Below are 72089 nucleotides of genomic sequence, written 5' to 3'. Positions count from 1 at the left end.
TTATTATCATTGGGATTGAAAAATTCCATTGACAGTACTGTATTATTCTATAGTAAACTGTAGTGTTTTTCCATGTGGGTATTATGGGCACCGAGGGCATTATTGTTGAGATGGTCCATGAGGACTTTCTGATTCTTCAGTGTGTTAGGTTGAGACTAGAGATGCAGAAAGGGATGCATAGCATTGATTTTATGCTTAAATAGCAGACAAAAGGGTGTCCTCTATGATACCGGTGGAAAAAGCAGAAATATGCATGACTTATGCTCTCATGGTGCCCAGATTCCAATGGGGTAGTCATGGATGGAAATTGTTTGTATAAGTGTATAGGTACAGTATGTATCTGTGTACATGAGAGGTGTTTTCAGTGTTTTGTAGGCTACAAATGTAATGTGATGCCAATATGTCTGGGAACCTCAGGTTTGTTTATTGTGTGCCTAAATACAATCCCTCACCCTCCTGTGTGACCTTTCTCTGAGCCATGAGCATCTTCTCACAAGATCCCACACATTTCAACCTTTTTACAGGAGGTTTTCTGGAACTGATCCGTGTAACATCATATGCTGCTCTATGGAGCTAAAGACACATACACTTTGCATAGCTGCACACAGTATTTTTTCTCCACATTCTACATAGTGACAATGGCTTTATGGAATTTAAACTGGGTTTACATTAAATGGGTTAGGATATTATAAATTATTGTTAGATCAAGATGAGGTTATGTTTTCCTTCCTGTGCTTTTCAGAAGGATGAGATCCATAAAGAAGAGGTATAGCCTGAATATTTTGGATACGCACAGGATGGGGGAAGAACATTTTCTTGTTTCTCTTGACCTAGCATTGATTCTGGTTTGGAGTTGTTGCTTGATCCTGTGCCAAAAGCTAATGTACTATCATCTTGCAGCTCACAATTATTACAATCTAATTCAGATGCATTTGTGAGGCTTGATCTAATTGAACACATATTGAATGTATGTATGTGAAAAAAGCACATTACTGTGCATCACAATCAGGATATTGGATAATGTCCCCCAGAGGCTTCATACCCCATACCCATAGAGGGCACAGGGGCACGTGCCCCCTCAGATTTTTTTGTCTTTGTAATAGTGCTTGCCACTTGGTTATTTTATGAAGTTGGCTTTAGCTAGCCCAGATAGGTTCCCAACTCCCAACCACACAAATAGCTACCAAGAAGCCATTTCCGGCTATCAATCAAGTTAGAGTAGCTAGCTACACTACGTGTAGCTACACTACGCTACACTACGCTACACTACACTACACTACATGTAGCTACACTACATGACCAAAAGTATGTGGACACCTGCTCGTCGAACATCATTCCAAAATCACGGGCATTAATATGGAGTTGGCAATGGCAATATGGCAATGTCATGCTGAAATAGGAAACTGTTGCCACGAAGTTGGAAGCACAGAATCACCTAGAACAGTGGTTCTCAACTGGTTTTGCCCGGGGACCCAAATTTGACAATGACAATTCGAGTCGCGACCCAATATTATGGACTGTTGATGATTACATTTTGTGTTCCCTTGCTAAGTATACTCTGTCTCAATTATGGTATTAAAGAAAGTCATTACACAGCCATATTAACTGAAAACATTTATTATCAATTCAAGAAAATAAAACATTTAATTAGGCGACCAGTTCAGGAGTGGGATGTAATAAATTATCAGACTCAGAACATGACATCAAAACCAGTCCAATAATGTAAATGAACAGTAACACATACCAGTTTTTAAAATTGAAAAAAACAACAAATCATTAGGAATTCTTAATCATCAATTATCATGTCAATAGTTTCACAACCTTGAAAAGTGTTTTTAAAGGTGTACGTTTTTAACCCGTTCAATAAAATGTAATATGAATGTCCTCCCGTTAGGTACATGATTTGTCCAAACGGTAAGCTTCATCTTGAAGGCATCCACTTTGTCCCTCTGTTCAAATCGATTGTGCCACCTCCCTTGCATTGACACTTTGAGAGAATTCAGATGATCAAAATATCCGCCAGGTAGGCAATTTGCGTGAACCATTCCTCACAATCAACATTTTCAGGCAGTGGACCTCTGCATGATAAACCACATGCTGGTGCACACTCCCCATATCCCTACATAAGGCCTGGAAACAACTGCTTTTCGTGGAACTCTTTTTGATATAGTTGACACACTTGATCACATCCTGGAGCGTGGCGTGGAGCTCAGGCACCATGTCCTTCGCTGCCAATGCCTCCCTGTGTAGGAAGCAGGGGTTCCACGTCGCACTCGGTGCTCTGTCCAGGATCCGCTTTAATACCCCGGAGTGCTTTCCCGTCATGGCAGCTGCCCCGTCAGTGGTCACACCGACGCTCCTATCCTAGGCCAGTCCCACGGAGCCCAAGTACATATTCATTGTGTTAAAGACAGGCTCTGCAGAGTTGGTGTCACAGAAATAGCCGTGTCGAAGTGACCAAATCGCAGGCGGGATGTGAATACTCATCTTTTAAATGGTAAAGAATCACGCAAACACGGAAAAACAATAAACAAGAACGACTCAAGACAGGCTAACAGGCTATACTTACAAAAATAGCAGTGCTAACGAAACAACCCACAAACCCAGATGACAAACACACTCCTAATATATGACTCCCAATCAGGAACAACGATAACTAGCTGTCCCTGATCGGGAGCCACACAGACCAACATAGAAACAGACATCCCAGAACACACATACACAGACTTCTTCTGCCACGTCCTGACCAAAATACTACACAACTACTCCCTCTGCTGGTCAGGACGTGACAGTACCCACCCCCCTAAAGGTGCATACCCCGAATGCACCTAAAAAGAAACCACAGAAATCCCCAATACCACAACAAAAAAACAAAAAATAATACCCCCTAAACAAAAAGGGAGGGAAGGGAGGGTGGCTGCCGTCAACGACGGCACTTGTGCTACACCCCCCCTCCCCAACCCACCTATCCTGGAGGTGGCTCTGGTTCCGGCCTACTGCCCTCTAGACTGTAGGCAGACTCATTGGGTTCTGGGTCGTAGACAGACTCACTCTGTTGCGGATCGTAGGCAGACTCCTTCGGTTCCGGGTCGCAGGCAGACTCCCTCGGTTCCGGATTAGACACTGTTGCCGGATACTCTGGACTGCACACTGTTGCCGGATACTCTGGACTGCACACTGTTGCCGGATCTCTGGACTGCACACTGTTGCCGGATACTCTGGACTGCACACTGTTGCCGAGCTCTCGAGGCTGGGCTGATGCACTGGACGCCTGATGCGTGTGGCTGGTAGAGGAGCTACCAGGCTGGATACACGCACCCCAGGACTAGTGCGAGGAGCGGGAACAGGCTGAATAGGACTAGGCTGACTCATGGGAAGCTTGATCCGTGGTGCTGGTACTGGTCGTGCCAGACTGGAGGTACTCACTTCCGGGTCAGCACGAGAGGCGGGAACCAGAAAGACTGGGCCCTGGAGGCGCACAGGTGGCCTTGACCGCACCTCCTGCACAACCCATCCTGGCTGGGTGGAACTACCAGCCCTGTACGAGCGGGGTGCTAGTACAGGGCGAACTGGGCTGTGCAGGGGCTTGCTGGTTACCGTGCGTAGAGCGGGCGTAGGGTAGCCTGGTCCTAGGAGGCGTACCGGCGACCAGACGCGCTGTGCAGGCATCCTCCTCCCAGGCTGGATGCCCACTCTAGCACGGCATCTGCGAGGTGCTAGAATAGCGCGCACCAGACTGTGCGTGCGTATGGGCGAGATAGTGCGCACCTCAGCGAAACACGGCGCCCTCCACTCCATACGCTCCTCCATATACTCACGGGTAGCTGGCTTATGGCTCTTCCTTGGCCTAGCCAAACTACCCGTGTGCCCCCCCCAAAAAAATTCTTGGGGGTGCCTCTCCGGCTTCCTCGCCAGTCGTGTACCCCGGTAGTGTTCCCGGTCCTCACCAGCCTTCCTCCACGGGCCCCCTCCGGCCAGAATCTGTTCCCAAGTCCATTTTTCACGAGTGTCCAACTCAAAGTCCCTTTTCTCAACCTGCCGCTCCTTTCTCCGCTGCTTGGTCTTGGTTTGGTGGGTTGTTCTGTCACAGAAATAGCCGTGTTGAAGTGACTAAATCGCAAGCGGGATGTGAATACTCATCTTTTAATGGTAAAGAATCACGCAAACATGGAAAAACAATAAACAAGAACGACTCAAGACAGGCTAACCGGCTATACTTACAAAAATAGCAGTGCTAACGAAACAACCCACAAACCCAGATGACAAACACACTCCTAATATATGACTCCCAATTAGGAACAACGATAACCAGCTGTCCCTGATCGGGAGCCACACAGACCAACATAGAAACAGACATCCCAGAACACACATACACAGACTTCTTCTGCCACGTCCTGACCAAAATACTACACAACTACTCCCTCTGCTGGTCAGGACGTAACAGTTGGTGTCTGACATAGACCATTAGAATGGCATGGTTAGCCACATCTGTGGATTCATCAGGCTGCAGTGGGTAATGGCCATTTGCACTAATGCTCTCTGAGGTCTGGCGCGTTATGTCCTCAGACATGTCCTGGATTCTCCTCCTCCTGGTGTCATTGGATAGGGGGATGGTTTTAAGTTTGTTGGCGGCTGACTCCAAAGATTTCAATGCACATATCAATCGCAGCAGGGAGTATGAGATTCTCTGCGCTAATGTGGGCTTTTTTGCACTCAGCAATGCGCTGGGCCACAAGGTATGATGCGCGAAATGCCTTTTCATGTACCATGCATACCTTGTTCAATGAATCTTGTGAGGCCTCCAGATATTGACATTTCCTTTTTAAAAAGTCTGTTGTTTTATCTTTGTGGCTTGGATGCTTGGTGCCCAGATGCGGTTTCATTTTGGAGGGTTTCATGCTCCCATTAGCTAACAGCTCGTTGCATTGAACGCACTAGGGTCTACTCACCCTGTCTGTCTTCTATATATGGGTGTGTTCGTAAATTCATCAGTTATTCTGCGCTCTGGCACACTCAGACGAGCGTGCTCTGAAATCTGAGTAGTAAGCCAGAGCGAATTTACGAATGCACCCTATGTTAAACCACATTTGATGAAGTCGGGGTCGTATTTTCTCTTCTTGACAGGGACCGGGTTGTCTGCCTTGTTGTTGATATTGGAAGCAGCAGTAGATGACGTAGCTGCACGTTTTAAAAACTTGTCCATGATTTTACTCTGACAGCTAGCCTACATGAGTTAAATGACAGCTAACTATCCACATGTGCAATAACTGCAGAACAAATCTGCATAGTTAGCTATCAATCAAGCTAGCTGTCAGAAGAAGATCTGTATTATCTGATTGGACGTGTCACATTTAAAACTAAACAATGTGGCATAATGAAATGTTTATTGGATATGCGTGTGTGTGTGTGTGTGTGTGTGTGTGTGTGTGTGTGTGTGTGTGTGTGTGTGTGTGTGTGTGTGTGTGTGTGTGTGTGTGTGTGTGTGTGTGTGTGTGTGTGTGTGTGGAGAAATCTGACATTTCATTGGATCAGTGTATGTGTGGGTGGCTAGAACGTTATTGTATTTGTCAATTAGCTAGACATTTAAAGTAATGTAAAGTCAACAAACATTTCACAACTGCAGACTCACTGCACGTGTAAAGTCAACAACAATAATCGGTGTGGCGGTTACCTTTCAAAATAATGTTTATTTTATTAACATTTTCTTGCACAAGTCCCACGACCCCTTAAAATCCTGTCCTGTCCAAAATTGAAATCAGTAACGTAACTGTTGGATTACACAAACTCAGTAACGTCATCTGATTACATTCCGTTACTTTCCCTTTAAGAGACATTAGAAAAAGACAAAAATGTATGTTACCAATTGAACGACATCTATTGCAGGATAAATCCATTTTAAAGTTTACATAGCTGGCCATATATGGATGTTAAATTTTACTTTATGGGTTGGTTATGTAGGCTTCTTTTAACCCATTGCTTTCTACTACATATAATAATAGGATTCTATTATATCTTTACATTAAAAACCAAAGTCTAATAGAATTCCAGTCATTCCAATAAATGTTATTCCCCTTGGTCTTCAAGAATAGGACTTGGAAATATGGAAGAATAGATTAGCCAAATTGTTTTACCTGAGCATGACTCCTAAACTAAGGACTTATTAGCCAGCCCTCTGTTGTTTATGATTTTGTTGTCATGGAGGACTGATTGGGCTCATTGATTTGAGTTGAAAAATAAATGCTGCGCTCATGGAATGGCATGCTTTGAGCACTCCTGAAAAGTGCTATTTACATGTGAAAAATGAATGCCATATGCTGCATTTGCTATAGGCCTATTGTTTACCTTTTTGTTGGTGACACTTTGATATCTTGATAATATGCAGCTGTTTAAAGGGAAAATCCACAGACGAAGCAATAACAAAACGGTCGCCCAGCCTCTGTTTTGGTAAAAAGCTGAGGAATGGCCTGGAGAAATGTAACCACTTTCAGATTAATAGCTATAGATGCAAGGACTGACCATCCATGATATCAAAATGATTGTTTTAACCATGTTATGAGGCTATACAGTGTTTAATTACATTTACAATGTTTACAAACATTGGGGAAAAAATAGCTTATAATTTGGGTTATCATGGTGTGACAGTTGAATTAAGCTCATGAGGTGAACTAAGCTCATGAGGCATTAATAAATTAATTTTCAAAATCAATGGATATATATATATATATATATATATATATATATATGTATGTATATATATATATAATATTGTATATATATATATATATATATATATATATATATATATATATATATATATATATATATATATATATATATATATATATATATATATATATATACAGTTGAAGTCGGAAATTTACAGACACTTAGGTTAGAGTCATTAAAACTAATTTTTCAACCACTCCACAAATTTCTTGTTAGCAAATTATAGTTTTGGCTAGTCGGTCAGGACATCTACTTTGTGCATGACACAATAACTTCTTCCGACAATTGTTTACAGACAGATTATTTCACTTTTAATTCACTTTATCACAATTCCAGTGGGTCAGAAGTTTACATACACTAAGTTGACTGTGCCTTTAAACAGCTTGGAAAATTCCAGAAAATGATGTCATGGCTTTAGGAGCTTCTCATAAGCTAATTGACATAATTTGAGTCAATTGGAGGTGTACCTGTGGATGTATTTCAAGGCCTACCTTCAAACTCAGTGCCTCTTTGCTTGACATCATGGGAAAACCAAAAGAAATAAGCCAAGACATAAAAGAAAATTGTAGACCTCCACAAGTCTGGTTCATCTTTGGGAGCAATTTCCAATTGCCTGAAGGTACCACGTTCATCTGTACAAACAATAGTACGCAAGTATAAACACCATGGGACCATGCAGCCATCATACCGCTCAGGAAGGAGACGCGTTCTGTCTCCTAGAGATGAACATACTTTGGTGTGAAAAGTGTAAATCAATCCCAGAACAACAGCAAAGGACCCTGTGAAGATGCTGGAGGAAACAGGTACAAAAGTATCTATATCCACAGTAAAACGAGTCCTATATCAACATAACCTGAAAAGCCGCTCAGCAAGGAAGAAGCCACTGCTCCAAAACCGCCATAAAAATGCCAGACTACGGTTTGCCACTGCACATGGGGACAAAGATTGTACTTTTTGGAGAAATGTCCTCTGGTCTGATTAAACAAAAATAGAACTGTTGGCCATAATGACCATTGTTATGTTTGTAGGAAAAAAGGGGAGGCTTGCAAGCCGAAGAACACCATCCCAACCATGAAGCCCGGGGGTGGCAGCATCATGTTATGGGGGTGCTTTTTTGCAGGAGGGACTGGTGCACTTCACAAAATAGATGACATCATGAGGGAGGACAATTATGTGGCTATATTGAAGCAACATCTGAAGACATCAGTCAGGAAGTTAAAGCTTGGTCGCAAATGGGTCTTCCAAATGGAGAATGACCCCAAGCATACTTCCAAAGTTGTGGCAAAATGGCTTAAGGACATAAAAGTCAAGGTATTGGAGTGGCCATCACAAAGCCCTGACCTCAATTCTATAGAAAATTTGTGGGCAGAACTGAAAAAGCATGTGCGAGCAAGGAGGCCTACAAACCTGACTCAGTTACACAAGCTCTGTCAGGAGAAATGGGACAAAATTCACCCAACTTATTGTGGGAAGCTTGTGGAAGGCTACCCAAAACATTTGACCCAAGTTAAACAATTTAAAGGCAATACTACCAAATACTAATTGAGTGTATGTAAACTTCTGACCCACTGGGAATGTGATGAAAGAAATAAAAGCTGAAATAAATCATTCTCTACTATTATTCTGACATTTCACATTCTTAAAATAAAGTGGTGATCCTAACTGACCTAAAACAGGGAATGTTTACTAGGATTAAATGTCAGGAATTGTGAAAAACTGAGTTTAAATGTAGTTGGCTAAGGTGTATGTAAACGTTGGACTTCAACTCTATTTATGTATACAGCAGAGGTGTGGACTCGAGTCACATGACTTGGACTCGAGTCAGACTCGAGTCACAAATATGATGACTTGCAACTCGACTTTGATTTTAACACCAATGACTCCTGACTTGACTTGGACTTGAGCCTTATGACTCGACCTGACTTGATACCCTCCCCAAGCCCAAATATAAAAAGTTATGCTATTAAAAAAAGTGTGCAGTGCTTCAACTCTTCATTTATCGGATTACATTTTGATTCGGGCAGCAGCCAATCATATTGTGCCAACTGAGAAAAAGTTGTGCGTGGCAGTGCAGAGGAACATCGGCAGGTGAATTCAGATGGAGCCCTTGGAAAGATGATACCCAAAATTATTATTTTCAGATATAAAGACGACCCTGTATCAACAAAAAATGGATTGCAACTTGCAAAACATGCTGGAAGAAAACTACAGACGGAGGTGCAACAATTTCCAACTTTGTTCGACATTTGAATCTGCACAAAGAACGGTAAGTCGTGGCTAATATAGCCGACAGCTATATATTTAATTTCTTTACTAGTGTATCATGTAGGCTAACGTAACGTTAAATCAATGATCCTCCACACAGTCAGTCAGAACGTGATCATTGCACCCAAGATTGAGCTACAACTGGCTAGGCAGTTGGTAGCCTAAATCCTGCCTGATGTTACTGCTGTTCCTAAAACCATTGACATATGTTAGCCTACTGTAACCACACAGAGAGTGTGTGTGTGTGTGTTAAGGTTGGGCGATTGTGTACAAGACTACATCGCCCGATTGCGCCCCATAGCCATCCACCCACACATATACTAACTATTACTCTTGTTAAAAATATGAAATACATTTGGTGAAGAGTACATTATGACTTGTTTAGGACTCGAAGCTTGACTCGGACTTGCCTGTCTTAACTGGGACTTGAGTGCAAAGACTTGAGACTTACTTGTGACTTGTAAAACAATGACTTGGTCCCACCTCTGGTATACAGAATATAATTTATAAGCCCAAAAAAGGATGTAGCAACTACAGATTGTCCCTTTAAGTCTATCAAAAGTGTGCAAGTTTGAGCATCTGTCCATTAGGCCTATGGATTTTGTTTTTTATCAGCATGAACTAGATTGAGCTAAACTCATGAGTTTGGGTAATCCTTCAATTACTTTACTGATTACAATTTTGGACAGGTAATTAGTAACTGTAACATATTATATTTAGAAAGTAACCTATCCAACCCTGACTATATATACAAAAATATGTGGACACCCCTTCACATTAGTGGATTCGGCTATTTTAGCCACAACCGTTGCTGACTGGTGTATAAAATCGGCACAGCAGTCGCACCATTTGAAGATATAACTTGGACTGTAGGCTACAAAAGCCTATTCCTGCTCTGTTCTCGTGATCCATCAAACACATTTGGTGTGTCATCATAGTGGTATCTGACTTGTGTTCAGACTCGCTCACGTGGAACAAACTTAAACTTGTGCCTTTTTCAATGCTGATTTGAATGTCAGTGAGAAAACAGAGAAGTGTCCAATATTTTTTTCCGCAAACATTCTGAATTTAAAAGTAAACCTTGAAGTAATCATCTACTTTTTCAAAGGTGTCTGTAATCTGATTACAATATTTTTGCTGTTACTGTAACAGATTACAGTTACCATTTTTTGTAACCCGTTACTCCCTGTCACGTCCTGACCAGCAGAGGGCGTATTGCTTAGTCTAGGTCAGGATGTGGCAGGGGGTTTGTGTTTGTTAAATGTTGGGTTGATTATTGGGACTTCCAATTGAAGGCAGCTGTGTATAGTTGCCTTTGATTGGAAGTCCTATATAGGTGTGTGTGTTTGTCTTTGGGGTTGTGGGGAATTGTTCTGTGTTGAGCCTATGCTTTGCCAGACTGTTGGTTGTTCGTTCATTCTCGTGAGTTCGTTTTGTTGTTTTGATGTTCATTTAGTCTGTAATAAATACACACGATGAGCATACACACACCTGCTGCGTTTTGGTCCTCTTCTCTCCAGTACGACATTTTCAAGGATGAGTACGACTTATTTTATGACAGAATTCCCCACCAACAAAGGACCAAGCAGCGGAAGAAGGCTGGCGAGGACTGGGAGACACAACGGGTAAGGGAGACCGAGAGGCACCCCCAATAATTTTTTAGGGGGGGGGCACAAGGGCTGTTTGACGGGGCAAGAGCTGCCCGCCAGTCAACAGTCGTCATCAGAGCTGCCCGCCAGTCAACAGTCGTCATCAGAGCTGCCCGCCAGTCAACAGTCGTCATCAGAGCTGCCCGCCAGTCAACAGTCGTCATCAGAGCTGCCCGCCAGTCAACAGTCGTCATCAGAGCTGCCCGCCAGTCAACAGTCGTCATCAGAGCTGCCCGCCAGTCAACAGTCGTCATCAGAGCTGCCCGCCAGTCAACAGTCGTCGTCAGAGCTGCCCGCCAGTCAACAGTCGTCAGAGCTGCCCGCCAGTCAACAGTCGTCAGAGCTGCCCGCCAGTCAACAGTCGTCAGAGAGGTCAGACTGCGCTGAACTGCCGGAGTGGCCAGACTGCGCTGAACTGCCGGAGTGGCCAGACTGCGCTGAACTGCCGGAGTGGCCAGACTGCGCTGAACTGCCGGAGTGGCCAGACTGCGCTGAACTGCCGGAGTGGCCAGACTGCGCTGAACTGCCGGAGTGGCCAGACTGCCCTGAACTGCCGGAGTGGCCAGACTGCCCTGACCTGCCGGAGTGGCCAGACTGCCCTGACCTGCCGGAGTGGCCAGACTGCCCTGACCTGCCGGAGTGGCCAGACTGCCCTGACCTGCCGGAGTGGCCAGACTGCGCTGAACTGCCGGAGTGGCCAGACTGCCCAGACTGTCCCCAGTTGCCAGACTGCCCCGACTGTCCCGAGCTGCCAGACTGCCCCGACTGTCCCGAGCTGCCAGACTGCCCAGACTGTCCCGTGCTGCCAGAGTGGCCCGACTGCCTGGAACGGCCTGCACCTGAGCCACCTCCAGGATAGGTGGGTTGGGGAGGGAGGGTGTAGCACAGTGCCGTCGTTGACGGCAGCCACCCTCCCTTCCCTCCCTTATGGTTTAGGGGTTATTGTTTGTTGGGTTTTTGTTGGGGTATTGGGGATTTTCTTTTTTTTCTTTTTTAGGTGCATCCTGGAGTCTGCACCTTGAGGGGGGGGTACTGTCACGTCCTGACCAGCAGAGGGCGTATTGCTTAGTCTAGGTCAGGATGTGGCAGGGGGTTTGTGTTTGTTAAATGTTGGGTTGATGATTGGGACTTCCAATTGAAGGCAGGTGTGTATAGTTGCCTTTGATTAGAAGTCCTATATAGGTGTGTGTGTTTGTCTTTGGGGTTGTGGGGAATTGTTCTGTGTTGAGCCAATGCTTTGCCAGACTGTTGGTTGTTCGTTCATTCTCGTGAGTTCGTTTTGTTGTTTTGATGTTCATTTAGTCTGTAATAAATACACACGATGAGCATACACACACCTGCTGCGTTTTGGTCCTCTTCTCTCCAGTACGACATTTTCAAGGATGAGTACGACTTATACTATGACACTCCCCAACCCTGTATATAGTGTATCTGGTACGCCTGCTGGCAAGATTGGTAGCCTTTAGAAAAGCAAGCAATAACTAAATATCCTGAATAAGACTCACATTCCTTTCAGTCTTTTACCCAGATTTTAGCAGAGATGCAGAGAAGCATATTTAGTTTATTTAATACACACAGCTCAAAATGTATGCTTAGATATACAGAAAAATAGACATATTTTTTAAATAGAATTAAGCATAATGATTATGTCTCTAGATTGCAGGAAAGGCTTATGGACTGTGAGCCTAGCCCTTGGATGTCCCCTATATTGTACATGTACATTATTGCCCTGCATTTCAAGTATACTGCCTTGCATTTGTGTAGTATTGATCTAATGCCCTGGGCCAAAACATCAGGTCTAATGCACTGCTCACTCTGCGGTAAAACATCACTTAGTGTTGACTGCACTTAAAGATGGGCTAATAAATCAATGATATGGTTTGTAAATGAACAGTTATGTTTAATCTCTGTTCTCGCTATGTACAGTGCATTCGGAAAGTATTCAGACCCCATCCCTTTTTCCACATTTTGTAATGTTACAGCCTTATTATAAAATTGATTAAATACATTTTCTTCCCTCATCAATCTACACACAATATCCCATAATGACAAAGCGAAAACAGGTTTTTAGAAATGTTTGTAAACGTATTAAAAATAAAAACATAAATACCTTATTTACATAAGTATTCAGACCCTTTGCTATGAGACTCGAAGTTGAGCTCATTGATTGGACATGATTTGGAAAGGCACACACCTGTCTATATAAGGTCTCAAAGTTGACAGTGCATGTCAGAGAAAAAACCAAGCCATAAGGTCGAAGGAATTGTCTGTAGAGCTCTGAGACAGGATTGTGTCGAGGCACAGATCTGGGGAAGGGTACCAAAACATTTCTGCAGCATTGAAAGTCCCCAAGAACACTGTGGCCTCCATCATTTTTAAATGGAAGAAGTTTGGAACCACCAAGATTCTTCCTAGATCTGGTCGCCCAGCTAAACTGAGCAATCGGGGGAGAAGGGCCTTGGTCAAGGAGGTGACCAAGAACCCGATGGTCACCCTGACAGAGCTCCAGAGTTCCTCTGTGGAGATGGGAGAACCTTCCAGAAGGACAACCATATCTGCAGCACTTCACCAATCAGGCCTTTATGGCAGAGTGGCCAGACGGAAGCCACTCCTCAGTAGAAGGCACATGACAGCCCACTTGCAGTTTTCCAAAAGGCACCTAAAGGACTCTCAGACCAAGAGAAACAAGATTCTCTGGTCTGATGAAATCAAGATTGACCTTTGCCCTGAATGCCAAGAGTCACTTCTGGAGGAAACCTGGCACTATCCCTACGGTGAAGCATGGTGGTGGCAGCAACATGCTGTGGGGATGATTTTCAGCGGCAGGGACTGGGAGACTAGTCAGGATCGAGGGAAAGACTAATGGAGCAAAGTACAGAGCGATCCTTAATGAAAACCTTCTCCAGAGCACTCAGGACCTCAGACTGGAGCGAATGTTCACCTTCCAACAAGACAACGACCCCAAGCACACAGTCAAGACAATGCAGGAGTGGCTTTGGGACATGTCTCTGAATGTCCTTAAGTGGCCCAGCCAGAGCTCGGACAGGAACCCGATCTAACATCTCTGGAGAGACCTGAAAATACCTGTGCAGCGGCGCTCCCCATCCAACCTGACAGGGCTTGAGAGGATCTGCAGAGAAGAATGGGAGAAACTCCATAAATACAGGTGTGCCAAGCTTGTAGTGTCATACCCAAGAAGACTCAAGGTTATAATCGCTGCCAAAGGTGCTTCAACAAAGTACTGAGTAAAGGGTCTGAATACTTATGCAAATGTGATATTTCCATTTTTATTTGTAATACATTTGCAAAAATGTCTAATAACCTGTTTTTGCTTTGTCATTATGGGGTATTGTATGTAGATTGATGAGGATTTTTTTTATTCAGTGGTCTGAATACTTTCCAAATGCACTGTAAGTACACGTTATTCGATGTTGATCACAGGTCCTCACCTTAATGTACATCACACCGCCAATGAACAGTCCCACTCGCTTAACCAGACCATAGTAGTCAGTCTTACCAACAATACATACAAGGATAGCAAGTAGACAAGCTACAAACAAGGTGTCATCATAAGCAACTGACAATCTATTGCACAAAGGTTTCGTTTATGAATGGCTTTTAGTGCCTAATGCTATGCTTTCCCTGTGTGTGTTTGTATGTGATGCTGTGCTCTGCTTGTCTGGCCTGGGTTACTACGCAGCATCCCTTCTCTTTCTCTCTTGTTGTGAGCTCATACTCTATTTTAGCTCTTAAATAATTTAACAGGAAGCATCCCTTTGAAAACACACCCTGACTCAGACAATGTGACCAGGCACCACTGCGGCACCTCAGGTTTTTCATACACACTCTCTAAAGTCTGTGTTTAGCTCCCCTTTTGCCTTTCCCTCTTCTACACGTTTCATAACAACTGTAATATGTAGCATCTTGTCCTGTGAAAGATATTAAACCATGTAGTGTACTGTGTCAAATTCAATGATGTGCCTCCTCCTCCTCCTCCTCCTCCCCCCCCAAAAAAAGAAGGTGGTCTTTCCAGCATAAATCTCTATTGGAGCGTCGCCCTGAGTGTCCTTGCCTGATTGGTCTGATCAATGCTGCTGGTGAGAGGGAGGGTGGGGGCAGCCCTCCCATAATTCGGTTAGCATGCTGCTCTGAAGGTCTATGTTTACAGGAGAGATTAGGAGAGCCCTGCCTCACTCCAGTGTGGACTGCTCTGAGCGTGGATGCTGCAGAAATCACTCTCTCGCACGCCACTCACTCACTCACTCACTCACTCTACTCTCTCTCTGGTCCTGCGACTCTTGCCTCCTTCCCTGCTGTGACTGACTGAGTGGAGGCAGTTTGAGGAAGAGGCTGCAGCTCTAGCCACTCCAGAACAGGCAAGCTGCCAGAGCTCATCAGCAGCCAGGGCCGCTGCGCTGTCGACTACCTGTCCTAGGACAGGACGCCCTCTCCCTCCCAGGACCCCAGTGGACTGACAACATGTGCGACTGTTTTCACTTGGCCTTCCCCAACTGGCACGGCTCGCCGGGCACGGGTGGGCATCCCTCTCTCTCTCATCTCTCTGTTTCTATGTGGTCCTAAACTATTCCTTGATTTAGCGCCCGAGCTCAGCAGAGCTGTGTGAGTAAGTGAGTGAGTGTGTTGGGAGGCTGGTGCTGCTGAGAGTAGAGTGCTGAGTCATGCTGCTGACCTGCTGCTTGCCTGCCTGCAGTGTGTGGATGGGTGTGTCTCCAGTGTTTTGTCTGGGTGAGCCTTCTTCATAGGGATGCGCTTGATGTGTTTACATAAGTTGATGTACTTTTTCCTGGTGTATAGTCATTAACCGAGAGCCCAGGCAGAATGTATCAAAAGATGAGTGCAATCTGTCATTCACAATGTAAACATAACTAATTTAAGTTTCATATAGAAGCAAATTTTGGAGGACAAACTCATTGAGACTTTGTATCACAGGCCGTGCTTGCTTGAACTATCTAAAGTGTATTCAGTTTTGCAAGCATTTTGTTGAAAGGTTAAGAAGTAATTTAGGTTATCTTTAGTTGAAATTGTGATAATAAAACATTCTTTATGGTCAATGAGAATATGTTGTGCCTTTCCAATGTTAGCAATGGCCTTTGTTTTTCTTTAGATGCTAGATTTGTGGACAATGTTCTTAGATTTTTACAAACAAAACTCTGGTGTCATTGACGTGTTCAAATAATGTTTATTTTTGACTATTCTCTTGACTTAAATAATTCCATTCACTTAACCTTAAAAGGTTCCAATGCATACGTTTTTATGTCAATATCAAATCCTTTCTGGGTAACAATTAAGTACCTTACTGGGATTGTTTTCAATTTAAAACCTCTTAGATGTAAAGTCCCCTGTTTTGGGAACCTGTGTGGTTCTGATACCGGTTTCGACCTGCAATTTCACTTATAAATAAATCTGTGGACACCATAGATAGAAATGTCTTGCATTGAGCTGTAGCCCTGATTCTCATGGACACAGGAGTAAGGCTCTTTTGACTGTGTGAAGCAGGATGTGAGATCTGACACCACTTGAAGCTCTTACCATTTCATTCGCTCTTCCAACTGTCCATCAACTCCTGGCTGAACGCTACATCACAGTGCCTAATAATGCATATGCCTGCAATCCTTACACCATAGCACAGGAGGAGAGAGTGATTTAGTCGCTCTAGCACATTCAGAGATAAAATTATAGCCAGTAATCTAAAGTAATTAATAGATATTAAACAAAAACACTTTCTGTTTCTCATTAACATGAGATGAAAGGTGAGTTCTTAATGAGTTCAGGAAGCCAAGCTAGAGCTCTGTGAGACGTTCACAGTGATGGGGGCAGACGTTTTGTTCAAGAGAGAGATTTAGAAAATAAGGAAGGTGAAATCTTATAGTTAATAATTTTATAATTTGATTCAACTTTATTTAGAAATCCTATATATGTTATTTCAAGCCTTATTCATACTCATATTCAGTTTTGTTGAATAGGAAATGGCGTATCGCTGCAGAATGCTGTGGTAGCCATGCTGGTTAAGTGTGCCTTGAATGGAATCATGTAGTAACCAAGAAAGTGTTAGAAAAATCTAAATATATTTTATATTTGAGATTCTTCAAAGTAGCCACCCTTTGCCTTGATGACAGCTTTGCACACTCTTGGCATACTGGATAGGTGGTCCACTTAGCATTAAAGCCCATTGAAAGTCCATTTAAGTTATCATCCATGATATCATCAATTAAACACCATAGACATTGACAATCTCTTACAGACAGTCTGGGGAATATTTCTGAGTTTTATAGACATATTATTGTACTTTGCCCCTCTGCATAGAAGTGGTGGTAAGCAGTACTGGTCCCATTAGAGGATGGGTGTTCACACTATTGTTTGCTTTTTCAATCTATGCCTATGAGATGTATTGTCTCCAGTATCTTAATGACTTCTCCCTGTGGGGCAATTTTAAAAAATCGTGTTGGGAGGACATATGTGGGAATAGGGGCAAATTCTGATAGTTGAATTCTAAAACCATGATGAAACTCCTATCACGTTAGTTGAGAATGAATTAATGTTCTGGCCTGCTCGATTGAAAGCATGTGGGATCACAGTCCCATGTCCACATAATCCACGGGGAAAATCCAATTTAGATTTTTTTCCTCCTGTGGCTGAAATCTGATTATAATTTGAATGCAAACAAGCCACCCCCCAGAAGAAGGACCTTGTGTCTCTTATTCAAATTGGGTAGAAATTATGTCTTGCTTCTCTGTAAATGAGGACATGTAATTAGTTTGGCTAATGTATGAGTTTGGCTAATGAGCTGAGCTCAGGATCCTACCAGGTGCAGGGCCTATGAGGAAAAAAACTAACTCTAATGGTTATGTTCAGAGAGAAGTTGTTTGATAAAGTTGTTAGAGGAAAATGTATGCCGTAGTAATCCAGGATTTTTAGTATAACATAATTTCTTCGAGGGTATATAAAATGACAAAATAGTTATTTAGCCACTGTTGATACAAATGTATTCATATATTATGAGATTATGAATGGCCTTCCACATTTCAAGGTGCAATCCCATTTATTTACAGGTAAATGCACATGACTATTTACTATTTGGTTTTGGCCCTGTGTTTTAGACTAACAGTAACATTTGGTTTTCCAGCCTAACAAGCGAGGAGACCAGGCAATAGTAGAATAGCCCACTCCCTACCACATTATTTCTAGCTAGACGTGGCCTGAGAGGGACCACACCCAAAGACAATGGTGCGGTTGCACCCCACATGAGTCATGTAAGATTAACTCCATGAAATGTTGCACAATTTCAGAGATTTGTAAATAAACTTGAACATTGAGGGGACCTTTTTTTTAATCTTGTACAGTGAGGGAGAGATTGTTGGCAAATATAAAGCATGCAAAAAAATATATTTGTGTGTAATCACATAAACCTCAATGTGCAATCACACCAACCACATTGTAAAATGGTGTAACTAATTACACTTGCCATACAGTATGCAATTACTATGTCAACACATTTTGTAGGGACACCTAACTTAAAGTAGGGCAGAAAGTGAATTCATGTGGATAATTTGGTAAATAGTGTGTCACCATATCACCTTTCTGCAGCACCCATATGACAAATATTTGAGTAAGGAGTTCCTTCACGTTTAGTTCCAGTTTTAGGTACAGGAATATATGCCAGCCCCTGCAAAGGAAATAGAATATAACATGAACATTAGCATTTTCTGGTCTTTTTTTTATGGAGATATCAATTTGTAGGATTGTCTAGCTTCATACCACAATAAATGAATTATCCTGAGAAGGGAATTCTCTTAGGAGGGAACACTGCTTTATAGTGTACAAATCTATTTCTCTCTACCATTGCATGTAGTTGTATTTCGCATTTTAATACAAGTTATAAAGGGAACAAATTGATTTTAAGCATCCACTTCTGTTCAGCTCACAAAGGTAGAGTTCCCTTGTTTCTCAGAGAACACTGAGCCCACTGTCTCTACAGTCATAACCCTCTCCAGCATTACCCTCCCCTCTGATCATGTACAGATGCTGATAATCATTCAATCTGAAGAAAAATGTGTGTAAATAAGTCCCTGTGAGATTAGAGTGGAACTTTCTGAAGACCATAAACTTGACATAGTATTTCTATTCATAGCTGCAGTGTACATTCCTTGTAGGAGGGCAAAGGGTTATAATATACAGACATAAATCCGGTCAATTTACATTTATGTTGGAGAACATCCACACCTTTCTGAGAATGAATTTAAAATATGATTATCAACTCTCCAATCCTGACTGTCTCCTCCTGTGTTACTCATACTGTTACAAGATTGATCTAGATTAGAAGGCCGTATCCACCCTTATATGTCTATCAGAGGCTGGTCACTCACTCTCTTGGGAGCAAAAACAAAACAGCTATGTTGGCAGTTTCATTCAGTCTGTTGGTCCACAGTGGAATCTGGGTGAGGCAGCATTAACAGGATAAATCAGGTTGCTAGTGTAGCTTAGAGGGTGACATTTTTCCTTCAGGTAAGCGCTCTCTATATAATAATTTCTTTATGACATTGTTTTCATGTGCTTGGATTAGCTGTGTTGGAAAAGCAAACGTAGTAGTAGTAGTGATGGCCATTTAGCAGACACTTTGCTTCTATTACTGAGGGGCAGAATTTTTTCCTGAGCTACAGAAGGTTATATTAGTCTGATAATACAGGACTAGTAAAGGCCTAGTGCACAACTTTTGTGAAAAAAATACAAATATTTTATGATTCATCTTTTTCTTATTCCAGATTTTTCAGGGGGTGCCGCAACACCCTCAGCACCCCTACTTCCCGCGGCTATGTACCTTGATAGAAAATTACTTAAGTAAAAGTGAAAGCCACCCAATAAAATACTACTTGAGTAAAAGTCTGAAAGTATCTGGTTTAAATGTACTTAAGTACTATGATGGAAAAAGTACTAAATTGTCATTCTTCAGTAAAAGTAAAAAGTAAAAGCTACACATCAAATTCTTTATATTAAAGGTGAAAAAAATACAAATATTTTATGATTAATCTTTTTCTTATTCCAGATTTTTCAGGGGGTGCCGCAACACCCTCAGCACCCCTACTTCCCGCAGCTATGTACCTTGATAGAAAATTACTTAAGTAAAAGTGAAAGCCACCCAATAAAATACTACTTGAGTAAAAGTCTAAAAGTATCTGGTTTAAATGTACTTAAGTACTATGATGGAAAAAGTACTAAATTGTCATTCTTCAGTAAAAGTAAAAAGTAAAAGCTACACATCAAATTCTTTATATTAAAGGTGCACTATGCAGATGTATAAAACCGAAAAGTAAAAGATGCAAAAAACAAAACTTAATTAAGAACGGGAAGCATAGAAATAGTGCACATAGAACAGATTTACTTCTTCTTAGATTTTCTTTCAATGAGAATGACAGATCTATAACCAACGTTTTTATTTGAATTTGGTCAGGTCACCCAATAAGTTACAAATTGTAGCTTTAAGCAAACCAGATGGCACAAATATTATTATATATTTTTTTAAAGACCAACAGGGCTCACTCCAACACTCAGACATAATTTACAAACGCAGTATCTGTGTTCAGTGAGTACGCCAGATCAGCGCCAGTAGGGATGACAAGGCATTATATTGATGCAGTTTGGTCCTAAATTATTGATACCCTTGATAAAAATGAGCCATAATGACTGTATAAAATAAATAATTCAAATACTGAGCTATATTGTATGCTAAAAAAATTGGGAATTTATATTATTTTATACTAATACAATTGCTCAGAGAAAGAGATTTTGTTTAAGAAGTTATATATTTTTTTCTCAAAAAGGTAGGGGTCCAAATTATTAACACCCCTAAAGATTCTTATAAATTAAGTAGTCAAAAGTTGACTACATCAAACTTGTTGGATGCATTTGCAGTTAGTTTTGATTGTGTTTCAGATTATTTTGTGCCCAATAGAAATTAATGGTAAATAATGTAGTGTCATTTTTGAGTCACTTTTATTATAAATAAGGATAGAATGTTTCTAAACACTTCTACATTAATGTGGATGCTACCACGATTATGGATACTTCTGATTAGAATCGTGAATAATGTTGAGTGAAAAAGATAGAGAGGGTCAAAGATCAATCCCCTCAAGATTACAGAGGGTAATTTTTTTTAAAATAAATAGTAAAGTAAAGAACAGATACCCCAAAAAACGACTTACCACTGCTCATAAGGTACTTGCTAAGGGAATGACACACCCTTTCCATAGGAAGTTCCCACACCTATACACACAAACTCACAAGTGCACACACAAGATTGTGTACACAGAAAATGCCCCATTACTTATCGCTCAAACTAACCAGGATGTTTTCAAGTGGAGCATAACATGTCAATTGATTTCTTATTCTGAAATCTATTCATGTTGTAATACATGTTTTGGGAACCAAGCAGATCTGCAGTCTGAGGTCTAAAATACTGTGGTAAGAACTATTTGTACTCAATGAGGAAGTTGTTGAACATAGGAAAGATTTTTGTTAATGAACACATGTTTTTGCAACACAATTATACTGAAAGCACTGACCACTGGTGGTTACAGACAGATCATTGTTCACCCAGTAGGCACAACATTGACTTTAAAAGGATATTATCACAGATTGCTCAGAATTTATAAGCAAATTACAATTGCATTTTGATGAGAGAACCTGTTTGTAGAAAAGTAATACGTACCTTCAGACGGTTGAATGCTCTCGTACACTTTATTGCTTGCAACGTTTAGACCGGAACACATATCAAACATGTTTACGGTTGAATGCTCTCGTACACTTTATTGCTTGCAACGTTTAGACCGGAACACATATCAAAGTAAGTCAATCGATATCACATACAGTATCTTAGAACGCAAACTCAGCGTTGGATAGGTCTAATGCTGAGCGGGGAAGTGGTCTCGACTGTAACCTTGTTACAGCATATTTTATAGATAATCTTGATTTTCACATCAACATGAAAAGTGTCTCTACAACCCCACTGCTACTTCAGCCTACTGCAACATCTGATTTTGTGAGACACCCCTGCTTTTCACCACTGCTTTTCTACCACTGCAGTGATCTGACCAGTGACTTACAGAGGCCTATTGTGATATGAAGCTTCAGATTTGTCCAACCATTGAGGGTACTCAGCAGCTATTATGACCCTATTGACACCATCATTTGTTTTTGAATAGTTGTTTTATTTCTCCGAAATTGTGGCATCACGGCAGGGTAACTGAACAACAGAAAATATGATCACAGCATGATTGTGTATCATGGATGATGGTAATAATAACAATCGCATTGATCAGGATTATACAATTTCAAAACTACACTCCCTTACCTACTTTAGACTTCAAGGCTAGCCAGCCACACTGGCTGTAAGTCAAATCTCCAGATCGATAGAGTGGATTGCTTAACAGGCGCTGCAGAAGCTGGTTCCTTTGGGAATTCTTGCCAGGAAGAACTTCCAATAATCTCCTCCTGGGCTCCAGTTTCTCAAAACAATTCTGCTCCCATGGTAAGACAGGCAGAGAGGATCAGTCAGTCCAGGGCTCGGTTTTGTGAAATACATCTGAATTATTTTGTTCTTGTAATATCAAGATAATATTCACTAAACATGTGAACAAAACATTGAAATCCTCTCTAATACCTGATTATCTAATGATAGATATTCTGAGACTTAACCTTTTGACAACTGTAGTGGTTTACCTTGAACTGAATATGCTCTTACTGTTTTTTCTTCTTGGTTTTGAATAGGGGCCGGACGAAGTCTGAAGGGACCAGAGCCTGACACGGTGGATGATTCAGTGAGTGGATCTACTGATATGAAAAACCTATTTCTTGCATGTGTGGACATCATGTGAATACTAAAGACTATGGGAAAGACACACAACTTAAATTATCATTTTTAATTAATCCCTATATAGCAACAAAATGAACTATACATATTTTTGTTCCAGATATGTGAAGAGCCATCTGAATTTATAGAGGGGGAGAGACCTCGCCCACAAGGATCCTCCCCTGTAGATGAATACCCTGAGACTGACAAATACACTGACATTGATAAACAGGTACAATACTTTATATTTCAACCAACCATGGTGACTTGTAGTTCGAATTTTGTCAGACACTGATTCATTTAACATTCCTTTTAGGGTGGAGGTGGGAGTGGCAAGAAAGGAAAGAGGGGTTTTGGGTCCCTTTTTGAAAAGCGCTCCCCTGCCAAGATGAGTCAACTGGAGGTCAGACATGTCTGCATTATATTGAACTCATGCAGAAGCATTGTTTCAGGTTGTCATTGGTGGTACATAACATGTTCATTTTTTTTTCTTTCTTAATTTTTTCCTGTAAACTCAGAGCTCAGAGTCGGGAGTGATTGTGAGAATGGCAAAAGAGACATGTGCCGAGGGTCTTGTTGTGAGCGGAGGAGGGAAGGAGGGAATCTTCATTAAGGAAGTGAGGCCAGAGTCCCCAGCCTCAAAGCTTCTTAGTGTACATGAGGGTAAGCAGACAACTAGCTCATACCATGCTCTTTCAGAAGTTGATAAAAAAATAAAATTGCCTTTAGAGTCTGTAGTCAAGAGTCTATAGTATAGACCAAATAGTTAATCTGAAAGCAAAGGACATATTGGTGAAATGTGGGGTGAAATGGGTGAAATATGAAGTAATGGAGCCAAGATTGTTTTTGCTATCCAGGGTAAGAGACTCTTTGATATGACTCTTTGATATGCCTGTTCAACAGTTCAAATGGGGATTTATTGATCTTTCTATGTCTTCCTTTTGTTCATTCAGGTGATCAGATACTCAGTGCCACAGTGTATTTTGACGATGTTAAATATGAAGATGCCATTCAGATATTGGAACATGCACAGCCTTACAAGATGGAGTTACTTCTGAAACGCAAACCAATAAAGATATCCACCCTTGAGAGTGAACCAGCCCTTGAATTTACCCAAGTAACTATCACTATGTTGTTTTTCTGGATCTGTAGAGTAGTGTTATGTCTTTGGCTCTTTTTCTCATGAAGCAATCAATCAACATTTCACTTTTTTATCCTACAGGTGGAACAAGGTTCCTCTCTGGAAATGAGGGGACATTCAAAGACAAAAAGGCACGGTGACCGAATCTCTTGGCCCAACTTCCCCTCCTTCAGCAAAAGTCGAAAGTCCCATTTTAAGAGGTCTCACAGTACCGCAGATGCAGATGATCAAAGGAAGCTGGAGCTAAGCCCAACCACAAGTGACACAGAGTCGCCAATCAAATCTCAGGAGGCTGTCAAGGGCAGGACAAAGAAGCAGAAGATAAAGTTGTCAAGTCTAAAGATGAAGGGCCACAAGAGCAGGTCTGTTGAACAGTCAGACCAAGACACAGACATAGAATGTGTGCAAGTTATGGAAATCCAACAGAGTCAAGATGACATATACTCACCGGATGATCTAGAGAGCACATCAGGAGAAACACCTCAAGTATATGTGTTTGAATCAGAATCAGAAAAAATGGAATCCACCAAGATAAAAAATGAATGCACTCTTCCAGACCTGACAGGCTCGGAAACCAAACAGCACAAGGTAGAACTCATCAGACTGGACAAAACTTTGAAAACCACAGACATAACAGTTGCTTTTGCTGATCAAGAAAGTCCCTTAACCAAGACATCTCTGGAGGAAAGGAAAAAGAAGAAAGAGAAGAAAGAGAGGTCAGAACTAAAGTTTAGGATCAAGGAAAAGGAGAAAAAAGACAAACACAAGCAAGACATACATGTAAAATCATCCCCAAAAAGCATGACGATACCAGGAGCAGATATCATTTCATCTGATCTGTCTGCACATGACAATACCTTGCTGATTCCAACTATAGTATCACATACTAAGCTGGAGGAGCGTCAACTCCCAATAGACATGTCAGATGTAGGACTTATCAGAAAATCCCCTCAGGTTGGACAAGAACGAGACTTGAAAGAAACATATGTTAAAACAAATTTAAATGCACAGGAAATGAATGCTAAGGTCACCAGTATAACAATGGAACCTGACTTGCAGATGGAAATACAGGCTTTAAAGTTACCAACAGAGGACAAGCATTGATGACGTTTTAGTACAAATTGGTACAAGGACTGCTACCAAGTTCAAGCTGCCAAGGGAGGACCTTGCTCACTTTGTTACTGACGAACCTATAAAAATGACAGACGTGAAGATTGTAGAAATGGATGAGAAAAGCCTTAAAGTTGAGGATAAGGGGTTGAAGATACTTCCAAACCGTGATGATATTGAGATCCCAGGCATGGAAGATGCATCGTCAACTGGCACCAAAACCCCAGTGATCAAACAGCCTAAAACAGCATTCACTCTTCCTGTTGAAGAAATTCAGGCGCAGAGTGTTCAGATGGTTATAGACGTTGACAGAGTTAAAGAGGCTGTCTCCAAATTGCCGGGGTTCAAGCTGCCGAAGGGTGACACTGTAGGACTGCCTGCTCATCAAGAAATCACAAAGACAGATGTGAATGCAGAAAGAGTAAACGTGAAAGTAGATACCACCGTGTCTAAAATCACAGACATAAAGGCACAGTTGGACACGTATGTCAAAAAGACTGACATAAATGCTTCACCTGAAAAGTTGAGCAGGAGCTCAGTTACCACAATCAAATTGCCAAAGAACACACTTTCTGATCTAGGTGCTCATGAACCTATTACTATGACAGAAATATACCATAAAAAAAGAAAAGAGGAAGCTGGAAGGACCAACGAGTTTGAAATCCAAATTGAACTCCATAAACGAGAGGACGTAGAGATACCTGGAATGGAAAATATACATCAAAAAGGATCTCCCAGCCAATTGGAAAGGGAAAAAGAGTTGGCAGTACCAGTACCTGAGTGGTCAACCATCAAAGCTGAGGAGACAAATGTTATTCCTTACACTAAAGGATTAGATAAGAAGTCAAAGAAAGCAAAGATGCCAATGCCTGGGTTTGGAATAACACAACTGGATTCGCTATTGGGGGGACAATTTTCAGAAACTCAACTATCAGTGAATGGAGAAGCAACTTCAGTTGACATCAAAGGAGGAGCTATAGACATTGATGACCAAGCTGTGGATGTGGACGTGAAGACACAAAAATTAATTGAAGAACAAGATAGAGAATTAAAACTGCCCAAATTTGGAATCTCATTACCAAAAGTAAAAGGTGCTGAAAGTTTCTCCCAAAAAAAGGTAGATGTCAACGGAGCAGAGAGGAGAAAAGACATCCAAGCATCCGAGGTTGATGTCAGTCTTGCAAAAAGAAATGGGGAGGTCCTACAGCCAGATGTGCACATTAAAGCTCCAGAGATTCAAGATGAAGTGAAAGATACTGTAGGTTCCCCCTCAAGATTCAAAATGCCAACTTTAAAGTTCCCTAAATTTGGAGCAGCTGCTCCAAAAGTCGCCGTAGATGTACCTGATGTGGAAAAGGACATTAAGGTTCAAGGAACTGAAATACCAGAACCCAAGCTGACAATGTCAGAAATTAACATTGAAAAGCCAAGTGTTGATATTAAAGGTCCATCTATAGATATGGATGTCAATCTTAAAAAACTTGAAATGTTCACTTTACCAGAAGTCAAAGTGCAGGTCCTACCACCTAGCGTTGAACTCAAAGTGTCTTCTGGTGAAGTTGAAATAACTGAGGGCGCGGCTAAGTCAAGAATGTCATTCCCCAAAATTGGATTTTCAAAACCTGAAGTGAAAGCACAAGAGGTTGATATCACTCTTTCAGAGGTGGATATTTCTCTTCCAGAGGGAAAGGTGGAGTTCAAAGAGCCAGAGGTGGAAATGAAAACTCCAGAGATTCAAGTTGATGTGAAAGATACCGTAGGCTCCCCCTCAAGATTCAAAATGCCAACTTTAAAATTCCCTAAATTTGGAGCAGCTTCTCCAAATGTCACAATAGAGGTACCTGATTTCGAAAAGGACATCAAGGTTCATGGAACTGAAATACGTGAACCCAAGCTGACAATATCAGCAATTAACATCGAAAGGCCAAGTGTTGACCTTAAAGGTCCATCCATAGATGTCAATGTCAATCGTAAAAAAAATGAAAATGTCACTTTACCAGAGGTCAAGATGAACGTCCAACCACCTAGCATTGAACTCAAAGTGCCTTCTGGTGAAGTTGAAATGCCTGAGGGAGCTGCTACAGAAATGGATGTAAAAATGAAAAAGCCCCGGATGTCATTTGGATGGTTTTCAAAACCAGAAATGAAAGCACCCAAGGTTGATATCAGTCTTACAAACGTGGATATTTCGCTTCCAGAAGGAAAGGTGGAGGTCAAAGAGCCAGACGTGGAACTGAAATCTCCAGAAGTTCAAATTGAAATGAAACATGATATTGAGCTTGAGGGACAAGGAAGTAAATTTAAATTACCCAAATTTGGACTCTCATTGCCGACAGTTAAAGGTCCTGAAATTGGCTTAAGTCTGTCAAAGACAGATGTAGATGTCAACTTACCAGAGGGAAGAGCAGACCTCCAACTACCTGATGTGGAAGTCGGAAGGCCCTCTGTTGAAGTTGAAATACCAGAAGCAGGTTCTAAAGACATTGATGTGAAAATGAGAAAGCCAACAATGTCATTCCCCAAATTTGGATTTTCAAAACCTGACGTGAAAGCACCAGAGGTTGATATCAGTCTTCCAGAGGTGGATATTTCTCTTCCAGAGGGAAAGGTGGAGGTCAAAGAGCCAGAGTTGGAAATGAAAACTCCAGAGATTCAAGTTGATGTGAAAGATACCGTAGGCTCCCCCTCAAGATTCAAAATGCCAACTTTAAAATTCCCTAAATTTGGAGTAACTTCTCCAAATGTCACAATAGAGGTACCTGATTTGGACAAGGACATCAAGGTTCATGGAACTGAAATACCTGAACCCAAGCTGACAACATCAGTAATTAACATCGAAAAGCCAAGTGTTGACCTTAAAGGTCCATCTATAGATGTCAATCGTAAAAAAAATGAAAATGTCACTTTACCAGAGGTCAAGATGAACGTCCAACCACCTAGCATTGAACTCAAAGTGCCTTCTGGTGAAGTTGAAATGCCTGAGCGAGCTGCTACAGAAATGGATGTAAAAATGAAAAATCCCCGGATGTCGTTTGGATGGTTTTCAAAACCAGAAATGAAAGCACCCGAGGTAGATATCAGTCTTACAAATGTGGATATTTCGCTTCCAGAAGGAAAGGTGGAGGTCAAAGAGCCAGACGTGGAACTGAAATCTCCAGAAGTTCAAATTGAAATGAAACATGATATTGAGCTTGAGGGACAAGGAAGTCAATTTAAATTACCCAAATTTGGACTCTCATTGCCAAGAGTTAAAGGTCCTGAAATTGGCTTAAGTCTGTCAAAGACAGATGTAGATGTCGACTTACCAGAGGGAAGAGCAGACCTCCAACTACCTGATGTGGAAGTCGGAAGGCCCTCTGTTGAAGTTGAAATACCAGAAGCCGGTTCTAAAGATATTGATGTGAAAATGAGAAAGCCAAGAATGTCATTCCCCAAATTTGGATTTTCAAAACCTGAAGTGACAGCACCAGAGGTTGATATCAGTCTTCCAGAGGTGGATATTTCTCTTCCTGAGGGAAAGGTGGACGTCAAAGAGCCAGAGTTGGAAATGAAAACTCCAGAGATTCAAGTTGATGTGAAAGATACCGTAGGCTCCCCCTTCAAGATTCAAAATGCCAACTTTAAAATTCCCTAAATTTGGAGCAGCTTCTCCAAATGTCACAATAGAGGTGCCAGATTTGGACAAGGACATCAAGGTTCATGGAACTGAAATACCTGAACCCAAGCTGACAATATCAGCAATTAACATCGAAAAGCCAAGTGTTGACCTTAAAGGTCCATCTATAAATGTCAATCGTAAAAAAATGAAAATGTCACTTTACCAGAGATCAAGATGAACGTCCAACCACCTAGCATTGAACTCAAAGTGCCTTCTGGTGAAGTTGAAATGCCTGAGGGAGCTGCTACAGAAATGGATGTAAAAATGAAAAAGCCCCGGATGTCGTTTGGATGGTTTTCAAAACCAGAAGCGAAAGCACCCAAGGTAGATATCAGTCTTACCAACGTGGATATTTCGCTTCCAGAAGGAGAGGTGGAGATCAAAGAGCCAGACGTGGAAATGAAATCTCCAGAAGTTCAAATTGAAATGAAACATGATATTGAGCTTGAGGGACAAGGAAGTAAATTTAAATTACCCAAATTTGGACTCTCATTGCCAAGAGTTAAAGGTCCTGAAATTGGCTTAAGTCTGTCAAAGACAGATGTAGATGTCAACTTACCAGAGGGAAGAGCAGACCTCCAACTACCTGATGTGGAAGTCGGAAGGCCCTCTGTTGAAGTTGAAATACCAGAAGCAGGTTCTAAAGATATTGATGTGAAAATGAGAAAGCCAAGAATGTCATTCCCCAAATTTGGATTTTCAAAACCTGAAGTGACAGCACCAGAGGTTGATATCAGTCTTCCAGAGGTGGATATTTCTCTTCCTGAGGGAAAGGTGGACGTCAAAGAGCCAGAGTTGGAAATGAAAACTCCAGAGATTCAAGTTGATGTGAAAGATACCGTAGGCTCCCCCTCAAGATTCAAAATGCCAACTTTAAAATTCCCTAAATTTGGAGCAGCTTCTCCAAATGTCACAATAGAGGTGCCTGATTTGGACAAGGACATCAAGGTTCATGGAACTGAAATACCTGAACCCAAGCTGACAATATCAGCATTTAACATTGAAAAGCCAAGTGTTGACCTTAAAGGTCCATCTATAGATGTCAATCGTAAAAAAAATGAAAATGTCACTTTACCAGAGGTCAAGATGAACGTCCAACCACCTAGCATTGAACTCAAAGTGCCTTCTGGTGAAGTTGAAATGCCTGAGGGAGCTGCTACAGAAATGGATGTAAAAATGAAAAAGCCCCGGATGTCGTTTGGATGGTTTTCAAAACCAGAAGCGAAAGCACCCAAGGTAGATATCAGTCTTACCAACGTGGATATTTCGCTTCCAGAAGGAGAGGTGGAGATCAAAGAGCCAGACGTGGAAATGAAATCTCCAGTTCAAATTGAAATGAAACATGATATTGAGCTTGAGGGACAAGGAAGTAAATTTAAATTACCCAAATTTGGACTCTCATTGCCAAGAGTCAAAGGTCCTGAAATTGGCTTAAGTCTGTCAAAGACAGATGTAGATGTCGACTTACCAGAGGGAAGAGCAGACCTCCAACTACCTGATGTGGAAGTCGGAAGGCCCTCTGTTGAAGTTGAAATACCAGAAGCCGGTTCTAAAGATATTGATGTGAAAATGAGAAAGCCAAGAATGTCATTTCCCAAATTTGGATTTTCAAAACCTGAAGTGACAGCACCAGAGGTTGATATCAGTCTTCCAGAGGTGGATATTTCTCTTCCTGAGGGAAAGGTGGAGGTCAAAGAGCCAGAGTTGGAAATGAAAACTCCAGAGATTCAAGTTGATGTGAAAGATACCGTAGGCTCCCCCTCAAGATTCAAAATGCCAACTTTAAAATTCCCTAAATTTGGAGCAGCTTCTCCAAATGTCACAATAGAGGTGCCTGATTTGGACGAGGACATCAAGGTTCATGGAACTGAAATACCTGAACCCAAGCTGACAATATCAGCATTTAACATTGAAAAGCCAAGTGTTGACCTTAAAGGTCCATCTATAGATGTCAATCGTAAAAAAAATGAAAATGTCACTTTACCAGAGGTCAAGATGAACGTCCAACCACCTAGCATTGAACTCAAAGTGCCTTCTGGTGAAGTTGAAATGCCTGAGGGAGCTGCTACAGAAATGGATGTAAAAATGAAAAAGCCCCGGATGTCGTTTGGATGGTTTTCAAAACCAGAAGCGAAAGCACCCAAGGTAGATATCAGTCTTACCAACGTGGATATTTCGCTTCCAGAAGGAGAGGTGGAGATCAAAGAGCCAGACGTGGAAATGAAATCTCCAGTTCAAATTGAAATGAAACATGATATTGAGCTTGAGGGACAAGGAAGTCAATTTAAATTACCCAAATTTGGACTCTCATTGCCAAGAGTTAAAGGTCCTGAAATTGGCTTAAGTCTGTCAAAGACAGATGTAGATGTCGACTTACCAGAGGGAAGAGCAGACCTCCAACTACCTGATGTGGAAGTCGGAAGGCCCTCTGTTGAAGTTGAAATACCAGAAGCCGGTTCTAAAGATATTGATGTGAAAATGAGAAAGCCAAGAATGTCATTCCCCAAATTTGGATTTTCAAAACCTGAAGTGACAGCACCAGAGGTTGATATCAGTCTTCCAGAGGTGGATATTTCTCTTCCTGAGGGAAAGGTGGAGGTCAAAGAGCCAGAGTTGGAAATGAAAACTCCAGAGATTCAAGTTGATGTGAAAGATACCGTAGGCTCCCCCTCAAGATTCAAAATGCCAACTTTAAAATTCCCTAAATTTGGAGCAGCTTCTCCAAATGTCACAATAGAGGTGCCAGATTTGGACAAGGACATCAAGGTTCATGGAACTGAAATACCTGAACCCAAGCTGACAATATCAGCAATTAACATCGAAAAGCCAAGTGTTGACCTTAAAGGTCCATCTATAAATGTCAATCGTAAAAAAATGAAAATGTCACTTTACCAGAGGTCAAGATGAACGTCCAACCACCTAGCATTGAACTCAAAGTGCCTTCTGGTGAAGTTGAAATGCCTGAGGGAGCTGCTACAGAAATGGATGTAAAAATGAAAAAGCCCCGGATGTCGTTTGGATGGTTTTCAAAACCAGAAGCGAAAGCACCCAAGGTAGATATCAGTCTTACCAACGTGGATATTTCGCTTCCAGAAGGAGAGGTGGAGATCAAAGAGCCAGACGTGGAAATGAAATCTCCAGAAGTTCAAATTGAAATGAAACATGATATTGAGCTTGAGGGACAAGGAAGTAAATTTAAATTACCCAAATTTGGACTCTCATTGCCAAGAGTTAAAGGTCCTGAAATTGGCTTAAGTCTGTCAAAGACAGATGTAGATGTCAACTTACCAGAGGGAAGAGCAGACCTCCAACTACCTGATGTGGAAGTCGGAAGGCCCTCTGTTGAAGTTGAAATACCAGAAGCCGGTTCTAAAGATATTGATGTGAAAATGAGAAAGCCAAGAATGTCATTCCCCAAATTTGGATTTTCAAAACCTGAAGTGACAGCACCAGAGGTTGATATCAGTCTTCCAGAGGTGGATATTTCTCTTCCTGAGGGAAAGGTGGAGGTCAAAGAGCCAGAGTTGGAAATGAAAACTCCAGAGATTCAAGTTGATGTGAAAGATACCGTAGGCTCCCCCTCAAGATTCAAAATGCCAACTTTAAAATTCCCTAAATTTGGAGCAGCTTCTCCAAATGTCACAATAGAGGTGCCAGATTTGGACAAGGACATCAAGGTTCATGGAACTGAAATACCTGAACCCAAGCTGACAATATCAGCAATTAACATCGAAAAGCCAAGTGTTGACCTTAAAGGTCCATCTATAAATGTCAATCGTAAAAAAAATGAAAATGTCACTTTACCAGAGGTCAAGATGAACGTCCAACCACCTAGCATTGAACTCAAAGTGCCTTCTGGTGAAGTTGAAATGCCTGAGGGAGCTGCTACAGAAATGGATGTAAAAATGAAAAAGCCCCGGATGTCGTTTGGATGGTTTTCAAAACCAGAAGCGAAAGCACCCAAGGTAGATATCAGTCTTACCAACGTGGATATTTCGCTTCCAGAAGGAGAGGTGGAGATCAAAGAGCCAGACGTGGAAATGAAATCTCCAGAAGTTCAAATTGAAATGAAACATGATATTGAGCTTGAGGGACAAGGAAGTAAATTTAAATTACCCAAATTTGGACTCTCATTGCCAAGAGTTAAAGGTCCTGAAATTGGCTTAAGTCTGTCAAAGACAGATGTAGATGTCGACTTACCAGAGGGAAGAGCAGACCTCCAACTACCTGATGTGGAAGTCGGAAGGCCCTCTGTTGAAGTTGAAATACCAGAAGCCGGTTCTAAAGATATTGATGTGAAAATGAGAAAGCCAAGAATGTCATTCCCCAAATTTGGATTTTCAAAACCTGAAGTGACAGCACCAGAGGTTGATATCAGTCTTCCAGAGGTGGATATTTCTCTTCCTGAGGTAAAGGTGGAGGTCAAAGAGCCAGAGTTGGAAATGAAAACTCCAGAGATTCAAGTTGATGTGAAAGATACCGTAGGCTCCCCCTCAAGATTCAAAATGCCAACTTTAAAATTCCCTAAATTTGGAGCAGCTTCTCCAAATGTCACAATAGAGGTGCCAGATTTGGACAAGGACATCAAGGTTCATGGAACTGAAATACCTGAACCCAAGCTGACAATATCAGCAATTAACATCGAAAAGCCAAGTGTTGACCTTAAAGGTCCATCTATAAATGTCAATCGTAAAAAAATGAAAATGTCACTTTACCAGAGGTCAAGATGAACGTCCAACCACCTAGCATTGAACTCAAAGTGCCTTCTGGTGAAGTTGAAATGCCTGAGGGAGCTGCTACAGAAATGGATGTAAAAATGAAAAAGCCCCGGATGTCGTTTGGATGGTTTTCAAAACCAGAAGCGAAAGCACCCAAGGTAGATATCAGTCTTACCAACGTGGATATTTCGCTTCCAGAAGGAGAGGTGGAGATCAAAGAGCCAGACGTGGAAATGAAATCTCCAGAAGTTCAAATTGAAATGAAACATGATATTGAGCTTGAGGGACAAGGAAGTAAATTTAAATTACCCAAATTTGGACTCTCATTGCCAAGAGTTAAAGGTCCTGAAATTGGCTTAAGTCTCTCAAAGACACATGTAGATGTCGATTTACCAGAGGGAAGAGCAGACCTCCAACTACCTGATGTGGAAGTCGGAAGGCCCTCTGTTGAAGTTGAAATACCAGAAGCCGGTTCTAAAGATATTGATGTGAAAATGAGAAAGCCAAGAATGTCATTCCCCAAATTTGGATTTTCAAAACCTGAAGTGACAGCATCAGAGGTTGATATCAGTCTTCCAGAGGTGGATATTTCTCTTCCTGAGGGAAAGGTGGAGGTCAAAGAGCCAGAGTTGGAAATGAAAACTCCAGAGATTCAAGTTGATGTGAAAGATACCGTAGGCTCCCCCTCAAGATTCAAAATGCCAACTTTAAAATTCCCTAAATTTGGAGCAGCTTCTCCAAATGTCACAATAGAGGTGCCAGATTTGGACAAGGACATCAAGGTTCACGGAACTGAAATACCTGAACCCAAGCTGACAATATCAGCAATTAACGTTGAAAAGCCAAGTGTTGACCTTAAAGGTCAATCTATAGATGTCGATGTCAGTCGTAAAATAACTGAAAATGTCACTTTACCAGAGGTCAAAATGAAGGACCAACCAGCTAGCATTGAACTCAAAGCGCCTTCTATTGAAGTTGAAATACCTAAGGGAGCTGCTACAGAAATGGATGTAAAAATGAAAAAGCCCCGGATGTCATTTGGATGGTTTTCAAAACCAGATGCGAAAGCACTTGAGGTTGATGTCAGTCTTACAAAGGAAGATTTTTCTCTACCTGTAGGAAAGGTGGTCAAAGAGTCATATGTAGAAATGATAGCTCCAGAGAGTCAAGTTGAAATGAAAAATGAAGGTTTTTCAGTTGATGGAAAACTACAAACACCAGACATCGAGGATAAAATGATTGAAATGGGGGTGAAGAGACCACTGATAATTACGTCTCCTGAGATTGTTGTGATTCCTCCAAATGTAGACGTTTCACTCCCAGAGGGAAAAGAATTCAAAGTGCCTGAAGTGAAAGTTAAAGCTCCAGAGATTGAAGTTGACGTAAAAGACGCTGTTGGCTCCCCCTCAAGATTCAAAATGCCAACATTCAAATTGCCTACATTTGGTGCAACTTCAAAGGTGTCAGTAGATGTCTCTGATAAAGAGAAGGATATTGATGTGCCTGGTGTAGAAATTCCAGATCAAGTACTAGGAGCTTCTTTTCCAGTTGATTTAACAGAACCCGGGGATACAGTTGACATTAAAGGATGTAGTGAAGTTCAGCTACATGTTGCTGGATCTGAAGGGCCCTCAGTTGAAGAAGGAATGACAGTAGCTGATGTGGATGTTCATGATGTTGACAGTTCAGGACTGACAATTGATGATAAAGGCCATGGCTTACCCAGCAAAGGTCAAGGCTCACCTAGTAAATTCAAACTTCCGACCTTCAAAATGCCCAAATTGAGCATTTCAAAATCCAAACCTCAGAATGAACATGAACATGATGATATAAGTCCAAATATTATTTTGGAGAATTCTGAAATTCATGTGGAACCAGAAGGACCAGAGATTTCACCAAAGTTGACTTTGACAGCATTTGGGGAGGTATTAAGAAGCATTGATGTTGAATTTTATGTCCCTGCATTAGAGGAAGTGGAAGAAAAGCTCACAGGCTCAAGGGAAGAAATAACAGCCTCAAGAAAAACCAAACTAAATGCTCAACCCAGTGCTGAAACCCAGTCTGTGCAAGAAGAGGAAGAAGCGAAAGAAAAATCAAAATTTGTTTGGTTTAAGTTTCCCACATTTGGACTATCTTCTCCTTCAGAATCTGCCAAGATTTTAGAAAAAGAAACTTCTGAGAAAGAAGCAAGTGAGAAAAGCCCTGCAGGTGACTCTGAGGAACAAGACTCCAGCTTGACCTTCTCAGTGCGGTCATCGGATGCTTTTGCAGATATCAGTTCTACAGTCACAAGCGAACAAGTTGCTCCATCATTGGCCTCTCCAACCAAAGTCACAGTGAAATACTCTGACCCTATTGCCAATGAGATACAAGGTAATGTCATTACCTCCACAGCAAGGACAAAAATGATCTCTTTTGAACCCTACTTGGCAGAGAAAGTCACCATTCCAATGTCCTCTGGAACTTCCTCCTCATCAGTGGACACCCTAAAACTGGAGTCTGGTACACATGTCATCACATCCAATATACAAGCAATACCAGACACACAGAAAGCCACGCTCTTAACAGATTTTGGATTGCAGACAGGGACCGCCGGAGCTTCCTCTGCATCTTGGTCAGTGGACGACACCAACAAAACACAGAGTGATGGGCAAACAGTTATTAAGAGGCATGTAGTTAGGGAAATGTCAGGCACTGACAAGGAAACGGTTGTCATAACTCGAAGAGTTACACATGTGATTGGGGCTGAGCCCATCTCAGATGAAACAGCCTCATCTATCAAACAGATGAAAGAAACTATGCACTCTGAAAAAATGAAATTCTTCGATGGGGCTGAATTGGAGTGACTTGGAGGAATATGATAAATCCCTCAATTGAGAAGTAATATCAGTCAGATTATTATTGTGCTCTTAATAATTAATTGTGCTTTCATTTATGACAGAGTTTTAATATATACAGTTAAATGTTTTGATTGTTTACTTAGTACACACTATATATATATATATATATATATATATATATATATGTGTGTATATATATATATATATATATAGTATATATATATATATATATAACACAAGTTTGTGTACATGCCTCATGATACAGGTAGGGATATTAATGCCAAAATTGTCACTTCATTGTAATTACTACCATTGAGACCATTTTACTGAATTTGCTGTTTTAATACATCTCTGCAGGTTGTCCTGCTGTACATATAATGGAGAGAAACTTGTTAATCCACTGCCAAATACGTTGATAAATTACCTCTGATTTCTGCTCTTTATTCCAATTCTGGGCAGCAATATATAAATATAAGGTATCAATGATTATGACTCTGAAAATATGTTTACAATTATTTCACTGTAAAACCATACAAAATACTTAATGAATACGTAGTGATATAAATACAAACCATGCAACATTAATAGAACAAAAGTACAGAACACATAAGGAACAATTGCAATGTGAACACTTATTACAATGAAATAAATATATGTTGCAAATATGTAATGCTTGTAATAAAAAGCTAGAAAAATATATTGATGCAACTATATTTTGATTAGAATTATGCATAGATTTAATTTTCCATAATGTATACTGTACCTAACAAAAACATTCCTGGATTTGTGTATAGTAGGAAAATTGAAAATGCCTATGTATATACTTGATTTTGATCACTTCTTTTGCAGAGTTACTTTGATTGTTGCTCTTATTCTCCACTGATGTAATCAATGTATTAGCAAAACTATACATAATAAATCTTCTAAAATATTAAGAAGTGCATTTCCTTACTGCAATATGTATCTACATTTAATGCCACTCAGATTTCTGGTACCTTCTCCACAGACATGTCATATCCTGGAACCTAGTAGTGAGCTAGTTTCTATAGCAGGCTACTGGCCATTATAGTGGATCATGTATGCTGGCTAGCTACAGACTATCTATGAATAATTCAACATCATTACAGCGGTAGGCCCACTCTTGGTGGTGTGTGCACATATTACAGAGTGCGTAGTGTTCCCCCTATATTAATTTATTTTATTTTATTATTTATTTCTGTCGAGACACGCTTTTAGGATCAGTGACAAGTTACATATCTTCCCTCAGATTCTCATCAGATCACGGGGGACCAGTAAGGGGGAAAAAAAATGTATGAAATGTATGCAATGTAAGTCGCTCTGGATAAGAGCGTCTGCTAAATGACTAAAATGTAAAATGTAATCACCTGAGAAACCTCCAAGGTAACTAGCTAACTAGGTTGAAATCCTGGAAGTGTAGCCAACCCTATATACATGGCATGTGGAAAGTATTCAGACCCCTTTACATTTTCAAAATTTTGTTACGTGACAGCCTTATTTTAAAATGGATTGAATTGTTTTCCCCCCCTCATCAATCTACATACAAAACCCCATAATGACAAAGCAAAAACAGGATTTTAGAATTATTTGCAAATGTATTAAAAATAAAAAACGTAAATATTACATTTACATAAGTATTCAGACCATATACTCAGTACTTTGTTGAAGCACCATTGAAAGCGATTACAGCTTCGGGTCTTCTTGGGTATGACGCTACAAGCTTGGCACACCTTTATTTGGGAGTTTCTTCCATTCTTCTCTGCGGATACTCTCAAGCTCTGTCAGGATGGTTGGGGAGCGTTGCTACACAGCTATTTTCAGGTCTCTCCAGAGATGTTCGATCGGGTTCAATTCCGGGCTCTGGCTGGGCCACTCAATCAGAGACTTGTCCCAAAGCCACTCCTGCGTTGTCTTGGCTGTGTGCTTTAGGTCGTTGTCTTGTTGGAAGGTGAACATCATCCCAGTCTGAGCTCCTGAGAGCTCTGGAGCTGGTTTTCATCAAGGATCTCTTTGTACTTTGCTCCGTTCATCTTTCCCTCGATCCTGAATAGTCTCCCAGTCCCTACCGCTAAAAAACATCCCCACAGCATGATGCTGCCACCACCGTGCTTCACCATAGGGATGGTACCAGGTTTCCTCCAAAGAATTCCATCTTGTTTGCATCAGACCAGAGAATCTTGTTTCTCATGGTCTGAGAGTCTTTAGGTGCATTTTGGCAAACTCCAAGCGGGCTGTCATATGCCTTTTTCTAAGGAGTGGCTTTCGTCTTGCCACTCTACCATAAAGGCCTGATTGGTGGAGTGCTGCAGGGATGGTTGTCCTTCTGGAAACTTCTCCCATCACCACAGAGGAACTCTGGAGCTCTGTCAGAGTGACCATTGGGTTCTTGGTCACCTCCCTGACCAAGGCCCTTCTCCCCCGATTGCTCAGTTTGGCTGGGCGGCCAGCTCTAGGAAGAGTCTTGGTGGTTCCAAACTTCTTCCATTTAAGAATGATTTGAGGCCACTATGTCCTTGGGGACATTCAATGCTGCAGAACATTTTTGGTACCCTTCCCCAGATCTGTGCCTCGACACAATCCTATCTCACAGCTCTACGGACAATTCCTTCGACCTCATGGCTTGGTATTTGCTCTGACATGCACTGTCAAATGTGGGACCTTATATAGGCAGGTGTGTACGTTTCCAAATCATGTCCAATCAATTGAATTTACAAGGCCAGCATCCCGGAGTCGCCTCTTCACAGTTGACGTTGAGACTGGTGTTTTGCGAGTACTATTTAATGAAGCTGCCAGTTGAGGACTTGTGAGGCGTCTGTTTCTCAAACTACACGCTAATGTACTTGTCCTCTTGCTCAGTTGTGCACCGGGGCCTCCCACTCCTCTTTCTATTCTGGTTAGAGCCAGTTTGCTTTGTTTTGTGAAGTGAGTAGCACACAGCGTTGTACGAGATCTTTAGTTTCTTGGCAATTTCTCGCATGGAATAGCCTTTATTTCTTAGAACAAGAGTAGACTGACGAGTTTCAGAAGAAAGCACTTTGTTTCTGGACATTTTGAGCCTGTAATCTAACCCACAAATGCTGATGCTCCAGATTCTCAACTAATCTAAAGAAGGCCAGTTTTATTGCTTCTTTAATCAGGACAACAGTTTCATGATCTATTAGCCTTTTAAAATGACAAATTTGGATTAGCTAACACAACGTGCCATTGGAACACAGGAGTGACGGTTGCTGATAACGGGCCTCTGTACACCTATTGTAAGGGCTGTCTGAAGAGAGAGTGGACCAAGGTGCAGCGGAGTTAGTGTTCATCATTTAATTGAACAACTTGAACACTATACAAAAACAAGAAAAGAGACAACCGACAGCCAACAGTCCTGTCAGGTGCAAACACTAACAGAAACAATTACCCACAAAACCCAAAGGAAAAACATGCTCCTTATGTGTGACTCCCAATCAGCAACAACGAGCTTCAGCTGTGCCTGATTGGGAGCCACACACGGCCCAAAACAAAGAAATACAAAAACATAGAAAAAGGAACATAGAACGCCCACCCAATGTAACACCCAGGCCTAACCAAAATAAAGAACAAAAACCCCTCTCTATGGCCAGGGCGTTACACCTATGTAGATATTCCATAAAAAATCTGCCGTTTCCAACTACAATAGTCATTTACAACATTAACAATGTCTACACTGTATTTCTGATCAATTTGATGTTATTTTAAAGGACAAAAAATGTGCTTTTCTTTCAAAAACAAGGACATTTCTGAGTGACCCCAAACTTTTCAACGGTAGTGTATATGATGGTGTGTATATACATTATGGACATGTATATGAATATAAAAGGTGTGTACAGCAGTAGTTATATAGGATAAGTCTTGACTAGAATACAGTATATACATACTGTATGCTGTGGGTAAAACAGTATGTAAACATTTCAAAGTGACAAATGTTCAATGGCTATGTACATTGGGCAGCAGTCTCTAAGGTGCAGGGTAGAACAGTGTGTGGTAGATGGCTAGTAACAGTGACTAAGTTCACGTTACTGGGTGGAGGCAGGCTAGTGGTGATTATTTAACCGTCTGATGGCCACAAAATGTGCAAAGCTGTATGTTTGGGGAACGCCCTTGAAGTTCAAGTGTTGTTGCAGGTAACAACAGATGCAGTAGTACCTGAATGCTGTCACTAGAGGTTGGTAGTGTTCTACTCACACAGCTCAGAATGAATACAACTCTCATCTGTGTAAGAGCAGTGTCAGTGAAGTGCCTGAGAGGATGGCATTAGGGATGGCAGTGAGTGATATCTCCAAGCTACATCTGTGGCTCCACAATGAATCAGTCAGACAGTCCAACCGTTTACCCGTTTTCTAATTTCCCTATCTACACACACAACATAAACAAATCCCTGAAGTGTTGTAACTGTAGGCCTACAGTAGCCTAATGTATCCTACTCTCTCCATATAACATAAAAAGAGGTAGATTGTCAATTAACTCTTCACCTGCTCTGAGGGGAATTGAGTGAGCTTCATAATGTAATACCAAGATGAATGGTGCAGCACACAGTGCAGGCTGTATGTGATATCCAATAATGTGATGTCATCTCCATTTCTGAGATCTGTTTAAATTAAAAGTGAGATGATCAAATTTGAATTAAAGATCAGATAAGGAAATCTCATGAGCTCCAGATATGTGGTATTGCAACTGAAGAATGTCTGGCCTTTACATTGCAATTAATATGACTTGAAACTTGAAGTACGTAGGATAGCCTACTAGAGCCTAGGCGGGTTTCCATTCCTCCCAGGTTTATTTACAAAAAACATTGTGACATTATAAAACATGTGACATTTATAAAACCCTCTTAGGCCTCACTCCCCCCTATCTGAGATATCTACTGCAGCCCTCATCCTCCACATACAACACCCGTTCTGCCAGTGACATTCTGTTAAAGGTCCCCAAACCACATACATCCCTGGGTCGCTCCTCTTTTCAGTCCGCTGCAGCTAGCGACTGGAACGAGCTGCAACAAACACTCAAACTGGACAGTTTTATCTCAATCTCTTCATTCAAAGACTTAATCATGGACACTCTTACTGACAGTTGTGGCTGCTTTGTGTGATGTATTGTTGTCTCTACTTTCTTGACCTTTGTGCTGTTGACTGTGCCCAATAATGTTTGTACCATGTTTTGTGCTGCTACCATGTTGTGTCTCTACCATGTTGTTGTTATGTTGTGTTGCTACCATGCTGTGTTGTCATGTGTTGCCGCCTTGCTATGTTGTTGGCTTAGGTCTCTCTTGTTGTGATGTGTGTTTTGTCCTATATTTATATTGTATTTAAATATTTTAATCCCAGGCCCCTCCCGCAGGAGGCCTTTTGCCTTTTGGTAAATAAGAATTTGTTCTTAACTGACTTGCCTAGTTAAATAAAGGTTAAATAAAAAAGTAAAAAAATCTATCTATCTATCTATCTATCTATCTATCTATCTATCTATCTATCTATCTATCTATCTATCTATCTATCTATCTATCTATCTATCTATCTATCTATCTATCTATCTATCGCAAAACTGGAATAGTCCCAGTAAGCAAAATGATGTTGAAAAGACGTCTAAAAAACGCATTTTCCAGACGTTGAAGTTAGGTTCAATTTAGGATCTGAATGAAAGGTGAAAAGGTATTTTACGTATATTTAAAATACATATTTTCTGGGGAGCACATGAGGCCGCGGAGCTGAGCAGGCGTTAACAAACTGAACTCTTAAAAGTTATCCTATTATTACCTAAATAAGAACATTGAAACAATATTCTAGCATTGGCTGATAAACTGTTATGTACTTATCTTCCCAAAAAGCCATGGACCTCTGGCCGAGAAGCAAGAAGAATGACCAAAACGTTGTTGAATCCCAAGATTATGATAATGCAACAACTAGCAAGATTAGCATTAGCCCTTATAACTCAGATGACAGTTCCAGATTGTTGCTCTCAGCAGCCTCTTCCGAGTCTTCTGGCATGCTTGCTACTCTCCTTCGGGAAATTCAAGATGGTAACAAAGGTCTTTCACTGAAAATGTACAAGAAATCAGCTCAACTCCATTCTTCCATTGACAACCTGAAATCCTCCCTGAATAATCTCATTTTGAGATTGACCGAGGCTGAGTTGCGCATTAGCACAGTTGAAGATACCATTACTCGACTTGACCAGGTTATGAAACATCTGCAGAAGGACAATGCCTATCTCAAAAACAAAGTAGACCAGATGGAGAATAAGAGCAGATGTAGAAATATCTGTGAGGTGGGATTGAAGGAGGACAGTGGGGGCCGTGACCCGGTCCGTTTCTTCACTCAATGGATCTCTGATGTCCTAGGCATAACCAACTTCACCAAGCCGCTGGAAATCGAACGCGCCCACAGAACCTCAACACCGAAACCTACACCAGATGTGCCCCCATGGGCCGACCTGATCAGGTTCCTCCGTTTCTAGGACAGGGAGAAGATACTGCAACTCACAAGAGCCAAAGGGGACATCACCATCGATAGAAAGAGGGTCAGCATTTTCCCGGATATTAGCGCAGAACTCGCCAGATGTTGCAAGCAGTTCAAACCAGCCGCCAAAGCACTGAAGGAGAAGAACATCACCGGCTACCTCATTCACCCTGCGCGGATGAAAGTTCAGTACAAAGCCCCGAAGCCATCTCTTCGACAAACCGAGAGAAGTGTTCACCTTTCACAAAGAACTGAATCGCGTTTGATTCACGAAGGTCTGTCCGTGGGATATGACACAGTTTATTGTTTTTTTCTTGTTTCAGCGGTCCTGGGACTGAACTGCTGATGTCTACTTGGAATTTGGATCCGTTTACACCGCGATTCGGTCGCTACAGTTGATTTAGACATTTTCAACTAACAATTATTTTTCCCGTGGTGAGTTTTATTACATTTACAGGAGAGTATATCTTGGTTTTGTCGATATCCACTGGGCAAAGCAAATTAGTAGGCTTAGGCCCACTGCTTTTTCCCGCATTTATATTTCTACTCCTCTCCTGAAAAGAGACTCAAGCAGCCCTTGTTGTTGACAGTAAATATTCAGCCATAAATGTCTATTTACAACGTTTGTTTTCAACATAGAGTGCTCGTAGGTTTTAGTTTACGCCAAGGTTTAGCTAGTAAGAGCAAGATGGAAAGCGAGCAACAACGTATTTCTACAAGTGTTTTCATGTTTGATTCTCGGGATTGTGGTTTTAGTCCGACAATCAGGGTGGGTGTTTTTTTTCTTCCTTCCGAGAGACACATAAGTCACTTCAGTGTTCAAACTAAAGTTGAAACATTACCTGACCATTCGGTTATATATTTGAAACCCAACCCATGCTTAATCCACAAAGAAATGTCACATTCAACGTAAAAGGTCTTGACAGCCCGATTAAGAGGAAAAGAGTCTATACATACCTTAACAAATTAAAGGCCGACATTGTGTTTTTACAAGAAACACATCTTACAGCCAGTGAACACAAGAAATTAAAGAGGGAATGTTTTTGCGTCCTCTTTTAACTCCAAAGCAAGAGGAACTGCAATTTTGATAAGTAGACACATCCCCTTCTGCGTCAACAACACCATCTCTGATCCCTCAGGCAGGTTTGTTTTGGTGCAGGGGCATATGTTTTCAGAGTCTTGGACCCTATTGAATATTTATGCTCCTAAATTCGATGACCATTTGCTTATTCAGAATGTCTTCCTTCAGGTTGCTCAAGCACCACCAGGATGGCTACTGGCTGGAGGAGATTGTAATTTTTTGTTTAGATACAGTTCTTGATAGGTCCTCTGATAAACCCTCCCTTCTTACCAAAGCCTTCAAGCTCACCATGTCATTCATGAAGGATCTCAATTTACTAGACATCTGGAGACAGATGCACCCACAGGATAGGGACTACTCTTTTTATTCACACACAGCACACACACGCATACATAACTTATTGCTATCAACCCAACTGTTTCATAGAGTGTTAGATACCAATTATCTCCCCAGATTGCTTTTTTACCATTCTCCTCTGATATTATCAATCTCCATTCCTACCAAGGTAAATGGAGCATATAGATGAGCAGACCAATATTTTTTATTTGACAAACAAACCCTCTGCTCCTGACAGTTTCATTCTTTGGGACGCATTGATAGCCAATCTGAGGGGACAGATCATTGCCTATACTAAAGGGTTGAAGAGAAAACACGGTGCTGAACTGAATGTCCTTGAATATGAAATCTCTGATCTAGAGAAAACCTACCAAGAGGCCCGACTAAAGACCTATAAATAAAGGTACTCAATTGTCAAACTTGAGTAAAAGTAAACATACCTTAATAGAAAATGACACAAGTAAAAGTGAAAGTCACCCAGTAAAATACTATTTCAGTAAAAGTCTAAAAGTATTTGGTTTTAAATATACTTAAGTATCAAACATAAATGAAATTGCTAAAATGTACTGAAGTATCAAAAGTAAAAGTATGAACCATTTCAAATTCCTTATATTAAGCAAACCAGACAGCACAATTGTATTTTCTATTTTTATTGACGGGTAGGCAGGGGCACACTCCAAAACTCAGACATAATTTACAAACGATGCATTTGTGTTTAGTTAGTCCGCCAGGTCAGAGGCAGTAGGGATGACCAGGGATGTTCTCTTGATAAGTGTGTGAATTGGACCATTTTCCTGTCAAAATGTAACAAGTACTTTTGGGTGTCAGAGAAATTGTATGGAGTAAAAAGTACATTATTTTCTTCAGGAATGTAGTGAAGTAAAAGTAAAAGTTGGCAAAAATATAAATAGTAAAGTAAAGTACAGATACCCCAAAAAACTACTTAAGTAGTACTTTAAAGTATTTTTTACTTAAGTACTTTACATCACTGCCTATGTATTTTCCAGATGTTGAAAATATGTATTTTCCAGATGTTGAAATCAGGCTCATTTTTGGTTCTGAATTAAAGTTGAAAATAAATCATTTATAGACATCTATGTCTGGACGAAATCAAGGCTGGTCCAGACCGGACAAAATCTGAACCAAACATTGGTTCAGATTTGGTCCAGACTGGACCAAAAAATAATATCCGTGGATGTGGAAATCAAGGCCGGTCCGACGTCCAAAAGGCGTCGGTGTCGGTCCATGCTTACTGAGGAGTAGCCTACAGTGTTGCCTGAAATTGAATTTTATGAATGCCCATCTATGTGGTAAGCCTACCGTTTGCAAAACACAAAAAAAAAACTTCCGGACAGGACCAAAAAAAGTATTGTGCTTACTGGGGTGTAACCTACCATGTTGGCCCACAATGGAGTTTTATGAATGCACATCCATGTGGTAGGCGCACCGTTTGTAAAACAGGCTGTAGCATTGGCTTTATTAGTCCTGACTAATCAATTTGGCTATTTAAGCTCTGAATATCAGCTACCCAACTTTATCAGGAGTTATCATAAGCCTATTTCCAATGTGTTTACACAACAGGAAATGCAGAAGTATTGTCTTTTTTGCTATGATCAGCTTGTCAAAAATGTACGGATTCAAACTTGAAACCACTGATCATGACAATGGGGTGAAACACCTGGACAACACTTGTGATTGTCTATTCCATATTGTCCATTTTACTTTGACATGTCCTGTTTTTAGGATATGTTGTTTATTTACATGACAGCACATTTTTTTATTTGATTGAGGGCCATTTAAGTTAAGCTATTTGATCTGAGAATCTGGCATTATGTAAAAATTGTCCGTCTCATTGAATTGTCATACATTTATCTCCAGTCTGTAGGCTATAGAAAAGGCCACACACTATTTGTACCATATCCTATTTTCTACATGATTTATGTTAGATCATTTTTGGGACGTAACGTTGGTGAAGCGCTGCGTCTCTCCAACAGCACCCTGGAGATGCGCACTAGGAATGGAATTTTGCACTCCTGCCTTTGACAAAGTGGGCTCACCTAAAAAGCCCATATTTACATTTTTATTACATTTTTAGTCATTTTAGCAGACGCTCTTATCCAGAGCGACTTACAGTAGTGAATGCATACATTTCATACATTTTTTTTGTACTGGCTCCCCGTGGGAATCGAACCCACAACCCTGGCGTTGCACACACCATGCTCTACCAACTGAGCCACAGGGTTGAATGAAATTGTCCTTGTTTTGGGGTAGAATTATGTGAGGTTTTATGTGTTGTTGTTGGAGATGCGTCTTGTTCAGTTTAGCTCATAAAATGCCGCCCTTGTCAATCTGCCACCAAAAGCGGCCGCCTAATCCTGCTTAATGAGAGGGCCGACGGTGTGTCTATCTATCTATCGATCTATCTATCTATCAAAAACACTGGGGAATAGCGTAGCCAGGTAATTCTTACTGGTGGAGGAGTCTGCATAGGGGGGAATGACTGTACTGCTAGTCTATTCACATACCTTTTCATGGATTTACAGTTTTTCTCAGTCGCTTTGGTGCATTTTTCACATCATCCCTAACATGTGCAAAATAATAAGTGCATTTCTCAGAACAATTTGTACAAACTGCAATATACAATAGATGCGTTTCTAAAGCTAGTCAGTCACTAAAAATCCTTAGTACATCTCTCAAAAGGAAATATTCATGCCAATGATCATGTCAGTGTCATCAGAATGATAAGTCATTGAGTCATTGTTCACGAACAAGGTCGTCAAAATGTTTAGGCATGTTGTCAATGGAGCTGTGTACTTTGACAGTATTACCTGATGTAAACTTAGGCTACAGTTTGGATGACAGTTACTGTATTGAAAATGCACAAGGCTGCACTTCTATGGCATATATCAATTTCAACAGTACTATTTACATATTACTATATGTGGGTTATTGATTGAAAGAGACTGGACAACCCAAGGGGCACAAAGGAAAAAAAACTAAATTAGAAAGAAACACAGGAAACCACCCCTAAGGCACAACTTTTCCCGCAGCGCTGTTCTAGTGCTGTCTCTACACATCCAGACGTTCCTGTCTGTCGGCCCACATATTCTCATCCACATCACACCGGATATTTTCCCTTCCAATGCAATGTGGAAAGAATCTTTTGGAATGCCTTATCCATCCTCTGCAGGCGTCTACTGTGATGTCCTCACATGCTGCATCCATTGCAGCCAGCAGGGTCATCTGTGTGTGTGGCTGACGATCGTACACCTTCCACCTCCATGCTGAAAAGAACTCCTCAATTGGGTTAAGGAATGGTGAATTAGGTGGGAGGAATTCTATGAGCATCCTCAGGTGGGTCACAAACCATTGCCTTATGATGTTTGATCGATGGAAACTCACATTATCACAAATGACCACATACTTTGGCAAATCCTCTCTAAACAGACCCCTCTCATCATCAGGGATGAGAGCCCTGTAGAGAGTCTCTAAAAAGTTGAGTAGATGCTGGGTGTTGTATGGCCCTATAAGGGGGATATGGGTTAGGACACCATGCTCCGAAATAGCAGCACACATGGTGATATTTCCTCCCCGTTGGCCTGGCAAATCCACAGTAGCTCTGTGACCGATGATATTCCGACCCCGCCTTCTGCATTTGGTCAGGTTGAAGCCAGCCTCATCCACGTATACAAAGTTGTGAGAGGGTTCACTTGATTCCAACTCCATTATACGCTATATCCCAGAACACACAGTTGAATTTGTTTTGGTAAGGAAGAGTGACATAAAATGTACATATATTGCATGTTCCTTCCACAGTAATGGAAATGTGTGCAGTTTATGCTTACTGTACTATGTATCACCATAAAATGTTGCTGTAAAGTAGTTACATAGATATATGTTTTACCTGTACATACTGGTACCGTAGCTCCTTAACTCTGTCCTCATTCCTTTGGAATGGTACACGGTACAGCTGTTTCATACTCATCTGGTTTCTATGCAGCACCCTGTCGATGGTTAAGATGCTAACCGTATGGATGTTTTCAAAGACATCGTTGTCTTCTATAATGGTCCTTTGTATTTCCCTGAGTCTCATGGCATTGTTTGCTCGGACCACGGTGCAAATAGCCTCCTCCTGTTGAGGTGTGAAAAGGCGTCCTCTGCCACCGGTTTGAGGTAATCTTGCAGTCCTATGTGGGGAAAAATGCAGTGATGCATCCACACTTTTACATAGACAAAAACTATGCGAACACACATTTTACTGTAAAACATACAGGTGGGTGCATGTAAGGTGCAGTATGTATCTGTATAGAGTATATTTCTGTATGCTGTGAAATACAAGTGGACTACTGTAATAGGAAGCATTGTAGGAAGTATACAGTATACTGCTTATATACAGTAACTGTGCACTGTACATTGGTGGACATACCTGTTCTCTCTTCGAAACGTTTGAACTATTGAGGACACGGTTGATCTCCCAATATTCGGCTGCACCCTTCGACCCGCCTCGGCCATTGTAAGGCCATGATTGACAACATGGTCTACAATAGTGGCCCTTATGTCATCAGATATGCGCCTATGTCCTCTTCTGCCTCTTCCTCTGTTTTGCCTTCCACCACGCATCCTTGCTCCTCTTCTTCCTCCTCTTGGCTGTTGACCCTGTTAGTTTCCTGGTCCATCCATTATTGGAAAATTGCAACTCTGTGTTGTGGTCTGTCTATATATGCTTGCCAATTGATTCTTCATGAGATGCACCTGAGCAATTTAGACAACTGGTTGATTGTTGGTTGAACTAACACTTTACATTCCTTCATGAGTGAGGGTCAATTTCACCTGCATCATTCATCAATTCACGTTTTTGTATAAAAGGTCTAATAGAAATGTGTAAAACTATGCTTGACAGTTTATGACAAATAGTTCAACAACTTTGCATGTAATGGCTTATGCAAGGAACTAATGCCTAGATGTTTTGAGGGGTAAGACTATTCAACAGAGAACCGTCTACTACTATATTTTGATCAACATGACATGAACAATTGAAAATGTGGAAAAAAGCTGACACTTGTACATTATCAATTGCAATATGTACAAAAGCAATTGCAATTTGTTCAAAGGAATAAGAAATTGCTTTAATGATGTGCACAAGTGACTAGATGATTTGGAATTTGTACAAGTAGTATCAAGAATGGCACTTTTGATCTAAGAAATGCACCAAAGCGACTGAGAAAAACTGTAAATGGGTTAATATTGGAGAAGAAATCTGTGACATTCTCTGATCATTTAAGATTAAAAGCAGCATGAGCTGTAAAAAAAAAAAAAAATAAAAAAAGAAGCTGCGTTGAGTTAAAAGGTGAAGAGGCTGCGAATAAACCAACTTCAGCCTGAAGTTGAATCTGTGCCAGAGATGTTCTACTAGAAGTATGTGGCTTTGTCTGTGCGAATAGAGTACCACAGTATGAGTGATAATACCCATAAAACCTAATGGTAAAACAGGGAAATGGTTCCAATGGTTTTTCCACCATACATCTTTCCCATAGGGGATTTTAGAAACACTTAAAATAAGGGCTGTGTTTTGTGTAGGCTTACACTGGGGTGACGTTTTGATAATCGTGCAAATTTCTCTAGGACAAGTTGACTTTTATCATTATATTCACCTGTATTTAACCCCCAAAACTGAAATGCTAATGTGGTTATCATAAAGAAATACAAATGCTATGATTATCTGGACGAGGCTGCCGAATCGAGGCAAAGATGAGAATGTCTGTATTAACTATCTAATGTTAGTAAAATAAATGGGCTAAATTTTTTTAAATTTACGTCATTTTAGCATGAACAATTCTGTAAATTGTCTTGTGCAAGTTAAAAATTGGCACAATACCTGTTAGCAAAGGTGTCAGCTAGGAATGACGTGCAGGAGCTTGCAGGGATTTGTAGTTTTGCATGTCTACTTTGACGCTAATTAGCATTTTCGAATCTGAGAGTAAATAGAGATGAATATATTGATAAAGGTAATCATGTCCGAGAGAGATTTACATGATTATCAAACCTCATACCAGGGTAAGCCTACATGAAACACAGCCCTTATTTGAAGTGTTTATAAAATCCCATATGGGAAAAATGAATGGTGGAATAAATGATTGGAACTATTTCCCTGTTTGACCGCTAGGTTTTTGGGCGTATTATGACACAGTGGGGCTCTATATGACAAATCTATTGATTGTTGAATAAGCTAATGATGAATTCAAAATTATTCACATCTGTGCTCTCGCTGGGACACTGTAGTTCTTTGACAAAGTCAGATACTGTTGCTTCTTTGGTTACCTTGATAAAAACATGATAAAAGTCAATGCATCGAATGAAGATGTTGTGCATTGAGGTGTAGGTATGGAACTTATGATTGACAGACACTGCTCCTCCTACCTCTGTGACCGTGCGCACCTCGTAATGAAAAGCTCAACTATCGAATTGAAGATGCACATCACAACATGGAAATGCAGCATGCCAAATATAAACCCCATTGCCGTTTGTGATCATTGGCATTACTCATTGTAAGCATTGCAGTTTTGACATTCGAGGTGTGTTTATGTTATTTGCAATAGACACAGCCCATTAATTGCACCAAGTTTTCATTATACTACGCAGAGGTGGCACCACAGGTCCCAGAGGGGTATGGCGCAACAACAAAAAGTCTGGGGCCCGTAGTTTTTCCTGATCTGATAACCTACACTCCAGACCTTATACGGTATGACGTAATTAATCTGTTGTAAAAAAAAAAAAAGGTAATATGGGCTATGAAGGGCCAAGATTTTTCTAATCAGGTAACATGGTTTTAAAAAAAAATAGGCCAATGTTGCCTATTCAGCCCAAGTTTAAATATAAACCAAATTTGATCCTGTTCACGTTTTCTAACAAACAAATTGGATATAAATACACAATGTTACCGCTTCATTTACCCTGACCAGTGGGACAGGGCGCATAGTAGGCTGGAGTCAGACTATGCAGCTGCTGTTGTTAGTAGTATACAGTTGATCAGACTAAAACAAATAGTATTGCTTTCATGCAATACAGAATGTCAGATCACTAATGTTCAGGTGTATAGGCTGCTAAATTTCTGTAAGAGTTTTTGCTTGTGTCTGTCAGGACTCGGAGTGATGTGTTATCACCAATACTTTCTTTATACACTAGATGACTCTCGGGGGGCTCTGTTTTGAAACCACCTTGCCGCCATCTTGGCATTCCCCCATCATTGTAAGAAAAAAATATTTTGGAAACTATAGAACTGCATTTATCAATGTCTACATTTGTTTTTGCCACGTTTATTATATTACAGACACCTTAATGCATACTTGTACATTATATTATGTGAGCTAAACATACAAATAAAAAATACAAAAATATATAAAAACATTTTCCTTAAAGTATCCTTTTTTGAAAGTTCTAATGTTACTGTCCCCACTACAGCAAAATAATACCTTAATACATGTAATTATGTCCTTGAAACATTTAACTGAAATACTGTAGAATTCCATCCATTCCGATGGAGGACTGCTCCTTCTGTGGTGAGCCAATATGGCCAACCAGTGGCTTCAAAGGCTCTCATTGGCCAGAATATAGCTTCAGCAATCCAGGGTTTATATACATAATTGGTTATCACTCTTGCTAAATAAATACAAGAGGAAAGTAGGGAGCACGCCTTGAGCTTTGTGTGTTGTGCCCGGCCCCGACCTGCGATTTCCATTAATCTGATTGGTAAAGAGACTGCTACAGCACTACGATGTGAAGGACAGAGAAATTGTGTGCAAATCGAACATTTTAAGACTTTGCGTCAATATATTTCATTAAACTAAAACAAACGGATTGAATAGTGCTGTGGCAAATGTCGCCTCGCTACACGTTTTCCGGCAGCCCTGATACGATGTGTGAATTCAATAGGCCTACATGATTCTTTTATTTTTTCATAGGTAGGTTTCCATTGACCCAGGTTCAGTGGCGATTTTAGCATGTAAATCTTGTAGGGGTAGCAAAAAAAGAAAGTGGGATGCATGCCAGCAAAGCCACTACACAACACAACACTAAACAATACATTAATTGCACTATAACGGTGACAAACGGTGCCCACAAACTGTTAGGGCCTACATAAAGCTGTCCCAATAGCAGTCCCAACATCTTACCACTGCTACACCTGGCTATCAGCGGAGCCTTGTCTGGCAGCGAACCAGTTCATTCAGCCTCATTTATGCCTTTAAAAAGAAAACATATTTGATATGGCTGACTTGCTTATTAAACAAATGTGGTTTGTACCGATAATTGAGATGTACAAACTATGGCATAAGGGGACGACAAGCGGATAATATTTGGAAAAAAATGTTTTACCTTTATTTAACTAGGCAAGTCAGTTAAGAACAAATTCTTATTTACAATGACGGCCTACATACACATAGTATTACTTTCTTAGCTACAGTATACATATCTCCCTGGCATGTTACATCATTTATGCAGCAACATAAAAGCTATTTAAGGACTCACACTGTTGTGCTGTGCTCACTTGAACAGGAAGGTGGCGCGGGATAAGAGGCAATCCGTAATATCGATTAAGACATTAATGAGCGGGCTAGGACTGACGTAGTCAATATAACTATTTGTTCAGCACTTTTGAAATGTACAGTGACAGAATTCAGAACATGGGCCATTCTTACAGTATTCTTTCTGTACAACAAGTCAGCGACAGTATACATATCTCACTGGCATGTTACATCATTTATGCAGCAGCATACAACACATTTTTGGTCTCCCCTTGTTGTGCTGTGCTCACTTGAACAGGAAGGTGGCACGGTGGTCCTTCATGGGCAAATTTTGTCATCAAACTTTGTCATCAAAGTCTGCCATTCTCTGGATTTATGGTGCTTTCAAGACAACTGGGAACAAAACAAAAAAAAGCTTGCATCTTGATGACATCAGTGATCTTCATGTCATAGCTCTAGAAAGAGGCTTGAGTTCCAGATTTACAATTCTGAGTTGGATGAAAGTTCAAAACTTATTTCCCCAGTCGTAGCTCGTTCTTCCCGAGTTCCCAGTTGTCTTGAACTTACTAAAGTCAGATTTTGCAGTTCCGAGTTAACAGTTGTTTTGAGCGCGGCACAAATCATACTTCATTGACAGCATGGCCAATGTTGAATGTTTATAATATTAAACTAGGAAAACAGACCTTTAATCTTAGACTTGGGACCACACAGCCATTCCACTGAATAGCAGGCTAATGATTACTTTGCAATACTTGCAGTTAGCCACTGATTCCTTCCAAACCACTCATTGTTGAATTTGCGATTTCCAGCTTGTTGTGTAATGTTTATGTCAAATGTTCGATGAGTACCGATACGTTTAATCAATCATTTCTCTCCATTATCTCTTCATATGACAAGGATTAAAAAGGATTTGCCAGTAGATTGTCGACCTGATTCATGGTAATGATTGCTAGCTAAGATTTTGACATGATCAGTCCGATCAAAGCTACTGTAGATATAACGTGATTTGATGTCCTTTTATCTGTGGCCAATGACCTTGAGCCTTCTTGGATGGGCACTTCTAACGTAACTCTATGGCAGCATCCAAGGGGCTTGAATTTTTGAGCTCTACCCTTAGACTTGGTGGTGACGTAGTGTCCCCATGAGTGACAGAATACTGAGCCAATCATGGCGCAATGCTCCATATTTTCTGCTGGCTTGCCCCACCACCACATAAAGCACTGAGCTAGGCTGAAACACCTTCATTTGGAGCTGCGTTACTCAAGAAAACCAAAAAGAGACCATGTTTGTATGATAATAATGACATATATATTTTTACATTGTTTGCAAACTGATATGTGACATGTACTAATGCCAAAATAACATTCAAAACAGACGGGTCGCCACTGCCCAAGTTTACTCAACAAAATCAATGTTGCATAAAAAAAACCATTGTGACGTGTAATGGAAACGGTAGAGAAATGTTCTAAAGATCGCCAACATGTTATCCATTTGACAGGGCTGTATTTTTCTTTTGTCTAACTTTCTTTATTGCTTTAAATTATTATGGAAACAGTGTTTTTCGAATAAATTATGATTGCCTAATCATTTTGAAGGTACATGAGGAATTTGATGTCACCAGGTAACTATAAAGCTACACTCCATATTTAATTCTAAATGCCTACCTGTCACGACTTCTACCGAAGTTGATGCCCCTCCTTGTTCGGGTGGTGTTCGGCGGTCGACGTCACCAGTCTTCTAGCCACCATTGATCAGTTTTTCATTTTCCATTGGTTTTGTCTGGTTTCTTTCACACCTGTTTCATATCCCAGTAATTATATGTTGTGTATTTAACCCTCTGCTTCCCCTCATTTCTCTGTCGGTGATTGTTTGTTATGTTATGTACGTGTTGTTTATGTATCGGTGTGCGACGGGTTATTTGTTTACCCAGATTATTTTCTACGTGGGTTTTGGAGTTAGTTTTGGAAATAAATACTCCATTTTTTTAACCACTCTGTTTTCTCCTGCGCCTGACTTCCCTGCCACCTACATACACGGACTATGACACTACCGCTTGCTAAATCTATTTTCAACTCTAAAAATTATGTTTTATTGCAGGACAAGGATTGTCTTGACTTTCAAGAATGCCTGAATTGCTTCGCCTTGCTTTTCTGGTTGGCTGGTTGTAAATTTCCCAATCCAATCATTTCAGATTAACCCTTGTGTAGTCTTAACATTCTGTATACTCCCCTTGTCCTAAGGGTCAAAAATGACCCGCCTTCACTAAACCCCTAAAATAAAGCAGCTTAATTGAATTGTAAACCCCAAATCTATTTTGCATGGAGAAACAACCTGCCACTCATCACAAACTTTGTGAATATCTAGGTTTTCCCTCTTCTCAATGAAGAAAGATGCATTTAATCAGTGGACACCACGCGTTTTTATTACAACACACGTCATAATTGTTTGCTTTACTAAAGTAGAGGTTTATTATTATTATTATTATTATTATTGATAAAGGTACCGCAGGTGTAAACACCTTTTTTGCAAGAGATTTATGTACTTCAGATTTATGCACTTGTATAGCCTAAGAAAGTAGCAGAAATGTGCAGAAAGTAGTTTTGAAAGCATTTTATTGAACGGAAACAATAAGAGTCTTGAACTTTTTTGGCAACATAGTGATATATTCTTATATACTGTACAATGAAGAATTAAACTACAAAATACTAGTCTTCTCCCATTTTTTTAACCATTGCCCCCACCTACAAGGTGTATAAACAACAACAATAAAAAATTATAAAATAAGATAATAGATACAAAACAAAAACGTGAAGAACATAAATCAATCAACTCTAATTAGCACATGTGTGTGTGCATGGACTTTGCAGGGGAGGCGCTCCCTTCTTTGAATATGTGGGGTTGCAAGTGCCTTTCCCAGCTGCTCCAGGAACACCCTCCTCTTGTTCTGCTTATCAGGCATTCAGGTAGGGTTGAACTTGTTCCATATCATGAAGGCATTGTATGAGGACACATCAATGATGTTATGGAAGATGACCAGGGGCTAGCAGGCAGTCATCCTCCTGCAACTGTAAGTTCCAATCACCTTGTCCAGGTTGTCCATGCCTCCTTTGTTGTGGTTGTAGTCCAGGATGATGGCTGGCTTCCTGTCCTCGTGATCACTGATCTCAACCATTTTGTGCATTGTGCTCAGGAGGACCACATTCTTGTTCCTCTTTTTGGAGGAAAGAAACTAGAGTGGTGGTGAGGGTGAAGACAAACTTTGATGAGAAGGCCTCTCTCCCCCTTGTTGAGAGGAGTGCAGGGGGGAGCTCAGACTTATTCTTTCTAACTGTGCCAACCATGGTGATCTTCCTCTTCAGGAGCTGCTGGCAGAGTTCATAAGAGGTGAAGAAATTGTCACACGTGACATTGTGCCCCCTCAGTCCATCTGTCACATCAAGCACAACTCGCATCCCCTGGTTTTGCTCTGGGCCTCCACCGGTCGGCCTCCCTGTATAGACTTGCATCTTCCAAGAAGTAGCTGGATTGTGCGTCACAGTCAGGGGCGAAAATCTGATATCCACTTTGGAGGGGACAATTACATGAAATTTTCTCAAGAGCAATTCCTGAGGGGGACACCAAAAGTAGTGCTGTAACACATAGCCTACATTGTAATATGGTAAATGTATATTGAGGAACCAAAGAAATAATGTGTTTGCCGTACTCCTAACAACCGATACCCAAAACTACACAACTAATCACAACAGCAATACCATTGCCTTTAACAAATCTTAGTTCAGTCACCAGTTTAAGTTGAGAGTGGGGGTATCCATGGCATTTTCCAATTATGTTCCTATTTTCCAAGTAAAAAAAATTGAGAACCTTTCATAATGTTGCCAAACAAAGACTCAACAAACTTACCTGAGACTCCCTGTCTCTGCCAGTCTGTCCCTGCATATCTGTCCCCAACTCTGCTGTCTGTGTGCCATCTGTTGCCTGCTCTGCCTAATGACATCATTGTGAAACATTTCCATTAGAATTTCATTTCTTTCTTATGAACATTTTATCAACTAGTCTTTGAGATATTAGGCTACTAGGGTTCTTACTATGCGTTTTGGTGTATTGAAAAATACTCTGATGTCCGTCTTTTATTTTTCTGCCATTTTTCTACCTGGCTGGCTACACACACAGTGTGTAGGTTATTTACAGTAGGAGATGGGCTTCTATCATCTTCAATCATTCTATATGGGCTTCGATCTAAAAGGTAGCTAGCAAATGTGAAACGGATTAAAATGACAAGAGTTGACAGCTGTATGAGTTCACCATTTACACAACATATGCTGCAACCTTTTGTAATTTTAATAGTTTGTTTCATATTGGCTGGCTTCCAACAATAGCTGAATTTGCAAAGCTAGCGAGCACCAATTCAGTTTCAGTGGTGTTTGCTATAATCTTTGCTACCCGGGTTAAATAAAGGTGAAATAAAATAAATAAATAAAAGTTCCCTTGCGACAATTTAGCTTTTGCAACGAGACCATTAAATATATTTAAGACAATGGTAGATGAGAGTGTAGTTCTGTTCAGTTTGGACTTCAGTTTATCACTAACCTTATCACAGGGACTTTGAAGCACTAACTTACATCATCTGCATGCTGATTCCATCTTTGATGACGCCACATAAATGGAATAGGTACTAGCTAGCTTAATAGTTAATATTTTTGCGCTAGCTCTGCATATTCAGCTAGTGTGCAAGCTAAGGAACTGGCAGTGGATCAAACCATTGTGAGGCAAAGGGCGGGGGGGTCGCAATCTTTTGAAACTTAAAAATGCGCTATTAAGTGTCTATAATCAGCACAATTGCTTTCATTGCGTATTATTAATATTATTTAAATTACATAGTTATGTTTCAGTGATATATTGGGGGGGACAAATCATATTTTTCCCAGGATGGGGGGGTCGTGTCCCCCCCGTCCCCCCCGGGATATCCGCCCCTGGTCACAGTCCAACCATATCTTAATGCCATACTTTGCTGGCTTGCTGGGCATATACTGCCGGAAAGGACAGCGAACCTTTGACAAAAGAGATTACTATCAGTAGTTAGTGTCACACAAAACAATCACATAAATCAATGATATTACAGCAATACATAATAAAATGAACAGTGAAAATCACATACATTACAGATATGAAAATAAAAATGTACCTCTTAATGGAACCAGTTGCTCATCCACTGTTACTTCAGGCCCAGGGTTGTAGAGGTATGGCAGACGCTCCACCCACTTCTCCCAGACCTCTCTTATGGCCGCCAGTTTGTCTCTCACACGTCTTGCAGGTCTTGACTCACAGTTATCAAATCAAAGCATTCTTGAGAAAGTGTGAAAGACTTTCAGCGGCATCGTGGCACTGAAAATCACCCTTCCCCTCTCTGCATCCCAGAGACTACATGTAGCCTCGCCTCGGGACCGATACACACCCACTAAGATTAGCAGCCCTATGTAGGGATACAGCTCAATCTCGTCCATCCTTTTCCAGTTGTCTCCATATTTACGGAAACCCTCCAAATTTGTCATCTCTGTCACGTCCTGAACAGTAAAGGGGTTATTTGTTATTGTAAGTTTGGTCAGGACGTGGCAGGGGGTGTTTGTTTTATGTCTTTCGGGTTTTTTTGGTTAATGTTCTATGTTAGTCTATTTCTATGTCTGTGTCTAGTTATTCTATTTCTATTTTTAGTTTATTGGGTTGACCTTCAATTGGAGGCAGCTGTTCCTCGTTGCCTCTAATTGAGGATCCTATTTAGTAGGGGTGTTTTTTCAAGGGTTTTTGTGGGTAGTTGTTCCGTATGTGTGTAGCTGTGTGCCTCACAGGACTGTTTCTCGTCGTTGTTGTCGTCGTCGTCGTCGTTGTTGTATTAAGTGTTTGTTTTGGTTCTCTTCGTTATAAAAGGAAGATGAGCATACACAATCCCGCTGTGCCTTGGTCCCATCTTTACGACGAGCGTGACAGAACTACTCACCACCAACGGACCAAGCAGCGGGCCCAGGAAAAGAAAGAGTGGAGGACATCATGGACATGGGAGGAGGTAATGGCAGGGGACAAGACCCTGCCATGGAAACAGGTGGAGAAAGCGAGGGAGGAACGGCGACGGTACGAGGAGCGTGCCCAACAACGGAAGCACGAGAGGCACCCCCAAGACATTTTTTTTGGGGGGGGCGCACGGGTAGTTTGGCTGGGCCAAGGGTGAGCCCTAAGCCAACTCCCCATGCTTATTATTGGGAGCAGCGGATCAGAAGAGCGCCGGTCTATGCGGAGGTGCGCACGATCTCGCCCATGCGCACACACAGTCCGGTGCGAGCGATTCCAGCCCCTCGCAAGTGCCGTGCTAGAGTGGGCATCCAGCCAGGTAGGAGTATGCCTGCGCAGTACATCTGGCCACCAGTACATCTCCTAGGCCCAGGCTACCCTGCACCTGCTCTACGCACGGCAGCCATCAGGCCTCTGCACAGCCCAGTTCGCCCTGTGCCAGCACTCCGCCCGTGCAGGGCTACTGTTACCACCCAGCCAGGATGGGTTGTGCAGGCTGTGCGCTCCAGATCTCCAGTGCTTGTTCATGGCCCAGTGTATCCAGTTCCTGCTCCTCGCACTAGCCTTGAGGTGCGTGTCTCTAGTCTGGCTCCTCCAAAGCCAGCACCATGCACCAGGCCTCCAGTACGTCAGCCCAGTCCAGTACGTCCTGTTCCTGCTCCTCGCACTAGCCTTGAGGTGCGTGTCTCCAGTCTGGTACCTCCAGTACCAGCCCCATGCACCAGGCCGTCAGCCCAGTCCGGTTCGTCCTGCTCCTGGTACTAGCCCTGTGGTGCGTGAAAATAGTCTGGCGCCTCCAAAGCCAGCCCCACGCATCAGGCCTTCAGTGCACAGTCCCCGTCTTCCGACGACAGTGCCCCGTCTAGAGCTTCCGGCGACGTCCTACAGTCCGGAATCGGCAGAGATGGCCCACAGTCCGGAGCCTGCAGAGACGGCCCACAGTCCGGAGCCTGCAGAGACGGCCCACAGTCCGGAGCCTGCAGAGTCGCCCTCCAGTCCGGAGCCTGCAGAGTCGCCCTCCAGTCCGGAGCTTCCAGAGTCGCCCTCCAGTCCGGAGCTTCCAGAGTCGCCCTCCAGTCCGAAGTCTCCAGCGACACATTTACATTACATTTACGTCATTTAGCAGACACTCTTATCCAGAGCGACTTACAGTAGTGAATGCATACATTCCATACATGTTTTTTTTCTGTGCTGGCCCCCCGTGGGAATCGAACCCACAACCCTGGTGTTGCAAACACCATGCTCTACCAACTGAGCTACAGGGAAGGCTGCATCAGCCCGAGGTCTCCAGCGACACGCATCAGCCCGAGGTCTCCAGCGACGCGCATCAGCCCGAGGTCTCCAGCGACGAGCCTCAGTCCGAGGTATCCAGCGACGCGCTTTAGCCCTGAGCCTTCAGCGGGGGTGGACAGGTTAGGTTGGGGACTAAGGCCAGAGCCTGAGCCACCTCCATAGTAGGAGGATTGGGGAGAGGGGGGTGTAGCACAAGAACCGTTGGTGACGGTGGCCACCCTCCCTTCCCTCCCTTTAATTTGGGATTATTTTTTTGTTTTGGGGTTTATTTTTTTTATTTTTTGTTTGAGGTGCATCCGGGGTCTGCACCTTTGGGGGGGGTACTGTCACGTCCTGACCAGTAAAGGGGTTATTTGTTATTGTAAGTTTGGTCAGGACGTGGCAGGGGGTGTTTGTTTTATGTGTTTAGGTTTTTTTTGGGTTAATGTTCTATGTTAGTCTATTTCTATGTCTGTGTCTAGTTATTCTATTTCTATGTTTAGTTTATTGGGTTGACCTTCAATTGGAGGCAGCTGTTCCTCGTTGCCTCTAATTGAGGGTCCTATATAGTAGGGGTGTTTTTTCAAGGGTTTTTGTGGGTAGTTCCGTATGTGTGTAGCTGTGTGCCTCACAGGACTGTTTCTCGTCGTCGTCGTTGTTGTTGTTTTTGTATTAAGTGTTTGTTTTGGTTCTCTTCGTAATAAAAGGAAGATGAGCATGCACAATCCCGCTGTGCCTTGGTCCCATCTTTATGACGAGCGTGACAATCTCCAGGATTATTTTTTTAGATGGCTGGTGTGATGAACATGTAGAATGTTGAGGCGATGTCCTGAGCATGGGTAACTGCATGTCTTATGGGCACTGGGGTCATCCTTATGACATTTTGTGCTGCCACCCTGCCCTGGTTGTCATATGGTGACAAGGACCATGTTATTTTGCTGTTCTTTGACAACAATGTCTTTCAGCTTGGGGGATTTCTTCTTCATCTGAAGATGATTCCTTGTGCTCTGGGTTGTATTCTTCCCCATCTTCTTCTTCAGATACCTCCTCCTCTTCTAAATCATTGTTCTCTTGTTCCTCCTGGACATCTGAAAAAATCAGATCTACGACCTGTTGGGCACTGAAACATGCACTCATGGCTTCAGCAAAGAGAGAACTGGGGGGACTGTCATCTGCAGCACCTTTATAGCCTCTGACTGCATTCCCCATTAGTAAACAATGCTTTCAAGAAATGTTTATTTTGTCTGAAATGTTGTTTATTTTGTCTGTGAACTTGAGTTGGCTTGTGGAGGGGAGATGCTGCACATGCACAAGAAAGTTTTAGTTTTGTCTGAGTTCAATCAGTAGCCCACATCATCTAAATTTCTCATTGTGTGTATTTGTGTGTGTATCTGTTTGTTGTGTGTAAATGATTTTATAACTGCCAGGTCAAAAATGACACTAAAACAATCTTTGTACCCTGGTGGTGTACAGCTTTCATGGAAATATGAACAAAGGCGATGTTTCACTTTTTCTAATGTTGGGGTCACTCTAGGAAAAGTCATCAAATTTCAAGTTGGAAAAATATTATTTAGGGGGTTTTCTCTGCTGATAAACATAGTGGTGGGTCGTTTTTGACCCTTAAGACAACACAAGGGTTAATAGGAGTGCAAATATCACATGGACCATGGCGATATTGTGGCACATTAGAATGATTCGAATATGGCATATATTTGTCCATTCTTGCATTCTATCCATACTGGTTTTTGCGGGCTACCTGAGACATGAGAATAATAGGTGGGAGGGCATACAGGCAGTCACCAACTTATGAATGCGCACTTTGCCCAAATGGATTATGGAAACACTTAATTTTTTTCGACACTAGGTTTTTGGGAGAAAAATATATATATGTATTTTATAGATGCGATGTAATTACAGTGAGGGAAAAAAGTATTTGATCCCCTGCTGATTTTGTACGTTTGCCCACTGACAAAGAAATGATCAGTCTATAATTTTAATGGTAGGTTTATTTGAACAGTGAGAGACAGAATAACAACAAAAAAATCCAGAAAAACGCATGTCAAAAATGTTATAAATTGATTTGCATTTTAATGAGGGAAATAAATATTTGACCCCCTCTCAATCAGAAAGATTTCTGGCACCCAGGTGGCTTTTATACAGGTAACGAGCTGAGATTAGGAGCACAATCTTAAAGGGAGTGCTCCTAATCTCAGTTTCTTACCTGTATAAAAGACACCTGTCCACGGAAGCAATCAATCAATCAGATTCCAAACTCTCCACCATGGCCAAGACCAAAGAGCTCTCCAAGGATGTCAGGGACAAGATTGTAGAGAAGGAGGGAAGAGGATGGACACACTGGCTGGAGGGAGACAAGCTAGACCTGGAGATGAGAGTTGGAGATGTGGTCGCCAGGCAACTCTTCAAGAAGGCAGACTGAAACCACTGGGAAGGATCTCGTTTATCAACTCAACGTTCATGATTCTCATTAGAAAACAGTCTAGGACTTGGTATATAAGTACCATAGTTTTTTAAATATGATCATCATTGTTTTAAAACCATTACTTAATGGACAACATTTAAGATATTTAAGACACAAGGCTGGAATGGGCTACAAGACCATCACCAAGCAACTTGGTGAGAAGGTGACAACAGTTGGTGCAATTATTCGCAAATGGAAGAAACACAAAAGAACTGTCAATCTCCCTCAGCTCCATGCAAGATCTCACCTCGTGGAGTTGCAATGATCATGAGAACGGTGAGGAATCAGCCCAGAACTACACGGGAGGATCTTGTCAATGATCTCAACGCAGCTGTGACCATAGTCACCAAGAAAACAATTGGTAACACACTACACCGTGAAGGACTGAAACCCTGCAGCGCACGCAAGGTCCCCCTGCTCAAGAAAGCACATATACATGCCCGTCTGAAGTTTGCCAATGAACATCTGAATGATTCAGAGGACAACTGGGTGAAAGTGTTGTGGTCAGATGAGACCAAAATGGAGCTCTTTGGCATCAAGTCAACTCGCCGTGTTTGGAGGAGGAGGAATGCTGCCTATGACCCCAAGAACACCATCCCCACCATCAAACATGGAGGTGGAAACATTATGCTTCAGGCTGTTTTTCTGCTAAGGGGACAGGACAACTTCACCGCATCAAAGGGATGATGGACGGGGCCATGTACCGTCAAATCTTGGGTGAGAACCTCCTTCCCTCAGCCAGGGCATTGACAATGGGTCGTGGATGGGTATTCCAGCATGACAATGACCCAAAACACACGGCCAAGGCAACAAAGGAGTGGCTCAAGAAGAAGCACATTAAGGTCCTGGAGTGGCCTAGCCAGTCTCCAGACCTTAATCCCATAGAAAATCTGTGGCGGGAGCTGCAGAAGATCTGCAAAGAGGAGTGGGACAAAATCCCTCCTGAGATGTGTGCAAATCTGGTGGCCAACTACAAGAAACGTCTGACCTCTGTGATTGCCAACAAGGGTTTTGACCAGGGGCGGAAATCCCGGGGGGGACGGGGGGGGACACGACCCCCCCATCCTGGGAAAAATATGATTTGTCCCCCCCGATATATCACTGAAACATAACTATGTAATTTAAATAATATTAATAATACGCAATGAAAGCAATTGTGCTGATTATAGACACTTAACCTCTTACATCTAGACGTTCCGCTAGCAGAACACCTGCTCCAATATCCAATGATAGGCGTGGCGCGAATTACAAATTCCTCAAAAATACAAAAACTTCAATTTTTCAAACATATGACTATTTCACAGCATTTTAAAGACAAGACTCTGCTTTATCTAACCACACTGTCCGATTTCAAAAAGGCTTTACAGCGAAAGCAAAACATTAGATTATGTCAGCAGAGTACCCTGCCAGAAATAATCAGACACCCATTTTTCAAGCTAGCATATAATGTCACAAAAACCCAGAAGACAGCTAAATGCAGCACTAACCTTTGATGATCTTCATCAGATGACACACCTAGGACATTATGTTATACAATACATGCATGTTTTGTTCAATCAAGTTCATATTTATATCAAAAAACAGCTTTTTACATTAGCATGTGACGTTCAGAACTAGCATACCCCCCGCAAACTTCCGGGGAATTTACTAACAATTTACTAAATTACTCACGATAAACGTTCACAAAAAGCATAACAATTATTTTAAGAATTATAGATACAGAACTCCTCTATGCACTCGATATGTCCGATTTTAAAATAGCTTTTTGGTGAAAGCACATTTTGCAATATTCTAAGTACATAGCCCAGCCATCACGGGCTAGCTATTTAGACACCCGGCAAGTTTAGCCTTCACCAAAATCAGATTTACTATAACAAAAATGGTATTACCTTTGTTGTATTCGTCAGAATGCACTCCCAGGACTGCTACTTCAATAACAAATGTTGGTTTGGTCCCAAATAATCCATTGTTATATCCGAATAGCGCCGTTTTGTTCGTGCGCACAGAAACTATCCGAAATGGTAAATCAGGGTCGTGCGCATGGCGCAATTCGTGACAAAAAAATTCTAAATATTCCATTACCGTACTTCGAAGCATGTCAACCGCTGTTTAAAATAAATTTTTATGCAATTTATCTCGTAAAAAAGCGATAATATTCCGACCGGGAATCTCCTTTTCGGCAAACAGAGGAAAAATCACAAAGACGGGGGCTGCCAGGCCACGCGCCTAAGCCCACAGTCCCTTGATCGGCCACTTGAGAAAGGCGATAATGTGTTTCAGCCTGGGGCTGGGATGACGACATTCAGGTTTTTCCCGGGCTCTGAGCGCCCATGGAAGACGTAGGAAGTGTCACGTTAGAGCAGAGATCCTTTGTAAAAGATAGAGATGGCAAAGAAGTTCAAGAAATAGTCAGACAGGCCACTTCCTGTAAAGGAATCTCTCAGGTTTTGACCTGCCATTTGAGTTCTGTTATACTCACAGACACCATTCAAACAGTTTTAGAAGCTTTGGAGTGTTTTCTATCGAAAGCCAATAATTATATGCATATTCTAGTTACTGGGCAGGAGTAGTAACCAGATTAAATCGGGTACGTTTTTTATCCAGCCGTGAAAATACTCCCCCCTAGCCATAACAGGTTAATAGCGCGTTTTTAAGTTTCAAAAGATTGCGACCCCACTGCCCTTTGCCTCACAATGGTTTGATCCACTGCCAGTTCCTTAGCTTGCTACGTAACTGCCGTGAGGTTCATCCAGTCAATCGCGCACACACACACACTAGCTGAATATGCAGAGCTAGCGCGCAAATATTAACTATTAAGCTAGCTAGTACCTATTCCATTTATGTGGCGTCGTCAAAGATGGAATCAGCATGCAGATGATGTAAGTTAGTGCTTCAAAGTCCCTGTGATAAGGTTAGCGATAAACTGAAGTCCAAACTGAACAGAACTACACTCTCATCTACCATTGTCTTAAATATATTTAATGGTCTCGTTGCAAAAGCTAAATTGTCGCAAGGGAACTTTTATTTATTTATTTTATTTCACCTTTATTTAACCCGGGTAGCAAAGATTATAGCAAACACCACTGAAACTGAATTGGTGCTCGCTAGCTTTGCAAATTCAGCTATTGTTGGAAGCCAGCTAATATGAAACAAACTATTAAAATTACAAAAGGTTGCAGCATATGTTGTGTAAATGGTGAACTCATACAGCTGTCAACTCTTGTCATTTTAATCCGTTTCACATTTGCTAGCTACCTTTTAGATCGAAGCCCATATAGAATGATTGAAGATGATAGAAGCCCATCTCCTACTGTAAATAACCTACACACTGTGTGTGTAGCCAGCCAGGTAGAAAAATGGCAGAAAAATAAAAGACGGACATCAGAGTATTTTTCAATACACCAAAACGCATAGTAAGAACCCTAGTAGCCTAATATCTCAAAGACTAGTTGATAAAATGTTCATAAGAAAGAAATGAAATTCTAATGGAAATGTTTCACAATGATGTCATTAGGCAGAGCAGGCAACAGATGGCACACAGACAGCAGAGTTGGGGACAGATATGCAGGGACAGACTGGCAGAGACAGGGAGTCTCAGGTAAGTTTGTTGAGTCTTTGTATGGCAACATTATGAAAGGTTCTCAATGTTTTTGACTTGTAAAATAGGAACATAATTGGAAAATGCCATGGATACCCCCACTCTCAACTTAAACTGGTGACTGAACTAAGATTTGTTAAAGGCAATGGTATTGCTGTTGTGATTAGTTGTGTAGTTTTGGGTACCGGTTGTTAGGAGTACGGCAAACACCTTATTTCTTTGGTTCCTCAATATACATTTACCATATTACAATGTAGGCTATGTGTTACAGCACTACTTTTGGTGTCCCCCTCATGAATTGCTCTTGAGAAAATTTAATGCAATTGTCCCCTCCAAAGTGGATATCAGATTTTCGCCCCTGGTTTTGCCACCAAGTACTAAGTCATGTTTTGCAGAGGGGTCAAATACTTATTTCCCTCATTAAAATGCTAATCATTTCCTAACATTTTTGACATGCGTTTTTCTGGATTTTTTTTGCTTGTTATTCTGTCTCTCACTGTTGAAATAAACCTACCATTAAAATTATAGACTGATCATTTCTTTGTCAGTTGGCAAAAGTACAAAATCAGCAGGGGATCAAATACTTTTTTCCCTCACTGTATATCCAGTGTTTTTTCTCAACACAAGACAGTTCAATGGAAACGCACCATGGCAGGCAATTGTCGCATCAATTTTCTATGCAAACTTTTTAAATGTCCACAAAGAAATGTACAGAGTACTGGACAGGGTATTGGAAACAGCTAGTGGCGCAGGTGTTCTGTTGTGGAGGCATGGTCGACATGTAGCAGGCTAGGTTGACATGGCGCATTCTTTAGGCTATAGGCTACAAATGTTTTATGGTCGTCACTAACTAGATTTCTATCAAATTGGCAACAGATTTTCATGCGAATATTCTAAAATCCACATAAAAACAATATGCGCATTTCCCACCAGAAGTGTATTTTCATCAAATTGACTTGTTGCAGATAAAAGGCTGTGCGTCATGACATATTTCAAATAAACAAATACCCTTTGCAGTTAAATTCCCATTTACCAAAAAAAACCTAAAGTCAAACGGGTTTCCGTCATATTTTCAACTGTACTGATGGTTTTCTCACAAAAACAATTTACGTTATGTACAGCAGTGTGTGCCCACTCTGGTATTGGCATGTGCGCTCTAGCCAACACCCGCAGATACTGGCACTATTGGTTAGAGCAGGGTTTCCCAAACTCGGTCCTGGGGCCCTCCCTGGATGCACGTTTTTGTTTTTGCCCTAGCACTACACAGCTGGTTCAAATAATCAAAGCTTGATGATGATTTATTTGAATCAGCTGTGTTGTGCTAGGGCAAAAAACAAAAATGTGCACCGGGGGCCCAGGACCAAGTTTGGGATTCCCTGGGCTAGAGCGCATGTATAGCCTACATGATGAGATTGTTATGGACAAAAGAGCGACATCATTTTTATTTGACAAAAGACAGCCAAGCATTGATGATCATGTCACCAGAATAAGACCTTCAATATTTATTGGAAAGGAGCACCAACCTGTGAATGAACATAATTGATTTCATCTATAGCCTAATAAACTGCATGCTTCCAGATGAGTTGTAGTGGGAGGACCACAGTACATGTCATTGCATGACTCCAAGTTTACTTCCATATGATAGTTATTATATCAATATTTGCACATAAAAGGGTTTCCTTTGTCTAGCAAATTTAGTTTTGTCGACATTTGGAAAGTTTACCAAAAAATGTTCTGTTTCCATCAGGCCTGTCATTACTGTTTTATCCAACATGTAGGCTACTTTACTCACATAAAAAGGTTGGAAACCTGGTTTGTAGTGATCACAGCCAGAAAGTCATAACTTTAGCTAAATCCCACATTTCTACAATTTATCTTCTTAAAATGTGATTTATTACCTAACTGTAACACGAACCTTAACCACACTGCTAACCTTATGTCAAACCTTAGATTAAGACAACAACAAAAAACACATTCGTGTTTTCATGAATTTGTCAGCCAATCAGCATTCATGGCTCTAAGTACTCAGTACATCATTTTGCATATAGTCATAGTGTACAGTCTTGGGTAATACATTTGGCAGAATAATCAATTGCTCTGCTCTTTCTATCCTACCCGTTGTCTCAGTACAAGCATTTCGCTACACCCGCAATAACATCTGCTAAATATGTGTATGCGACTAATACAATTTTATTTTATTTTGATTTGAAGTAGGCTGTGTTGTGAAGTCGACTCGACCGACTGCGAAAGTGCGCATGCTCCAGCACTCGCGTGCGTGGGAAACTTCATTGGGTACGTCACGGTTTATACGGACACTTGTCTACCGGATTTCTATCACTGTTCTGAAAGAAAACCCATTCTGAAGAAATATATTGTTTGCCGTGTTTTCACTGGACATCTAGCCTACCTCAACTCAGCTTGAAAGGACATAATACGTTTATAAACGCTCCAAACAGGTAGGCATGATTATTAAGGTGCGCACAGTTACAGTTAATAGCCTGTAAAAAGTTTGTGTTTAACAACAAATGGTTTAGGACAAACTAAAATATCCAATAATAATAGAGAATAGAGTTCACAAATGTAGTATTCAACAGTTTACTACTGATAGATCACCGAGTTATCAATGTGGGTCTTAATTTTGGAGAGAGCTGCATTATTGCAACCATATTGTGTCATAAGGACGTGGGTGTATCTCAATACCAGACCCGCCTCCTTTCCTATGTTTTATTTCTTAGGCCTCACTAATATGAAAGGATTGGATATAAGTGAGTGCATTTTATCAGTCACTCCAGCTAAACAATATTGCTTGGGCCTCAAATAGGACAAATATAACTAACACCAACTGTTTTTGAGCCTGTGTCTGAGTGACAGGATTAGCACTTTATTGGGTTGGAATGTAATGCAGACTTTGCTTTTGAATAGTTGGATGCACCTTGATGACATTCTTTTCATCTGCGTTCATCCTGCACACACACCCTTCCTCCTAGTTACATCATGCTGTGGTATTTCATTTTCACAGGATGTGATTCACAGTTTCACACTCATGCCATAATTAGGTAGGTGTGTTTGTATTGGCCTACCCAAGCTTTCACAATCACATTGAACCATGGTAAAGTTGACTTCACAACTGGTAATGAGTAAGAGAAGCCTTTCCCTTTGACCTAGGATGGCCAAGAGGTCAAGACACAAAGTGACCACTGGAATTCCGTCAAGGGACAAGATGTGCTTTTGAGTAGGAATAAAGGAGCAATTGTCTTACAAATGTACCACAGTACGAGGAATAAAAATAAAAAAACACATCCAGGTTACGAGTAGTAATCATCAGTAATTGCTATAATGCATAAATGAAAACACCCAAATCAGCTTTCCTTTTCCACACTGCCAAGAGTGATACTCAGACAATCACACAGAGATTACATCTCCTCATGTATCCATGGAAACCATAGCTGTCAATCCAACTGACTGAGTGGGGTAATTTATGAACTAATGCTCACCAGAATATCTTGGACTCCGAGTGTAGCAAGGTCTGTCTGTTTAAATATGTTCTGTTGATTCTGTTGAGTTGGCAGTGGCACTTCATGAATGCCTTTATATTAGATGGCCTGCGTCTGCTCCGTTTCCCTGTGCCAGCTGTTGCTCTAGCACTACATCAGATTTCAAGGACAACTGCATACATAAATAATGAGTAAGAGTGAGTCTTCAACAGTGATGAAAACAGGGTTTAGACATCATGATATCCATTTAGTATGCTGCTTACGTTCTCATGAAAACTCTGTTAAAAAATTCCCTGGTTCAGATAAGTTTCTTCTACACAGTCTTAATATTTTGTGAATTTGTTGTTTTTGAAGTACCAGGTTTCTTTATGCCTATTTGCATATAAGACTAAGTACAGTACCCTGTAGTTAGTTTCAACTTCAAGGGCAATGATTGGCTGTCTCGTTGGACCACAGGCTGGCTTTGCACTTCACATGTCTCTCTGATCAAGGTTGTCAAAAAATAAGCAAGAGCTGAGCGAGGGAGGGAGGGAGGAGAGAGCAAACAAGAGGGGAGATTATAAAAGTATTACATTGGATTTCTTGAGTATCAGTGAGTAGCACTATGTGAATGTATTATAGGTAGACATAAACCACATCCGTTTATTTACATGAAAGTGTGTACAACAATGGTATTGCCTTGTTGTTCATAGGATGACTGAGGTGATTAACACACAGGAACCTGTGATGGAGGACTTCACTGTAGCTGGAGCTGTGTCAGGGGATCAGGGCATATCCTTTCAGGTGAGTCTACTATTGCCTCAATCCATCCATCCATCAATTCACCAGTCACTCAACCAAGAGATTAATTGACATCCTACCAATGAAACAATTACAAATGTGCCTTTAATTTTGGATCTTTCTTGTAAAATGCTGTATGAGCTCTCATTGCAAGGATCTCAAATCCCTATTAAAAAGGGTAAAACACCCTAATAAAGAGTAAATACACCATACTGAGATACAGCTTCTACCCCCAAGCCATAAGACTGCTGAACCATTAATCAATTGGCCACCCGGACTATTTGCATTGACACCCCCCCCCCCCCGTTATTACACTGCTGCTGCTGCTACTCACTGTTTATTATCTATGCATAGCCACTTTACCCCTACCTAAATTTACAAATTCCTTGACTAACCTGGACCCCCGTTTATTGTTATTTTATTGTGTTACTTTTTATTTATTACTTAAGTTGATTTAGTAAGTATTTTCTTAACTCTATTTTCTTAACTGCATTGTTGGTTAAGGGCTTGTAAGTAAGGATTTCACGGTAAGGTCTACGCCTGTTGTATTCGGCGCATGTGGCAAATACAATTTTATTTGATGTGGTCGTCTCACCTAGCTATCTTAAGATTAATGCACTAACTGTAAGTCGCTCTGAATAAGAGTGTCTGCTAAATTACTAAATTGTAATACTTCTTGTGTCCAGATTTTCCCAGATACCCATGAGCGGAATCCCAAGCTGTCCAAGAGACTTCCTTCTATTGTGGTGGAGCCCTCTGATGGGGGCAATGTGGAGAGTGGGGAACTCCGCTGGCCCCCTAAGGATCCCAACTCTGCTGAGGTCCCAAGTGGGATACAGCCCTACAAACACACACCTCTTCAGACCACACAGGACCAGACTGCAGGTAGGATAACCTGGCATGATATTCTATTACCCCAATTCAAAGTGTGTGTGTGACTCTTTCCCTATCTGAGTGTGACACCTCTCTCCATGTGTCTCCCAGGTGAAGATCTGAATCTTGGGGTGCAGGACAGCAGTGAAGTGGTGTCTGGGGCTGTAGTGGAGGAATCTAACTGAGAAGATCATCCATCCACCTCCACAGCTGCTCTCGCTGTGAATGTGTCCAGAGTAAGATAGATAGGCAGGGGCACGGAAGAGAGGGTAGGAGGTACTTGGAGGGTCGTAACCCTTACCTGCACACTGCCAGAACACCTATGATTTAATTTGGATGTTTAAGCTGGACAGCGATCTGTAAAGCGGTCTTAAATATCTTGCTCACATTTGCCATACTACTGGTAGTAGCTACTTTGTGCAGTTTTCATATACATGCAGACTAGATCACAGCTACGCAGCACTCTCAAAGCTGCAATATGTAACTTTTTGGGCGACTCGACCAAATTCACATAGAAATTTTAGTTTTATAGATGTGAGTTTTATAGTTGTATATTGTCATTGGAAGCAAGTCTAAAGAAGTGGTAGATATGTTTTAGGTCCGCTACTTCCATGCTTCCCGTTCTTAAGTTTTGTTTTTGCGTCTTTTGCTTTCGGTTTTGTACACCAGCTTCAAACATCTGAAAATACAACATTTTTGGTTATTGAAAAGATATTTCACAGCGGTTTAGATGCTTGTTTTTTCACATAAACTCAAATTAGGCAAACTATTCTCATTTTAACAACCAGGAAATGGCAGAGCAATTTCTGCATATTGCACCTGAATCATTTTGTTGTCCTCTCTCTGTAGAAATGGTGATACTGTGTAAAAACATGGAGTACTTTTTAAGAACTGAGGTGTTTTTGAAAAGCAGCATTTAAAGTTGTGTCCAGCATATATACTCCAAGTAAAATTGAAGATGCATAAAGTGGTGACAACTGTGGGTGTTCGTGTGTAGTGAAAAACTACTATTCTGTTTGGCAGTTTTTTACGTCTGGCTTCATATGTGTAAGCGTACATTTTTTTCCTTCAATTTCTTCTATAAAATGCAACAGCTTAACATCCAGAGATAGTCCTAGTTGTTACAATCCATG

The 72089-nt window shown here is 41.3% G+C and overlaps 2 protein-coding genes across 3 annotated transcripts in view; both read left to right on the top strand.

The window, feature by feature from the left end:
- Positions 1 to 19047: 19047 nt before the first annotated feature.
- Positions 19048 to 30254, top strand: LOC106586451 (neuroblast differentiation-associated protein AHNAK). 2 transcript variants are annotated; one of them, XM_045716863.1, is made up of 7 exons: positions 19048 to 19163; positions 22422 to 22471; positions 22625 to 22735; positions 22820 to 22906; positions 23022 to 23166; positions 23457 to 23620; positions 23726 to 30254. In XM_045716863.1, exons 4-7 carry the CDS (start codon positions 22892 to 22894, stop codon positions 24746 to 24748), a joined length of 1347 nt encoding a protein of 448 aa, XP_045572819.1. In that variant the 5' UTR covers positions 19048 to 19163; positions 22422 to 22471; positions 22625 to 22735; positions 22820 to 22891; the 3' UTR covers positions 24749 to 30254. The 2 variants fall into 2 exon arrangements, with proteins under 2 accessions (XP_045572819.1, XP_045572816.1); XM_045716860.1 differs by having other exon boundaries at positions 19072 to 19163; positions 23726 to 29372.
- Positions 30255 to 67908: 37654 nt separating this feature from the next.
- Positions 67909 to 72089, top strand: part of si:ch73-49p17.1 (protein LBH) — a 4269-nt gene continuing 88 nt past the window's right edge. Inside the window, exons 1-4 of the mRNA XM_014190863.2 lie at positions 67909 to 68265; positions 69996 to 70086; positions 70770 to 70968; positions 71068 to 72089. The exon at positions 71068 to 72089 is cut by the window's right edge and continues 88 nt beyond it. Coding sequence (XP_014046338.1) covers positions 69997 to 70086; positions 70770 to 70968; positions 71068 to 71141 — 363 coding nt within the window. The 5' untranslated portion in view covers positions 67909 to 68265; position 69996 and the 3' untranslated portion in view covers positions 71142 to 72089. The remainder of the gene's footprint in view (positions 68266 to 69995; positions 70087 to 70769; positions 70969 to 71067) is intronic.

The sequence above is a fragment of the Salmo salar genome, chromosome ssa01, assembly GCF_905237065.1.
Source record: "Salmo salar chromosome ssa01, Ssal_v3.1, whole genome shotgun sequence".
Lineage (NCBI taxonomy): Eukaryota > Metazoa > Chordata > Actinopteri > Salmoniformes > Salmonidae > Salmo > Salmo salar.
The sequence above is the reverse complement of the archived record's forward strand: the minus strand, read 5'-3'. Positions and strand labels throughout refer to the sequence as shown.

Coding starts and splice junctions, on each gene's coding strand:
- LOC106586451 (XM_045716860.1), top strand. CDS start 24,843: ATGACAGACGTGAAGATTGTAGAAATGGATGAGAAAAGCCTTAAAGTT.